Source organism: Canis lupus, chromosome 26 (genome assembly GCF_003254725.2).
Source record: "Canis lupus dingo isolate Sandy chromosome 26, ASM325472v2, whole genome shotgun sequence".
Classification (NCBI taxonomy): Eukaryota; Metazoa; Chordata; class Mammalia; order Carnivora; family Canidae; genus Canis; species Canis lupus.
The window spans coordinates 25,423,265-25,495,353 of NC_064268.1; the positions used below are offsets into that span (position 1 = coordinate 25,423,265).

Consider the following 72,089-nt stretch of genomic DNA (forward strand, 5'->3'; position numbering starts at 1 on the left):
TTTCTTTTTCTGTATTGTATTTATCTGGTATGATTATTCTGAATATAGCTGCTTTCTACAAGAATTTAATTTTCCAGAACTTTCAATGTCTTGAAAAAAAAATACGAACTCAACAAATGGATTCATCTGATCTATGAAGACTTGTTTGATTTTTTTCTGTGAAATTTATTGAGCTTACCCCTTTTTGTGAAATAGTTCCACAATAATATCTCCTTAAAATTTGGTCACTTTGGGACACCTTGGTGCCTAGCGGTTTAGCATCTGCCTTCAGCTCAGGTCGTGATCCCAGGGTCCGGGATCGGGTCCCACATTAGGCTCCTTGCATGGAGCCTGCTTCTCCCTGTGCCTAGGTCTCTGCCTCTTTTCTGTCTCTCATGAATAAATAAATAAAATCTTTAAAAAAAGAATTTGATATCTTTATTCATTTCTTTCTAATGGAATATTTTTATCTTCCTAAGAAAGTGTTTTTTATCTAATGTTAATAGAGATGAACAGTAAGATTTTTTCATTTGTCATTTGTCCACATGCCATTTATTATTATGCATATATGTGCATCATCCACTTTCTCTCAGAAGTTCATAACCGACTGATCTATTTGGTCATTTACAAACAAGTCTTATGTGTCAATAAGATCTAATGTTCTTTTATGATCACTTTTTCTATTGTTTCCTTTACTATGATGTGAAATTGGTGGTTATTAGTCTTTTCTAATATTTTTGATCTGGCTAGAACTTTAAATTGTTTCTTTAGGTTTTTTAAAGATTTTATTTATTTATTCATAAGAGATGCAGAGAGAAAGGCAGAGACACAGGCAGAGGGAGAAGTAGGCTCCTCACAGGGAGCCTGATGTGGGACTCAATCCCAGGACCCTGACATCACGACCTGAGCCAAAGGCAGATGCTCAACCACTGAGCCACCCAGGTACCCCCCTTTAGTTTTTTCCCAGAGTTCTTGTTCTCTCTCTCTTTTATTCAATGGCTTTAATTTTAAGAAAATTTTAAGACTGATGGCAAATTTAAGTTGAGCTCACAGACATTTTGCAAAGTTGGTGTCAATCAATGTTCTTTTGTTAGCCTTGGAAGCCGGGGAACTTTTCCTAATAACTCCTGATATTCTACTGAGTTTCAGGCAAGCAGACGGTTCTGGGACTCCAAGTGTTTCATAGCGTCCAAACATGCTAGATGAACTCAGGTTGCTTATTCTTTTGGGGCCTTTATGCTGGAGATGAAACTGGCCAATATTGCCAGATATTGTAAGGCTCCTCCGCTTAGGGGGAGAACTTCTCACATCATGTCCAGGTCACTGTGGAAGGGAAGCAAAGCCCTCCACTTTTGCTGCCTGGCCTCTTACTATGTCCTTATTGTGAGAAAAGCAAACATCAGAGAACAACTCCAGCATTGATGTCCCACATGCAGTTGTCACTAAGGAAATTCTATCCTATTGCTCATAGGACATTCTGAGACTTTTCATTTCATTGTAGCCCTCATCTCCTTGTTCAGTACCTAATCTCTATAGAATGACAATATGGGATAATTTGGACCCTTACCTGTCACAGGATATTTATTCATCAACATGATTTTGCTGTGGTCAGTTATAGTTAGGAAGCATTAATCAGGAATCCTGTAATAAATATCCTACATATTTGAAATAGAACACTTTGGCAAGTATTTAACAAAAGGATAATTCATGAATTTGTGAGCAGATCATTTGGAACACCAAGTGGAGAGTGAAAATGATGACCTAGTATCAGTGGGGACCACTGATGTGTCTGAAGACATGACAGTAATAGGTTTGGGGATGAAGCAGGACAGGAGGGAAGAGAGTAAGGAATGACTGGTTCTGACACCCAGTCTTCCTTCTATAGATATAGGAGAAGGTATCAGACATAGATTACCTGCTTATACTTCTAGTTGTTCATGTAAATACAGATTGTGATACTTTGGCCACAGGGAAGCATTGTTGCCTAACAAGAGAGCGGACACTGATGCCCATCTGCCTCTCAGGACCCTGAGCCTCCTCCAATGGGACTGGGAGCAATGACCCCCACCCATGTGTGATTCTCCTGCACTGTGACCCCTCCAGTCACATGGAGAAGCTGCATGGATGCATGTCCTCCCTCAGTCAAAGAGGAACACGGGTCATATCTTCCTTCACCTTGTGACCATAACCATCACCCACCTAGAGGTAGGTGGGGGACACGGGGAGTGGCAGCAATGTATTTGCAGGAATGATTCTATTCTCAAGAATGATGGAGAAAAGGGATGCCTGGGTGGCTCTGTGGTTGAGTGTCTGGCTTTAGTTCAGGGCATGATACTGATCCTGGGATTAAGTCTCAAATCAGACTCCCCACAGGGAGCCTGCTTTTCCCTCTGCCTATACCTCTGCCTCTCTCTGTGTGTCTGACATGAATAAACAAATAAAACCTTTAAGAAAATGAAGAGAAAGAGTGACTAAGGCTCAGTATCCCCAGTCTCCATGGTGGCCCTTAGGAGGCTATGTTGTCATGTTTCCTAAATGGTTCCATGTTAACTTGCAATATACAATCCTTTATTATTTTTTACTGGAGTTCAATGTGCCAACATATAGCATAACACCCAGTGCTCATCCCATCAGGTGTCCCCAACAGTGCCCATCACCCAGTCACCCCAAACCCCCACCCACCTCGCTTTCCACTACCCCATGCTTGTTTCCCAGAGTTAGGAGTCTCTCATGTTTTGTCACCCTCACTGATATTTTCACTCATTTTCTCTCCTTTCCCCTTCATTCTTTCATTAATTTTTATATTCCCCAAATGAATGAGACCATATAATGTTTTTGTCCTACTCCGATTGACTTATTTCACTCAGCATAATACCCTCCAGTTCCATCCATGTCAAAACAAAGGGTGGGTATGTGTCATTTCAAATGGCAGAGGAATATTCCATTGTATACATAGACCACAGCTTCTTTAACCATTCATCTTTCGATGGACACCGAGGCTCCTTCCACAGTTTGGCTATTGTGGACATTGCTGCTAGAAACATCAGGGTGCAGGTGTCCCAGTGTTTCACTGCATCTGTATCTGGGGAGTAGATCCCCAACAGTGCAACTGCTGGGTAGTGGGGCAGATCTATTTTTAACTCCTTACGGAACCTCCACACAGTTTTCCAGAGTGGCTGCACCAGTTCACGTTCCCACCTACAGTGCAAGAGGGTTCCCCTTTCTCCACATCCTCTCCAACATTTGTGGTTTCCTGCCTTGTTAATTTTCCCCATTCTCACTGGTGTGAGGTGGTATCTCATGGTGGTTTTGATTTGTATTTCCATGATGGCAAGTGATGTGGAGCATTTTCTCATGTGCGTGTTGGCCATGTCTATGTCTTCCTCTGTGATATTTCTGTTCATGTCTTTTGCCTGTTTCCTGATTGGATTGTTTATTTCTTTGCTGTTGAGTTTAAAAGTTCTTTATAGGTTTTGGATACTAGACAGTTATCTGATATGTCCTTGCAAATCTCTTCTCCCATTCATTAGTTTGTCTTTTAGTTTTGTTGACTGTTTCTTTTGTTGTGCAGAAGCTTTTTATCCTGATTAAGTCTCAAAAGCTGATTTTTGCTTTAGTTTCACTTGCCTTCATGGATGTATCTTGCAAGAAGTTGCTGTGGCCAAGTTCAAAACGGTTGTTGCCTGTGTCATCCTCTAGAATTTTGATGGAATCTTGTGTCACATTAAGATCTTTCATCCATTTTGAGTTTATCTTAGTGTGTGGTGTAAGAGTGTGGTCTAATTTCATTCTTCTGCTTGTGGATTTCCAATTTTCCCAGTACCATTTATTGAAGAGACTGTCCTTTTTCCAGTATCCTTTTCAAGTCTTTGCTGCTTTCTCGAATATTAGTTGACCATAGAGTTCAGGGCCCATTTCTGGGTTCCCTATTAGGTTCCATTGATCCATATGTCTTTTTTTTTGTGCCGGTACCACTCTGCCTTGATGACCACAGCTTCGTAGTACAACTTGAAATCTGACACTGTGATGCTTTAGCTCCGGTTTTCTTTTTCAATATTCACCAGGCTATTTGGGGTCTTTTCTGATTCCACACAAATCTTAAGATTATTTGTTCCAGCTCTCTGAAGAAAGTCCATGGTACCTTGCTAGCAATTGCTTTGAACGTGTAAATTGCCATTGACATTTTCACAATATTAATTCTTCCAATCCATGAGCATGGAATATTTTTCCATCTCTTTGTGTCTTCCTCCATTTCTTCCAGAAGTGTTCTGTAGTTTTTGGGTGTAGATCCGTTACCTCTTTGGTTAGGTTTATTCCTAGGTTTCTTATGTTTTTGGGTGCAATTATAAATGGGATTGACTCCTTAATTCCTCATTCTTCAGGCTCATTGTTAGTGTTTAGAAATGCCACTGACTTCTGGACATTGATTTTGTATTCTGCCATGCTACCAAATTGCTGTATGCGTTCTAGCAATCTTGGGGTGGAGTGTTTGGGGTTTCTAAATCCAGTATCATGAAGAGGGAGAGTTTGACTTCTTCTTTGCTAATTTGAATACCTTTTATTTCTTTTTGTTGCCTAATTGCTGAAGCTGGAACTTTTAGTACTATGTTGAATAGCAGTGATGAGAGTGGACATCCCTGTCTTGTTCCTGATCTTAGGGGAAAGGCTCCCAGTGCTTCCCCATTGAGAATAATATTTGCTGTGGGCTTTTCATAGATGGCTTTTAATGTGCTGAGGAATGTTCCCTCTATCCCTACACTCTGAAGAGTTTTGATCAGAAATGGATGCTGTATTTTGTCAAATGCTTTCTCTGCATTTATTGAGAGGAGTATATGGTTTTTCTTTTTTCTCTTGTTGATATGATGTAATCATTGATTGATTTATGAGTGTTGAAACAACTTTGAAACCCAGGATAAATCCCACTTGGTCATGATGAATAATCTTAATTATTGTTAAGGTATTTGTTGAGAATTTTTGCATTTCTGTTCATCAAGGATATTGGTCTATAGTTTCCTTTTTGGTGGGGTATTTGTCTGGTGTTGGAACTGAGGCGATGCTGGCTTCATAAAACAAGTTTGGAAGTATGCCATCCCTTTCTATTCTGTGGAACAGCTTTAGTAGAAAAGGCATTATTTCTTCTTTAAATGATAGAATTCCTATGGGAAGCCATATGACCCTGGACTTTTGTGTCTTGGGACATTTTTGATGACTGCTTCAATTTCCTCCCTGGTTCTTGGCCTGTTCAGGTTTTTTGTTTGTTATTTCCTTTACAGTTATGTTAATTTGTGGTTCTCCAGAAATGCATCCACTTCTTCTAGACTTCCTAATTTTTTGGCTTATAGCTGCTCATAATATGTTTTTAAAATTGTTTGTATTTCCTTGGTTTTGGTTGTGATCCCTCCTCTTTCATTCATGATTTTATTTGAGTCATTTCTCTCTTCTTTTTAATAAGGCTGACTATTGGTTTATCTCTCTTATTAATTCTTTCAAAGAACCAACTCCTGGTTTTGTTGATCTGTTCTACAGGTTTTCTGGTATCTATTTCATTGAGTTCTGCTTGAATCTTCTGCTTGGTGTAGGCTTTTTTGCTGTTCTTCTCCTTTCCTTTATGTGTGACATTACCTTGTATAGTTTGGTTTTTGCAAATTATTGAGAGATGCTTATATTCCGATGTGTTTCCCTCTTAGGATTGCTTTTGCTGTATCCCAAAGATTTTGAATGGTTGTTTCTTCATGAGTTTCTCTTTTGAAACTCATGGTACCTTAAGCCTTTTTGAGGAAGAGTTCCTAATAATATTGTGTATTTGTTCCAAAGAAATTGGTCTATTTAAGCATTTTTGGACGATTTTATTATTCTTAATTAAGTGTATCTGTTATTTATTATTAATCCAATTTTTTCATTATTTATTTTTGTCCACATACCATTACTTATTTCCATATTTGAGTATCATATATTTTTGTTTAAAAGTTCTCAAGAGTCCCACTCAGTGCCTGTCACCCAGTCACCCCAACCCCCTGCCCACCTCCCTTTCCAGCACCGCTTGTTCATTTCCCAGAGTTAGTTGTCTCTCATGTTCTGTCACCCTCACTGATATTTCCCACTCATTTCTCTCCTTTTCCCTTTATTCCTTTTCACTATATTTTATATTCCCCAAATGAATGAGACCATATAATGTTTGTTCTTCTCTGATTGACTTACTTCACTGAGCATAATACCCTCCAGTTCCATCCATGTTGAAGCAAATAGTGGATATGAGCACTAGGTGTTATTCTATCTGTTGACAAATCAAACCCATATATATAAAACAAAAAAATTAAAAAACACAAAAATAAATAAAAAATAAAAGTTCTCAAGAGGTTTATCTTATTTGTCATTGAAAAGCCTGACTGTGTAGCACCATCGAGATTTAAATACAGGTCACCATAGTGTGAACACCAGGGGGCTCTGGGCAATTGAGATTGACAAGAAAGAATGACTGATGCCAACCTTCTTCACATGTCAGAAAGGCCTGAACCTGCTCCAGTGGGATATGGAGTGGTGAATCTACCCATTAGAGTGTCTTCTGTGCTGTGACTCTATAACCCCCTGGTGAAATCAAATGATGGCTTTTTCCCAACCCATATGGAAATATACATAATCTCTTCCTTCTTTCTGTGACTAGAGCCATCACCAGTCCAGAATGATGTAGGGAACAGTCATCGGGAAGGAGACCACATATGTCATGAGTGACTCCATTCACAAGAGCAAAAGGGAAGAAGGAGCAAGACTGTCCCCAGATCTCATGGTGGTGCCTAGGAGGCTGTGCTGTCATATTTCCTTCATGATTTAGTGCCCAATTGCGACCTAAAATGCACATAAGAAAACCACTTGCTACCCAGGTGTAGCTCAGAGAAAAGATCCTGCATTCACTTATAGGACGTGGTGCCCACCATGCCACCTCCACACCACGTGGGATTCCAGAACTCCCACCTATTTCTACTCTGCACACATGAGAACCAAGAACTACACAGTCAGCATGAATAAGGTCCCTGTTCTGGTGACCAAATGTCAGAGAGGGCAACTATGGACAGAATCCTTGTGATGGGAAGAAGAACTGGGGGTGTCCTGAGAGGAGTGAGGAGGAGGTCCCTCAAATCAGAAAACTAAGGTGAGTGGCAGATGAGAAGTTGTTAACTTCACAGGGACTTCTCTGACCTGACAGTAGCCTGAGTTGTGTAAAAATCAGTCTTCTCCCAGGTGCACTATATCCATCCAGCATCCACATGCTCCCAGCCATTCACTCCAGGACATCCTGCAGGTTCCTCAGACAGCTGTGGAGGGGCAGGTGCTCTGTGCCTGGAAACCTACAATGATCCAGGCAGAGGAGGTCCATTCCCTTTACCTTACATGGTCCTCCCTCACCCTGCACTTTTTGCTTAAACTTCGCTCCTCTTCTGAGCATCTTCAAAATTTGTGCTCCTATGCCTGCACCACGTTTCTCTATGACAGAATTTAATAATTCTTTCTCCAATTTCTCCTTCTTATACTTGCCTTTGTCTAAGACCAGAAGTAGAGACGACCAAACATGTGGAGTAGATGTATGGGAATAGGCCACTACCTCATATAGCAAAGATGCATCTTCGCAAGGGAACCTTAGTTTTGTTGAAGGTCCATGTATCTTCCCAAGAATCCTCATTCAGATCCTTCCTCACTTGGAGAGTTCAGAGGTGGGGCAGACCCACACATCTCAGGGGAGGACTGCTGAACTTTGACAACATCCTTCCCTAAAGAATCACTTAGATGGTCCCCATCCTCCTCAACATGAATTACCCTTATTTTCACAATCTGACCTTTTTGTTATTCATATGTCATATCCCATCTATACCTATGTATTTTAGATATTTATATACAGTTCAGATACTACCAATTATATGAAAATTATGTACCTTATGAATATCTGGCTCTCACTCTAGAGACTCAATACTGAATAATTTCTGCAACTTCTTGATTTGTAATGGAAAAAGTTTCAGCAGAGGAACATATGAATCAAAAAATAAGGTATAACTATGCAGGAAATAATTTATAACGAGAAACTTATAGGTTACTCACTGCACGATTCCAGCATAAATAGAAAAAAAGATGCCTAATTGGAGTGAAATATGCTTTTTATCTCTACCTTCAAATAATCCAACAGTCTGAGGTGTGTAGAAAAGCTTGAGGGGTATTCCCCAGATGTCATTGTTCTCAGAAAATGGGAATCATGGTCCAGTGAGGACATGGTGGAGATGTTAGTAGCTGAAGGAGAGAGTGGGAGCTGGTGAACCAGCAGAGAAAGGCTGCTTGTAGGGAGGTCGGTGTCCCCTCACAGGGGCCACATCCTGAGGAAGCAAAGAGCTGGAAGCATATTTCTCCTCTCCATCCAGTCACATTCACTGGATCAGGTACACAGAGGGCATCTCCTTCTTCACCCTTTCATCTGCATTAATCAGAAGATTTTTGGTCCTTGTAAAATACATGTTTCACAATTGATTCCATAGTTTCTGGAAAACACAAATCAGGTGTATCTCAACCTGGAAAAGAGGTTTTCTATTTTCCCCATAAGAGGTGGAGGCAGCACACATTCTATTTAGTCATCTATTTTCTCCTGTGCATACAGTCAATCATATGAGATTGCTTGTTTTAAGGTCATGGATGCAGAACTCCTTCTCATATTCTTTCCTGCTTCATTACTTGTTCATACTCTTCTGAAATAGGGAACAAACTATATCATCAACCCTCAATGGGATCTATCTAGTACCTCCTACAAGAGTTCAAGTGGTAATAACCTATAACAATCAGGTAGTTTTGTCTATATCAAAAATGAAGAAGCCCAAAAAAGATACTAATAAACAATTCCATTTAGGATAGCATTAAAAAGAATAAAACATTTAGGAGGGAATATAACCAGTAGGGGAAAAAAACTTGTAAACTGAAACTACAAAGATTATCAAAAATTAAAAGATTTAAATAAGTGAAAGGAATAGATGCTGTATTTTGTCAAGATCTATAAAGAATTTATTAAACTCAGGAGCAAAGAAAGAAACAATCCAATCATGAAATGGGCAAAAGACATGAACAGAAATCTCACCGAGGAAGACATAGACATGGCCAACAAGCACATGAGAAAATGCTCCGCATCACTGGACATCAGGGAAACAAAAATCAAAACCACAATGAGATATCACCTCACACCAGTGAGAATGGGGAAAATTAACAAGAGAGGAAACAACAAATGTTGGAGAGGATGCGGAGAAAAGGGAACCCTCTTGCACTGTTGGTGGAAATGTGAACTGGTGCAGCCACTCTGAAAAACTGTGTGGAGGTTCCTCAAAGAGTTAAAAATAGATCTGCCCAAGACCCAGCAGTTTCACTGCTGGGGATTTACCCCAACGATACAGATGCAGTGAAATCCCAGGACACCTGCACCCCGATGTTTCGAGAAGCAATGTCCACAATAGCGAAACTGTGGAAGGAGCCTCAGTGCCCATTGAAAGATGAATGGATAAAGAAGATGTGGTCTATGTATGCAAAGGAATATTACACAGCTATTAGAAATGACAAATACCTACCATTTGCTTTGACAGGGATGGAACTGGAGGGTATTATGCTGAGTGAAATAAGTCAATTGGGGAAGGACAAACATTATGTGGTCTCACTCTTTTGGAGAATATAAAAAATAGTGAAAGAGAATAAAGGGGAAAGGAGAAAAATTGAGTGTGATATATCAGAAATGGAGACAGAACATGAGAGACTCCTAACTCTGGGAAATGAACTAGGGTGGTAGAAAGGGAGGTAGGCGGGGGGTGGGGTGACTGGGTGATGACCACTGAGGGGGACACTTGATGGGATGAGCACTGGGTGTTATTCTATATGTTGGCAAATTGAACACCAATAAAAATAAATTTATAATAGATAAATAAATAAATAAATAAATAAATAAATAAATAAAAGGACACAGTGACAATGGACTGGATATCTTAGTATAGTGCACCTACAAACACCACGATCCAAATACATCTTCACACTTGGTACCATCCTGTCATTGGGCGCTGCCCCTGGTTTAATCCCTCAATGTCTCCTGGTCATCTCCTCTTGTTCCCTGTTAGGTAAGTTGTTGGACAACAGCTGTTCATTGGACTCAGATCTTAGACACACAATTCCAGTGAATTCCATGGATATTTGAACAAAACATCTAGGCTAGGATCCAATGTACATAGAGTGCAGGACCATGAGAGTTTGAGTGCAGGGAAGGTCAAAGAACCCCTCAGAAGTGAGGAGAGGTCCATTTAGAGTAATGTTCTCTTGATAGGAATCATCATGCTGAGTAATTTACAGAATGAGCCTAAAAAATGCTAAGCATATGAGATAGACAAACAAATTAGAATTTCTGGCTAACATTCAAGGGAAATTTTGAACTCAGAAAAGTCAGTAGGAGTGGGAGACACATTTTGCCTGGTGACATTATATGGTCATGAAATATAGGTTGAAAAGCCTTAGCACTGAGAGCTATGCGCTGACAGGAAAATATATAGGAAACAAGAACAACAGCAACAACAACAACAAAAAAACACCACCACAACAACATTCAGATGAAAGACAGAACATGAGAGACTTCTAACTCTGGGAAACAAACAAGGGGTAGTGGAAAGGGAGGTGGACGGGGGGTTGGGGTGACTGGGTAACTGGCACTGAGGGAGGCACTTAACGGGATGAGCAATTGTCATTATTGTATATGCTGGCAAATCAAACTCCCTTAAAAAATATATACAAAAAAAGACTAATCTTAGGGGAAAGGCTCCCAGTGAGCCTTTCCACTAAGATCAGGAACAAGACAGGGATGTACACTCTCACCACCGCTATTCAACCCAGTACTGGAAGTCCTAGCCTCGGCAATCAAACAACAAAAAGACATTAAAGGCATTCAAATTGACAAAGAAGTCAAACTCTCCCTCTTCACCAACATGATACTCTACATAGAAAACCCAAAAGCCTCCACCCCAAGATTGCTAGAACTCATACAGCAATTTGGCAGCATGGCAGGATACAAAATCAATGCCCAGAAGTCAGTGGCATCTCTATACACTAACAATGAAACAGAAGGAAGAGAAATTAAGGAGTCAATCCCATTTACAATTGCACACAAAAGCATAAGATACCTAGGAATAAACCTAACCAAAGAGGTAAAGGATCTATACCCTAAAAACTATAGAACACTTCTGAAAGAAATTGAGGAAGACACAAAGAGATGGAAAAATATTCCATGTTCATGGATTGGCAGAATTAATATTGTGAAAATGTCAATGTTACCCAGGGCAATTTACACGTTTAATGCAATCCCTATCAAAATACCATGGACCTTCTTCAGAGAGTTACAATAAATTATTTTAAGATTTGTGTGGAATCAGAAAAGACCCCGAAGAGCCAGGGGAATTTAAAAAAAGAAAACCATAGCTGGGGGCATCATAATGCCAGATTTCATGTTGTACTACAAAGCTGTGGGCATCAAGACTGTGGTACTGGCACAAAAACAGACACATAGACCAATGGAACAGAATAGAGAACTCAGAAGTGGACCCTCAATTTTATGGTCAACTAATATTCGATAAAGGAGGAAAGACTATCCACTGGAAGAAAGCCTCTTCAATAAATGGTGCTGAGAAAATTGGACATCCACACACAGAAGAATGAAACTAGACCACTCTCTTTCACCATACACAAAGATAAACTCAAAATGGATGAAAGATCTAAATGTGAGACAAGATTCCATCCAAATCCTAAAGGAGAACACAGGCAACACCCTTTTTCAACTCGGCCACAGTAACTTCTTGCAAGATACATGCATGAAGGCAAAAGAAAAAGCAAAAATGAACTATTGGAACTTCATCAGGATAAGAAGCTGTTGCACAGCAAAGGATACAGTCAACAAAACTAAAAGACAACCTACAGAATGGGAGAAGATATTTGCAAATGACGTATCAGGTAAAGGACTAGTTTCCAAGATCTATTAAGAACTTATTAAACTCAACACCAAAGAAACAAATAATCCAATCATGAAATGGGCAATAGACATGAAGAGAAATCTCACAGAGGAAGACATAGACATGGCCAACACACACATGAGAAAATGCTCTGCATCACTTGCCATCAGGGAAATACAAATCAAAACCATGATGAGATACCACCTCACACCAGTGAGAATGGGGAAAATTAACAAGGCAGGAAACCACAAATGTTGGAGAGGATGCGGAGAAAAGGGAACTCTCTTACACTGTCGGTGGGAATGTGAACTGGTGCAGCCACTCTGGAAAACTGTGTGGAGGTTGCTCAAAGAGTTAAAAATAGACCTGCCCTATGACCCAGCAATTGCACTGCTAGGGATTTATCCCAAAGATGCAGATGCAATGAAACGCCAGGACACCTGTACCCCGCTGTTTATAGGAGCAATGTCCACAATAATGAAACTGTGGAAGGAGCCTGGGTGCCCATCAAAAGATGAATGGATAAAGATGATGTGGTTTATGTATACAATGTAATATTCCTCAGCCATTAGAAATGACAAATACCCACCATTTGCTTCAACACAGATGGAACTGGATTTTATTATGTTGAGTGAAATAACTCAATCGGAGAAGGACAAACATTATATGTTCTCATTCATTTGGGGAATATAAATAATAGTGAAAGGGAATAGAAGGGAAGGGAGAAGAAATGGGTAGGAAATATCAGAAAGGGAGACAGAACATAAAGACTCCTAACTCTGGGAATCAAAGTAGGGGTGGTGAAAGGGGAGGAGGGCGGGGCTGTGGTGAATGGGTGATGGGCACTGAGAGGGGTCTTGACAGGATGAGCACTGGGTGTTATTCTGTATGTTGGCAAATTGAACACCAATAAAAAATTAATTTATTATTTAAAAAAATAAAATAAAATAAATTAAAAAATATTTAAAATTTTTTAAAGAGACGAATTCATATAGAATTATTACAAGGTGTGAACCATCTTGGTACCCTGAGAACCTTATGACCCTTACTTGTTTCAAGATGATGATAGACTGGTAATGACCTCAGGCACCTGGAAGAAACAACTAAATGTCAGATAATTCTGAAATATCTGGTAATATGAGCACATGCAATACATCATGTATTTAATGTCTGGAGGCCATTAGTGATTTGAGAATAAGTGTCAGGGCCAAAGGCGACAGGGGGCACCTCTTCATTCTCCTGTCCTGGGCAATGACCTTAAAATGATCCAGTTGCACAGTCTGGACACCATGCCAGGAGTGTTGGGTGGTGTCAGAGGGGATGGTGGGCTAAGCATGTTAGCGCAACAGGGGGCGCTGTCGCATGGGTCCTGTGAGGACAGACATTTAAGAAAATACACAAATTCTTTCAAACTGAGCAGGCAGTGTCCTCAGTGAAGTGTGTTGTGTTTCACAGGAGTCCTTGGAGTCTCATGAGTTCTCAGTTCTGACTCACTTTCTCCAGTCACATTTCACCCTCAATCCCCATGGAGTCATTTTCAGAACTGATATTCAGGCAGGAGACAATCCCATACCTGGGCAAATTTGCACTTTAAAAAAAAATCACCAGTATTGCTACCTGCTACCTGGGTCTAAGGTGAGAGACCCTTGAGGAGTGGAGGATAGGAATGCTCTCAGTGAGTCCTCAGGGAGCAGAGTACTGGAGCTTCGCTGACCTGTCCTGATTCTTCTCTTTACCTCCTCCCTCATCAAAAGGAGCTCCTTTCAGTGATGAGGGAAAGGATGCAGATGCAGAGGGAGGTCTTTTGTATTCCCTTGCTCCCATCATTTGCATAGGATGGTCATCACCCCAGTCTTCCTGTTGCCTTACAGATTCAAGCTTTTCTTCAGGAGGCTAAACTAGAATATGCTATTCTTTCATCCTTGGTAACTCATTTTTACTTAGAGAAATAAGATATTCATATTTGCATCTAATTTGTAATCTATCTATATATATAAATATAATATATTTGTAATTATATTTCATCAAATACGTAAACATTAAATATATATGTTAAATATATAATATATTATTTTTATTTTTTTATTTTTTTTTAATTTTTATTTATTTATTATAGTCACACAGAGAGAGAGAGAGAGGGGCAGAGACATAGGCCGAGGGAGAAGCAGGCTCCATGCACTGGGAGCCCGACATGGGATTCGATCCCGGGTCTCCAGGATCGTGCCCTGGGCCAAAGGCAGGCACCAAACCGCTGCGCCACCCAGGGATCCCTATAATATATTATTTTTAAAGATAATTCAAACAAGAGAGAGAGAATGTGTCAGGAAGGGCAGAGGGAAAGGAGAGAGAAATTTTAACAGATTCCAAGCTGAACAGATAGCTGAGAACAGGACTAGGTTCAGGTCCCCGAGATCATGACCAGAGCCACAACCAAGAGTGGGAAAACTAAACAACTGAACTGCCCAGGCACCCCATAGGAAATACATTTTAACTAGCCTCTTCATTATCCTAATGCCTATGATGATTCCCACAACAAAATTTAAATCAATACTTGTGAGCAATAAATGACAGATACAGGGGGACTCATATAGAAACAGCAGAGCGAAGAACACAGTAACACACAAGGTAATAAGGGAAACCTATGCAGAACTGTAATGAGTTGTGGAATTATGGGATACTCTGGGGACCTGTCACCTTTAACACTGGATTTAGATGGCCCTAGTTTAGTAATCACCCTGAGCACTGGCAGAGAACAACTCAGTGCCAGGTTATGCTGAAATCCCTGTAGAGGTGACAAGTAGATGTGGGGAATTGAGACCAAACTTCCTTAGTTCTGTCCTCAATCCACTGGACCTGAATAAAACGGCTTGTTGTTTGGAAGCTAGTTTGCAACATGTATGGATTCAGGCTGTGTGTTCTCTAGGCCTCCAGATGGGATCGTCATAAGGACTTTTACTACCAACCCTGGTGTCACTCCAGAGCAGTTATTTCCTCTTTGCCAAGTCATTAGAAACACTGGTATATTTGGCTAACTTCATAGGCAAAGATTATAGCAGCAGAACACAGACACTTGGGGTTTTAGGAACACGGGAGCCAATGGAGAGCAGCTGGTGCCATGACTGGTATGGTAACACATTTAGTATCATCTGGCTGACTGGAAAATGTGATGTTAAATGTCTCTAAGAGAAGATGTGTTCCATTTCCCCTTAATAATGACAAAAATAAAACCTAAGAGAAAATCAATAGACCAGAAACAGAATATATTTCAGATAAATTGCCAAACTTCGTCAGAGTTCAGCTGTAATTTAAAAAAAAATAGAAAAATACAAATATATATATATGAAGGAATAAAAGAAAGGATACAAATAGAGGTACATAAATAAAGAAAAGGAAGAAAGAAAAAAGGAAAGAAAGAAGGAAAAAAGCTATACAATGAACTTCTCAAACAAAGTACAAGAAAAAAAAACCTGAATAAAAAGTAAGTTAAAGACGTTACCACTGAGGTGGGTACTTGACTCGATGAGCACTGGGTGTTATTCTGTATGTTGACAAATTGAACACCAATAAAATATAAATGTATTAGAAAAAAGACGTTACCAGATATTTCACAGAACGAGATAGGCAGATGGAATTTAAACGTATGATATTCTGTTACATATTACATATCATTAGGGAAAAACAAATGGAAACGTGAATGAGCTACCATTGCACACCTATCAGAATGGCCAAAATCCAGTAGACTGGCATCAGATAGATTATGAACAGAAAAGGAATCAGCAAATTTGGACTATCCCCATCCATATGCTCAATGATATGTCATGTTAGTATGACACATCTTCCCTATGATGTATTAAGAACATCAATTCATCTCTTGTTATTTTCCCCCAAATCCATAATGTTAGCATAATTATAAGAAAACATGAGATAAACCCATATCCTGGGACATTTAAAAAAATAGCATACCAACTGTTTCCAAATTCCCAAAATCAAGAGCAGAGAAAGACTGAAAACTCCTACATTGGAGAATTTTAATATGTCCTGATAAATAAATGCAATGTTGTTACTTGGATTGATTTCAGGCAAAACTGTTAAAATAAGTAAGTAAATCAATCAATCAATAAGTAAATAAATAAATTTTGAAATCTAGATAAATTCTGCAATTTCGCAAGATGGTCAGATCACTGGCAAGTACTTGTTTTTATAAACATATCATAGGAACACAAATGTTACTTTAGAAAAAGCTAGGTGAAATATAGAGATATCTATCTTATATTTGCATTTATTTCTCTAAATATGAAATTATTGCAGAAAAAAGTCCTACACACAAACAATAAGGGAAGGAAGGAATCAAAATTTCTTCTTTCCACTCTTCTGCATTTAAGAACAGTAAGCCAGACATTTGTGCTATGCTCGTTTCCTGCCGTCCTGTAAAACGTCTCACATTGAGTTCTTGGTTATGGAATGTATTTATTTTTTATTACCCTGTATAGAATAATGTAAAAATAATAATCACGTTCTTTGTATTTTAATTACACAGCTTGAGAGTCGAGATAAATCATCTCCATCACAGCAGCTTAGCAGGATCCCCGCCATCCTAGCACTGGAAGAAAGCATTCAGAGCAGGCACCATGAGGATCCCCAGTTCTGGACAGTAGGAAGTGCTCCCATTCATCCAGGTCCTCTCTCTTACATCTGAAATGTCCTAACGCATGACAACAAACAAGCATAGGAAGACATCAGGAGGTAGAAGAAGGAAGAAGGAAGAGTTCAAACAAATTGAGGGAAACACAACAGTGCATACCCTGGTTCTTTTTCTTGTATGATGTCCCCCACAGGTAAGACAAGATGCTGTAGGTTCCTCCAACCAAGAATAATCCAGAGCCTGAGATCCAGAAAATCAAACCAAAAAACACGAAAACTCCAAAAGCAGCAACTCCTCTGGTCAGAAGATATGGAGATAATTTGTTCTGAATGGAGGAAATATTTGGATAAACCTGCCCAACACTTGCACACACTAATGAATCCCCAAACTGTGCCCTCATGCAGGGTTCACATTATTGCTCATCAGAGACATGGTGTCCCTATCCTCCTGGCAGAAGCAAGCAGTGCCCCAAAGCCCACCCGCCATGGTGTCAGCTACTCAGGAGATAGCTCAGCCTCCATTGCATGGGAACATTAACAATTCTGGACAAGGCAGGCCTAGTTGGTAGTTTGCACTCCAGTATTTCCCACCCATGATTTTGGCAGGTCCTGGGGAGCCCATCTGAACCTCATTGAGCAGTGGAGAGAATGAATGCAGTGCACAAGGCAAAGCTGGTTTGTTGTCATATACCCATTCCTGGTAACTGTCTGAACACTGGGGAACTGAGCCTGTGCTCTCCCTGAGCATAAAATCACTGAACTTTGATGCAGGAAGCAAAGGAGCTGGACCTGCATTTGACCCTCCGCTCCCTGGTGTCAGTGGGGACAAGGAATGCAGTGGGGAGCAGAGGATCCACTCCCTGAAGGAAAGCAGCTCCATTCAGTCCTGTGCATCCCACCATGGTGTTGGCAGGCCCCACCAAAGAGCTTGTCCCACACCCCCACCTGATGGGAGCTGGGAAGTGGCAATCACTGCCCCACCTTCTCCAGCAGAGAGTAAGCAGCAGAATGCTAAGCATTTTCACTTGAGTCACCTGGAAGCTGACACAAACACCCTTCACCTGCTGCTGCACCTCAGCAGGAGGATCATTTGTTTGAAGAAAAATAACTGAGGACTAAGCATCTCATTATATAATAACCATAATATCCAGGGTCCAATAAAAAATACGATATGTCAAGAACCAGTAAAATAAAATCCTGAATGAGAAAGGCGAATCGACTGACACCAACACTGAGGTTACTCACATGCTGTAATTATTGGACAGGTAGTTTTAGGCAACTATCATAAAATCCATGTGGTGTAAAATTACACTCTTCAAACAAATGGAAAAAATAGAAATGCAGAAATGAAAGAGAAATCATCAAAACAAACCAAATGGTAATTTTGCAACTGAAAAAGGTCCAGAAGTCATTGACGGAAAGGAAGCTCTCCAGAGGGACTCAAGAGTAGGTGACACTTCTTATTTGTTTGTTTTCTGGCTTATTTGTTGAAACCAAAAATGGGCTCCATTCCTTCTGCGCAGTTCCCACCATCTTGACTGATTCTGAGGCTGTCAGCAGGGGGCTCTGTGCACCTGCTCAGAGCTGGCCAGGCCTGAAACCCACTGAAATGGTTCCACATGCCTGGGCCCTGCCCTGGTGCTCACTGCCAGAGGGAGAGATGACAGCAGCTGTCTCCTCCCAGGGGACAAACCCATAGCTCTCACCAACCCCAGAACTCCTCCCTGGATGGAAGCTCCTAGCTAGGCTGAGGATCCAGAATCATATGGCATTGTGGGCTCCTATTTGCATAACATATCACCAAGCATGCCCTTCATCCCTGGAGCTGAGGAGGAGATAAAGGAAACACCCCAAATACAAATCAAAGTTAAACTGAGGGGATCCCTGGGTGGCTCAGTGGTTTAGCGCCTGCCTTTGGCGTAGGGCGCGATCCTGGAGTCCCGGGATCAAGTCCCGCATCAGGCTCCCGGCATGGAGCCTGCTTCTCCCTCCTCCTGTGTCTCTGCCTCTCTCTCTCTCTCTCTATCATAAATAATTAAATAAATAAATAAATAAATGAATAAATAAATAAAGAAATCTTAAAAAAAAAGTTAAACTGAGATATGACCTCCCACCAATCATAACAGCTAACAGACACAACATAGGAAACAGCAAGTGTGGGCAATGATGCGGAGCAAAAGGAACCCTCTTGCACTTATGATGGGTGTAAAACTTGTGAGCTCCTTTGGAAAACAGTCTAGAGGATACTCAATACATTAAAAATAGAAATACTCTATGATTCAGCAATTACCCTCCTAGGTATTTACTCAAAGAATACAAAAATAGTAATTTACAGGGATACATGCACCCAAAGTTGCATAGTAGCACTTCCAACAATACCCAAATTATAGTGTAAGCCCAGCTGATAAATGGTTAAAGAAGTTTTATATAGGTATAGATACAAATATATATATCATACATACATGAAGGAATATTATATATTATATATGATGGAACATTATATGTAATATCTGATGATGGAATATTACTCAGCCCTAAAAAAGAATGAAATATTATCATTTACAAAGAAGTGGATGGAGCTAATGAGTATACTGCTAAGTGAAATAAGTCAATCAGAGAAAGACAAATATCATATAATTTCACTCATGTAGAATTTAAGAAATGAAACAAAGTATCATGTGGGAAAAATACAGTAAAACAAGAAACAAACCCTTAACGCCAGAGAACTAACTAATGCTTACCAAATGGAAGGCGGTTGGAGGGATGGGTTTAAAAGGTGGTGGGGAGGGCAGCCCAGGTGGCTCAGCTTTTTAGCACCACCTTCAGACCAGGGCCTGATCCTGGAGACCCAGGATTGAGTCCCACATCAGGTTCCCTGCATGGAGCCTGCTTCTCCCTCTGTCTCTGTCTCTGTCTCTCTCTGTCTCTCATGAATAAATAAACAAATAAAATCTTAAAATAAATAAAAGGTGGTGCGGGGGTTAAGGAGTGCACTTGTGACGAGCACTGGCTGATTTATTTAAGTCTTGAATGACTAAATTGTACTCCTATTACACACGGTGTTAGATAATTGAAATATAGAGAAAAACTTAAATAGAAAAGAGACATCCCAGCGACCAGAGCAAGTTTCAAGGCCAGGGAATCTGTGGAAATTCCACATCATGATCTTAACTCCTCTCCTCACCTCCCCCTCCTGGACACTTCTTCTGTTAGAGATTTCAGAGGCATCCTTAGGAGGGATTCCTCTGTCTTTCTTCTCCATTCCTAATAAGAGTCTATTTTCATTTCAGGGACGAATTCTCAGATTGTGGTGACTCAGTAGCCTTCTTGGCCATGTCCCCAGGAGGGAGAGTCACTCTCAACAATGCCTCTAGCAGAGGACACTATCCATACTGGATCCAGGAAGAGATTGGCCAAGTCTAGGCCATTTATTTATAATAAAAACAATAAATACTGATTTCTCAGGCTCCCTTCATGGGAACAAGTCTGACTTGACCATCTGCTAGTGCCCAGCCTGAGGACGAGGATGAGTACCCCTGGGGGCTACACTATAGTGGTGCTGGGTCCAGTGAGAGACCCAGATGATGAAGGGAGACATACACTTTGTTTCATCCACTGTGGATACAAATATCATGTGATTAATGACATCGCATGGCCAAACACCTGAGCCCAGAGCAGTATAAATGCAGACTGGCCATGGGGAGATGGGCATTGGGAAGGGTCTGGACTGATTTCCATCCCTGTGTGAGTCCTAACATTGAGTAAGTGTATGAGTGACTCAGGAGGAATTAGTTCACAAAAACCCAAATTTAGGTATTTTGTATTATAAAATGTCTGTTGAATCAGAACTATAGATGGAGGCTAAATACATTTCTTCAAGGACAAAAAAGAACATTAAAAAAATCCTCCTTTACAGCTAAGAAATGAAAAATGGAAAAATCCTCATTTTGTATTCTCTTAATATTTACTTTATTAGATGGCATTTCAGTGTAATGCAACTGTGTTGCATATTTTAAAAAAGTAATGATAATGTGTTGAAAAAAAAAAAGGGACACCACCTTGGCTCAGCGGTTGAACTCCTGCCTTCCACCCTGGGCTTGATCCTGGAGTCCTGGGATCAATTCCGATGTCGGGCTCCCTGCATGGAGCCTGTTTCTCCCTCTGCCTGTGTCCCTGCCTCTCTCTGTGTTTCTCTCTTGAATGAATAAATAAAAATTTTGAAATAAATAAATAAATAAATAGTGATAATTATAAGCCTTTTTGGAAAAAATTATTCTTTCCTAATATCCTCATTTAAACTGTATCCTACCGGGATCCCTGGGTGGCGCACCGGTTTGGCGCCTGCCTTTGGCCCAGGGCGCTATCCTGGAGACCCAGGATTGAATCCCACATCGGGCTCCCGGTGCATGGAGCCTGCTTCTCCTCATGGGCTCAGAAAAGCTCAGCTTTAAAGGCAGGAGAGGAAGTGAGATGGGGAAAGAGTCAACACCACCATGGGAAGTGAAGCTCCCTGACCCCATTCTCCTGTTCAGTGGTTCATGAAATGAACCCCATTTCTCTCTCCCAGGGTGTGTCCTTCTCTCCAATGTGACCTTCCAAGACTGTGCTTCCTTGCTCCCTCTCTGTCTAAAATGTTGAGGAGTGGGGCTTCCTTTCCATTATACTTAAACAAATACATAGCCTCAATCGATGGTTTTCCTTTTTTTGATCAACAGTTTTCAATATGGTCTATTAAACATAGAGCCTTGGTAGGGATCCCTGGGTGGCGCAGTGGTTTGGTGCCTGCCTTTGGCCCAGGTCGCGATCCTGGAGACCCGGGATCGAGTCCCACATCGGGCTCCCGGTGCATGGAGCCTGCTTCTCTCTCTGCCTCTCTCTCTCTCTCTCTCTCTGTGACTATCATAAAAAAAATAAAAAAAAAATAAACATAGAGCCTTGGTAGATCTCATTTTATTCACTAATTTGATGATGAGGATCAAATTAATATTTTCATCATGTGGAGCTTGATAAAACTATAATTCTCCATTTTATAATTCTAAATCAGAAACCATTCTCATTGTTCATAGATGTATATTTAACAAGCATTCCAAGATACTCATATGCAAGTTAGTGTTAAGAAGCATCTGTTATTGTATTAATATGAAATTAGTTCTGAAAATATCCCCTTAAATGTAAAGAGAGTAACATCTTCTAACTTAATCATTCCCACATCCCACTAACAATCCAAGAACACTGAGAAACAGGTTCAAAATTGCAATCCATTTGTGGTCACAACAGCCTGCTTTGGAGCAGTGCATGCTGTGACATGAAGAAGTGAGGGACAACACGTGACCAGTAGATGTCAATGTGTTACTCAGCCTGGAGACTGTACGATTTGAGCATCATGGTTCCTGATGACCATGGGCTCTCAGGGAAATATCAAGAGACATAGGATAGCGTAATTATTATATGTCAGATGGCTCCTTCTAAATAATGTTGTGCAACACTTGACATTATACTTGGATGGTTTCTGTTTATTTTGCTTTAAAATACATTATATTTATTAAATATTACTAAAATAATCTCATTGTAATAAAATTAGTATTTTAGTTCTTTTTACATCAACAATGATATAGGGGGCACCTGGGTGGGTACATTTGGTTAAGCATCTGTCTTCAGCTCAGATCATGATCTTGGTGTCCTGGGATTGAGCCCCACATCCAGCTCCCTGCTCAGCTGTGAGCCTGCTTCTCCCTTGACCTATGCCTGGCTCTCCTCCTGATTGTGTGCACTCTCTAAAGTCAGAGATCACTCTGTCAAATACATAAATAAAATATTTAAAATAAAAAACAAAAGGAACAATGATATTAAAGGTAAATGAAAATTACAATCAAATAAAGTGGAGCCACGGACATAATTTATGCACTGTAGATTATGTTTAAGGAATGAGGAATCACTTTGTTTAACTCATACTCACCAGTACTTATACCAAGTTATTTGTTCATATCTGCTGCTGACATCCTTGCCACAAAGATAACTCCAGGTTCAAAGGCTTTTCTAGAGAATCCCTTCAAACATTTAAGGAGGAAATAATGAGAATACTACAGAGAAGCAGGGAGGAATGAACAACTTTGAGTATACATTATAAAGCTTATTTTCCTCATTTAATATCCAGACTCAAATTTCAAGATAAAGGATATTAAAAATCCATAAGTTTCATGAAGACAGGAACAGAAATATAATGAAATATTTGCAAATGCAAAGTGACAGATTATTAAGAGTGGTCATTTTAGACATTTAATTTGTGTAACATTTAAAATCAATCAACTTGTCAGGTATCCTGCTCAGCAGAGAGCCTGCTTCACCCCTCCCGATCTGTCTCTCTCTTACTATCCCAATTCTCTCTCTTAAATAAATAAATAAATAAATAAATAAATCTTTTATAAAGATATAAAAGAAAATAAGGGCAACCCGGGTGGCTCAGCCGTTTACCACCGCCTTCAGCCCAGGGTGTGATCCTGGAGACCCAGGATCGAGTCCCACGTCGGGCTCCCTGCATGGAGCCTGCTTCTCCCTCTGCCTGTGTCTCTGCCTCTCTCTCTTTCTGTGTATCTCTCATGAATAAATAAATGAAATCTTAAAAACAGGAAAACAGTAAATGTAATACATTTTATAAGAGAATAAATTAAAAGATATGGCCATCTAAATAAATGCATCATGACTCATCTGAAACATTCATCCTAAAGTTGTCTGAGGGAAGAGGGTGATCATGGTCATATATCTTTTGCCTCAGGTCCTTATGAGTCTAGAGATCTTGTGACTATTTGCACATATACCAAAGTTGTTTGGGGCCCATTGAGAACATGATTTCTGCACGCCTATCCCAGGCATGTGGAAACAACGATAAAACTTCACATTCATATTCCAATTGAAGGAAAGCAAAGGGCATGAAACTACAAGTGAAAATAATTGGGTACACTTGATGGGATGAGCACTGGGTGTTATTGCTATATGTTGGCAAATTGAACTCCAATAAAAAGAAATTAAAAAAAGAAAGAAAACAATTGGGTACAATATGAACAGAGTGTGAAGCAACAAATAACCTGAAAGGAATTGGAAAACACAAATGCACAGAAACCATGAATTTACGAGATATGTCTCACTTCCAAACCTAAAGAGCTATGTCTAATATTCACCAGTAAATGTTCCACCAGACAAAGCTGTTTGCTTTTCACAAATCACTCGGTCATATCTGATCCCGAACAGATTGTAACAGCATCATTTGAACTTTAAAATCATTGCTGACCTGCTGTCTTGGCAATAAGCCACGGAGCTTACTTCCTGGACAGTATGCAACTCCAGAAATCCCTCATGATCCGCTACAAGCCCCTCAAACCAGCTCCACTGTCCTCTGATTGGTGATGCTTGACAGGATACATACTTTACTTTCACCTTGTGGTAACTTCTCTGGTGACACCTGAATGGGTCATTTGTGTACATGTTTGTCTTTTCCATACAGAAGCATCACTTCAGAGAATGAGGAAGCAGAGTAATTGTGTGCAGTGTGTACGAATCATGGTATCTAGAGATCAGACATGGGACTGTCAATAGACATGGACCTGGTAAGCTGGTGAAAGCCCCTGGGATTCCAGGTCTTTGGTCCAAGGTGGGCTGGGTGCCTGTGACCAGTAAGGGGAGGTATGGGCCCGTGATCCCTACATAGCTGCTCAGAGAGGACCCTTCACTCTGTGTATTGGGCCCTGTGCTCCTTGTTGGTGCTCAGCAGCTGTGTCCTCTCAGGCCTGGAGGAGTCCCCTAAGCAGACACTTGTATGTGGTCTCAGCAGGTGCATCCTCCAGGGCTCTCCCCAGAGGTGATGCAACTCCCAACCTCCACCGTGTGGTGTGAGCTGAGCTCCAGCACCAGGACACAGAGAAGGGCTGGGAAATCACTAAATGGACTTAATTTGCATGGATACCCCTCTTGTAGAAAAGAGTGGAGGACAAAAAAAGGTCTGGGGCAGCCCACCTGGTGTGGGGATGGTCATCATCACCTGTTCTCCTGTCTCCTGATATACTTCTCTCAGTGCACAGGTACAGACAAACAGGCCTCACATGCCAGGTCGCAGTTCCTAGGCTCCATCAGCCCCTCTGGCTCAGATGCTGGGAAGCTTTACCTTGGTCTCTGATCCATTACCCATCAGTGTCTGTGTTTGCAGGTCCTTGTCCCAGCCTGTATAGACCCAGTCACCCTCCCTTTCTGCATCTTTGGAACAACAGTCAGACTCACCTGTACCCTGAGCAGTGGCTCCAGTGTTGGCAGCTACTACATATACTGGTTCCAGGAGAAGCCATGGAGCAATCCCCGGTATCTCCTGTACTACTCAGGCTCAGATGAGCACCAGGGCTCTGGGATCCATAGCTGCTTCTCCTGATCCAATGATGCCTCAGCCAAGGCAGAGCTCCCTCATCTCTGGGCTGCAGCCTGAGGACTAGACTGACCTTCACTGTCTAATCAGAAACAATAATGCTTCTCACAGTGACACTGGCAATTTGGGACATGGGACAAAATCCTTCATCTGTTCAGATGCTTCTGAACTTTGAGTATACATTATAAAGCTTATTTTCCTCATTTATTATACCCAGATGCTTCTTCCATGAAAATTTATAACGTGTAAAATAAGTGGTATATCTAACATGTACTTAAAAGTACCACCTGGTTCATAATGAACCTATTCTCAATTATCTCTTCAAGTTCTATATGTCCTCAGAAATAAGAAAACAATAATAAAACAAAACACTTCAATGTGGTAACAGTCATGCTAGCTGGGTTTCCAAATGTCATAAAACTAGAGTCTGTGCTGCGAAGCTTTTTTCTCCTGAAATGAGGACAATGAGCCTTTCCTTGACTTTATCCCCCTCAGAGGTCCAGGACCATCTAAATAGGGGGTTCAGTCCTTCCCAGCATGGATTCAGCACCTCCAGGGCTCAGAACAGAGCCTACACTTTCCTCACAGGCTCCAGTGCTCAGAAGTGACCAAGGCTCACTGTGTCTTAGGCCTGAACACTGGTATGTGGGATGTTGTGTGAGGACACAGGTCGTAGGCAATTCCATTCTCAGAGCTGGATGGGATCCCTCGCTCAGCACCTGAGGCTTGGGTTGTGCACTTGAGGAGAAGGGGTCCGTAAAAGCAGGAATTTGGGGCCTATGGCCATGAACCCTTTTATGGGCTATGAGATTTGGGGGATGTTGCACCATTACTGGGAAAATGCTCAGCCTGCCTCAGTGAAGTTGGTTGATGTGGGTGCATGAATGAGCCTTTGCTATAGCTGCCACCAGGTTGATGGAGACTCCTGTGAGTGGGTGTCCTGAGCCCACAGGTACTGACTCTGTCTCCCTCTTCCCTTAGTCCCCATTGGAGCTTTTCCATAATCCAGGGCTGTAGGGGATGTGAATATCAAGAGTAAGAACTCTCCCATGTGTACATGTGTCACTGCCCTAAGGAATCTCTTGATGACCCCAGATCCAAGGTCATCTTCTCTTTCACAAGAGCAGTAGAAACACAGGGGTTACCATGGCAATGTTACCACAGCTCTCAGGCAGAGATCCTACATTGTGACCCAGAACAGCATTGAGAGACCAGCCAGGGATTCAAACCTAATTTTCCAGGCCCAGGTGTGTTGACAAAAACGTCTTTGACCACCTTGGGCTGCAGCCTGGGGAGAGATTGATCATCATTGCTATAGAGCTGCATACAATCAATATCACCCAGATAATTTCTGTTTCCCAGGGACATGTGATAACATCTACTCTTTACATCTTTTATTTTCTTCTATTTATTTATTCATGTGAGACACACAGTGAGAGAGGAGAGACACAGGCAGAGGGGGGAAGCAGGCTGCATGCAGAGAGACAAACATGTGCCTGGATTCCGGGTCTCCAGGGTCTCGCCCTGGGCTAAAGGTGGCGCTAAACCACTTGGGCTGCCCTACTATTCACCTCTTATTCCATCACTCTCCTGTCCCTGCCTTTAAGCAACACAGGCTCAGAATCTAGCTTTGAATGCTTTGTTACTCACTAGAAACAGAATTGTTTAAATTTAAATTCCAAACTTGTTTAAATTTAAAAGGTCAATGAAAATACCTCCTTTTGAAGATATTCATCTCCCAATGAAAAAATAGTTACATGGATTTCAGAAGCGATATGGCTCACATTATTGCCATGTTGGAATGAGAAGAAGGGCAGTTGTGCAACATGTGTGACCCAAGAGAACCAGTTGGCACACTGCCCAGCCCTGCCTGTCCACTGGTACCATCCTAGGGATTTAGTGAGAATTCCCTGAGTTCTTGTATTTGGTGATAATGATTTTCTCTCTTTTTTTTTCAGACTGGAACTTTGGGAGCTCCTGAATTCCAGGGTGCTGGGTCATGTTGTCCCAGTGAGAGATGTGAACAGACCCCTTATCAAAAATGTACACAGAGAACAATTGTACCTGTGTAAAGATTTCCCACATGATAAGTTACCGGGGGATTACACACCAAAACAGTGAGTTAGCACCAGACTCGCATCAGCATGGCTAAAATTAAATACCATGTCAGCATCAGATGGTGCCCAGGATATGGGGCAACAGGAACTCTCCTTCACTGCTGGGGGGAAGGCCAACTGTCCCAGCTGCTTGGGAACATACATGGGTAGTTTCTAAGAGAGCTAAATGAAATATTATTTATTTATTTATTTATTTATTTATTTATTTATTTATTTATTTATTTTCATTGTTCTTTAATTTGCCAACATATAGCATAACACTCAGTGCTCATCCAGTCAAGTGCCCCCCTCAGTGCGCGTCAACCAGTCACCCCCACCACCTGCCCACATCCCTTTCCATGGCCCCTTGTTCTGTTCCAGGAGCCAGGATTCTCTCCTGTTCTGTCTCCCTTTCTGATATTTCCCACTGATTTTTTCTCATTTCCCCCTTTATCTTTTTCACTATTTTTTATATTCCCCAAATGAATGAGACCATACACTGTTTGTCCTTCGGTGATTAACTTATTTCACTCAGCATAATACCCTCCAGTTCCATCCATGTCGAAGCAAATGGTGGGTATTTGTCATTTCTAATGGCTGAGGAATATTCCAATGCATACATAGACCACATCTCCTTTATCCATTCATCTTTCGATGGACACCGAGGCTCCTTCCACAGTTTGGTTATTGTGGACATTGCTGCTATAAACATGAGGGAGCAGGTGTCCCAGAATTTCACTGCATCTGTATCTTTGGGGTAAATCCCCAGCAGTGCAATTGCTGGGTCATAGGGCAGGTCTATTTTTAAATCTTTGAGGAACCTCCACACAGTTTTCCAGAGTGGCTGCACCAGTTCCCATTCCTACCAACAGTGTAAGAGGGTTCCCTTTTTCTGCATCCTCTCCAACATTAGTGGTTTCCTGCCTTGTTAATTTTCCCCATTCTCACTGGTGTGAGGTGGTATCTCATCATGGTTTTGATTTGTATTTCCCTGATGGTCAGTGATGCGGAGCATTTTCTCATGTGCTTGTTGGTCATGTCTATGTCTTCCTCTGTCAGATTTCTCTTCATGTCTTTTTCCCATTTCATGATTGGATTGTTTGTCTCTTTAGTGTTGAGTTTACTAAGTTCTTTTTAGATCTTGGAAACTAGCCCTTTATCTGATACGTCATTTGCAAATATCTTCTCCCATTCTGTAGGTTGTTTTTTAGTTTTGTTGATTGTTTCTTTTGCTTTGCAGAAGCTTCTTATCTTGATGAAGTCCCAATAGTTCATTTTGCTTTTGTTTATCTTGCCTTCATGGATGTTTCTTTCAAGAAGGTACTGTGACCAAGTTCGTGGTGAATAACTTTTTTTTTCTGGAGGGGGAATTTATTTTATTTTATTTTATTTTATTTTATTTTATTTTATTTTATTATTTTATTTTATTTTTTAATTTATTTTTATTGGTGTTCAATTTACTAACATACAGAATAACCCCCAGTGCCCGTCACCCATTCACTCCCACCCCCCACCCTCCTCCCCTTCTACCACCCCTAGTTCATTTCCCAGAGTTAGCAGTCTTTATGTTCTGTCTCCCTTTCTGATATTTCCCAGACATTTCTTCTCCCTTCCCTTATATTTCCTTTCACGATTATTTATATTCCCCAAATGAATGAGAACATATAATGTTTGTCCTTCTCCGATTGACTTACTTCACTCAGCATAATACCCTCCAGTTCCATCCATGATGAAGCAAATGGTGGGTATTTGTCATTTCTAATAGCTGAGTAATATTCCATTGTATACATCCATGAAGGCAAAAGAAACAAAGGCAAAAATGAACTATTGGGACTTCATCAAGATAAGAAGCTTTTGCACAGCAAAGGATACAGTCAACAAAACTAAAAGACAACCTACAGAATGGGAGAAGATATTTGCAAATGACATATCAGATAACGGGCTAGTTTCCAAGATCTATAAAGAACTTATTAAACTCAACACCAAAGAAACAAACAATACAATCATGAAATGAGAAAAGACGTGAAGACAAATCTCACAGAGGAAGACATAGACATGGTGAATAATTTTCTTAATGTATTGTTGTATCCTATTGGCTAATATCTTGTTGAGAATTTTTGCATCCATGTTCATCAGGGATATTGGTCTATAATTCTCCTTGTTGGTGGGGTCTTTGTCTGGTTTTGGAATTCAGGTGATGCTGGCCTCATAGAACGACTTTGGAAGTATTGCATCTATTTCTGTCTTTCCGAACAGCTTTAGTAGAATAGGTATGTTTTCTTCTTTAAACGTTTGATAGAATTCCCCTGGGAAACCATCTGGCCCTGGACTTTTGTGTCTTGGGAGGTTTTTTTTTTTTAAATATATTGTTTTGATTTTTTTTTAATTTTTATTTATTTGTGATAGTCACAGAGAGAGAGAGAGAATGAGGCAGAGACACAGGCAGAGGGAGAAGCAGGCTCCATGCACCGGGAGCCCGACATGGGATTCGATCCCGGGTCTCCAGGATCGCGCCCTGGGCCAAAGGCAGGCGCCAAACCGCTGCGCCACCCAGGGATCCCATCTTGGGAGGTTTTTAATGACTGCTTCAATTTCCTCCCTGGTTCTTGGCCTGTTCACATTTTCTATTTCTTCCTGTTCCATTATTGGTAGTCTGTGGTTTTCTAGAAATGCATCCATTTCTTCTAGATTGCCTAATTTATTGGTATATAGCTGCTCACAATAACTTTTTAAATTGTTTGTATTTCCTTGGTATTGGTGTGATCTCTCCTTTCTCATTCATGATTTTATTAATTTGAGTGTTTTCTCTCTTCTTTGTAATAAGCCTGACTAATGGTTTATCTATCTTATTAATTCTTTCAAAGAACCAACTCCTGGTTATGTTAATCCATTCCACAGTTTTGGTCTGTATTTCATTGAGTTCTGCTATAATCTTTATTAATTCTCCCCTTCTTCTGGATGTAGGATCTATCTGCTGTTTTTTCTCCAGCTTCCTTAGGTTCAAGGTTAGCTTTTGTATTTGAGTTCTTTCCAGTTTTTGAATGGATGATTGTATTCCGTTGTATTTCCCCCTCAGGACTGCTTTTGCTGTATCCCAAGTATATTGACATGGTTGTATCTTCATTCTCATCAGTTTCCATGAATGTTTTTAATTCTTCCCTAATTTCCTGGTTGACCCTTTCTTCTTGTAGCAGGATGGCCCTTAACCTCTACATGTTTGAAATCCTTTCAAACTTCTTGTGATTTGTTCTAGTTTCAAAGCATTATGGTCTGAAAATATGCAGGGGATGTTCTCAATGTTTGGTATTGGTTAAGATCTGATTTATGACCTATTATGTGGTCTATTCTGGAGAACGTTCCATGTGCACTTGAGAAGAATGTGTATTCACTTGCATTTGGATGTAAAGTTCTGTAAATATCTGTGAAGTCCATCTGGTCCAATGTATCATTTAAAGCTCTTGTTTCTTTGGAGATGTTGTGCTTAGTAGTAGATCTGTCGATAATAGAAAGCGTTGTGTTCAAGTCACCAAGTATAAGTGATTTATTATCTAAGTATGTCTTAACTTTGGTTATGAATTGATTGATATCCTTGGCTGCTCCCACATTCGGGGCATAAATATTCATGATTGTTAGGTCCTCTTGTTGGATAGATTCTTTAAGTATGATATCGTGTCCCTCTTCATCTGTAACTACAGTCTTTGGGATAAACTTTAATTTATCTGCTATAAAGATGGTACCCCTGTTTTCTTTTGAGGATCATTTGATTGGTAAATGGTTCTCCAACCTTTTATTTTCAGGCTGCAGGTGTCTTTATGTCTACAATGAGTGTCTTGTAGACAGCAATTAGATGGGTCTTGCTTTTTTATCCAGTCTGAAACCCTGCGCCTTTTGATGGGGTCATTAAGCCCATTCACGTTCAGAGTTACTATTGAAAGGTATGAATTTAGTGTCATCATGATACCTATTCAGTCCCTGTTTTTGTGGATTGTTTCCTTGAACTTCCTCTTTCTTTTTCAGTGTCCCCTTTAATATTTCTTACAGAGTTGGTTTGCTGGTCACATATTCTTTCAATTTCTGCCTATTTTGGAGGCTCTTTATCTCTCCTTCTAATCTGAATGAGAGCCTTGCTTGATAGAGTATTCTTGGCTGCATGTTCTTCTCATTTAGGACCCTGAATATATCCTGCTAGCCCTTTCTGGCCTGATAGGTCTCTGGAGATATCTCCACTTAACCTAATACTTCTCCCCATAAAGGTTAGGGGTTTCTTGTCTCTTGCTGCTTTAAGGATTTTCCCTTTACCTTTGCAATTTGCAAGTTTCCCTATTGAATTTTGAGGTGTTGAATTTTGATTTTATTTTTATGATATTAGGGTGGAATCTTTCTATCTCCTGGATCTGAATGCCTGTTTCCCTCCCAATGTTAGGGAAGTTCTCAGATACGTTTTGTTCAAAGACACCTTCTGCTCCTCTATCCTTTTCGTCGTCCCCTGGATCCCCAATTAAACGTAGATTTTTCTTTCTGAGGCTGTCGTTTATTTCACTTAACCTTTCCTCATGATCATTTAATTGTTTTGTCTTTTTTTTCTCAGCTTCCTTCCTTGCCATCAACTTGTCTTCTATGTCACTCACTCCTTCTTCGACGTCATTAACCCTTGTCATTAGGACCTCCAGTTTGGATTGCATCTCATTTAATTGATTTTTAATTTCAGCCTGATTAGATCAAAATTATGCAGTCATGTAGTCTCTTGAATCCTTTATGCTTTTTTTTCCAGAGCCACCAATAGTTTTATAATTGTGCTACTGAATTAGCTTTCTGACATTGAATTGTAATCCAAATTACAGAATTTTGATTACAATTTGTTGTCAATAAGTCAATTGGAAAAGAACAAATATTATATGGTCTTATTCATTTGGGCAATACAAAACTTAGTGAAAGGGAATAAAGGGAAAGGCGAGACAATGAGTGAAAATATTAGCGAGGGTGACAAAACATGAGAGATACCTAACTCTGGGAAATGAACAAGGGGTAGTGGAAGGGGATTTGGGAGGGAGTATGGGTGACTGGCTGATGGGCATTGAGGGGGGCACTTGGCGGGATGAGCACTGGGTGTTATGCTATATGTTGGCAAATTGAACCGCAACAAACAAATTTAAAAGGAACAAATTGTGATTCATCATATAGGCAAGAGAAAAACCAAGAACCATATGATCCTCTCATTAGATGCAGAGAAAGCATTTGACAAAATACAGCATCAATTCCTGATCAAAACTCTTCAGAGTGCAGGGATAAAGGGAACATTCCTCAACATCTTAAAAGCCATCAATGAAAAGCCCACAGCAAATATAATTCTCAAGGGGAAAGCACTGAGAGCCTTTCCCCTAAGATCAGGAACAAGACAGGGATGTCCACTCTCACCACTGCTATTCAACATAGTACTTGAAGACCTAGCCTCAGCAATCAGACAACAAAAAGACATTAAAGGCATTGAAATTGGCAAAGAAGAAATCAAACTCTCCCTCTTCGCCGATGACATGATACTCTACATAGAAAACCCAAAAGCCTCTACCCCAAGATTGATAGAAGTCATACAGCAATTTGGTAGCGTGGCAGGATACAAAATCAATGCCCAGAAATCAATGGCATTTCTAGACACTAACAATGAGACTGAAGAAAGAGAAATTAAGGAGTCAATCCCATTTACAATTGCACCCAAAAGCCTAAGATACCTAGGAATAAACCTTACCAAAGACGTAAAGGATCTATACCCTATAAACTATAGAACACTTCTGAAAGAAATTGAGGAAGACACAAAGAGATGGAAAAATATTCCATGCTCATGGATTGGCAGAATTAATATTGTGAAAGTGTCTCTGTTACCCAGAGAGATTTACACGTTTAATGCAATCCCTATCAAAATACCATGGACTTTCTTCAGAGAGTTAGAAGCAAATTATTTTAAGATTTGTGTGGAATCAGAAAAGACCCCGAATAGCCAGGGGAATTTTACAAAAGAAAACTATATCTGGGGGAATCACAATGACAGATTTCAGGTTGTACTACAAAGCTGTAGTCATCAAGACAGTGTGGTACTGGCACAAAAACAGACACATAGATCAGTGGAACAGAATAGAGAACCCAGAAGTGGACCCTGAACTTTATGGTCAACTAATATTCGATAAAGGATGAAAGACTATCCACTGGAAGAAAGACAGTCTCTTCAATAGATGGAGCCTCAGTGTCCATCAAAAGATGAAGGGATAAAGAAGGTGTGGTTTATGTATACAATGGAATATTACTCAGCCATTAGAAATGACAAATATCCACCATTTGCTTCAACGTGGATGGAACTGGAGGGTATTATGCTGAGTGAAGTAAGTCAATCGGAGAAGGACAAACATTATATGTTCTCATTCATTTGGGGAATATAAATAATAGTGAAAGGGAATATAAGGGAAGGGAGAAGAAATGTGTGGGAAATATCAGAGAGTGAGACAGAACATAAAGACTCCGAACTCTGGGAAACGAACTACGGGTGGTGGAAGGGGAGAAGGGCGGGGGGTGGGAGTGAATAGGTGACAGGCACTGGGGGTTATTCTGTATGTTACTAAATTGAACACCAATAAAAAATAAATTAAAAAAAAGAAATGTGTGGGAAATATCAGAAAGGGAGACAGAACATAAAGACTCCGAACTCTGGGAAATGAACTAGGGGTGCTGGTAGGGGGAGGAGGGCTGAGGGTGGGGGTGAATGTGTGACAGGCACTGAGGGGGCACTTGACAGGATGAGCACTGGGTATTATTCTGTATGGTGGCATATTGATCACCAATACAAAATAAATTTATTATTAAGAAAAACCCTATTATCATTGGGTAAAGTAAATGGCACATTTTTGTTTAACCTTCAGCATAACAACTGAAAGGCCAGTGACTCCCACATGAGATTCTAGAAAAATCTGAAGGACACATAGTGCCATGCTGGATGCCACTTGCCAGGGGACAGTTTACTGGCTTTTGTTAGTTACCCTGTTTGAATGTCCTGTAAGGGTTCTTCAGGACATCAGAATAAAATGAACATATTCTAGGATTGAAAATGCTCCATGATTCAAAGATCACAGTTTGGTAAAAATTTGCAAGATATGTAATAGAGCACATCCTTAGATTCAGATAGACTTTGTGATATAAGAAAGTGATTTAATCATATAGACTCAACATTTACTAGTGAATAATATATCTTTTTTCTCTATAGTCATAGGTTTCTCTGAGTAAAGTGGGTGTTTGTGCATAACTGTGTCATATATTTCTTGTTGGGATTTTGTGCCAGGTTTTATCATTTGCTCCTTTTGTTATATCCCCACCTTAATTTCTCATTGGGTATTTTCTATATCCTGGCAAGACCAGTATTTATTTTAAATTCCTACTCAGATATTTTGACTACCTTGGTTATGCCTGAACAGAAATTTGCATTTCCTCAAAGTCACATGCAAATATACCTGTATGAACTCAGGAGTATCCCCAGATTTCATGTTGGAACTTTCTTTCTTTTAAGATTTCATTTATTTATAAAAGTCAGAGGGAGAGAGAGAGAGAGAGAGAGAGAGAGAGGCAGAGACACAGGCAGAGAGAGAAGCAGGCTCCATGCAGGGATCCTGATGTGGGACTGGGTCCTGGGACTGCAAGATCACACCCTGAGCCGAAGCCAGACACTCATCTGATGAGCCACCCAGGCATCCCTTGTTGGAACTTTCGTAAGGAATCCAGGATCTTCAGTAAGAATCCAATATCTTCAGAATATAATGCAGTAGTAAACATGTTTCTCCTAGGCATGCTTTCCTTATCTCCCTTTGATTTTCTCAGATCCAGTTCAGGATTCTTTGCAACATTTAGTTCTGAAGTCTCCTTAAGCATCTCTCACTGTGACACTTTTTCAGACTCTTCTTGATTTGGTGACTTTGTCCACACTTTATGAGGGGAGATTATTCCTAACATCCCACAGTGCTAACTGCATGCACCTGTTACTTGAAAGCTCTATACTGGGATGTGTCCCTTCTTCCACCATTTATTCATTTCTTCAAACAGTTAACAATAAGGATCATGGACAGCTATTTTAGACTTTGAAATTCTGTCTGTGACCAAGGTGGTTGTTAACATACGGGCTATGGTTGTGTCCTCAGTCACACAAGAGTCAGATTTTATGGCATGAGATGGGGGTATGAGCCTGACTGTCTTGGCGCCATTTTCAATTGAGACATCTTATTGTGAGATCTTAGAAATTACAGTCAAGACTACCCCTGGTTCCTGGCTCCTGAATCCATCATCAATTCTTAAGTGACAAGAGCACTGGGAGCATCTTTGTTTGAATGAAGGCTACTCTGTGTGGGCTCCTGGGTGGCTCCCTAGAGAGATGGGGCTGGTCCCTAGAGAGATCAAGCCCTGGTATGAGGCTGGGAAAATACACCTGTGTAGCCTCATCCTTGAGAAAGAGGGAATGAGATCCAAGAGGGTAGGCACATCCATTCCAGGAGCGTGATACATCCCAACTTCACAGGCAGAGAAGCTACTACACATAAGTCACTCCCAGATTTAGCCCTAGGTGTCTCTCCACCTGGCTGTTCACCTATCTCATTTATCAGATCCTTTAATGGACTGGCAAACAGAAGAAAGAGTTTCCCAGAGTTCTGTGAGCTGCTCTACGAAGTTAATCAAATCTGAGGAGGGAATCATGAGAACTCCTGATTCCTACCCAAGTTGGACAGAAGGTAAGCTATTCCTTCCTGTTGGGATCAAAGTAGGTAGCCAGTGTCCAGGGACTGAGCTCTGATCCTGTGCATGTGACACAATCTCTGGACAGAGAAATTAAGTGCTGCATTGACATACATTGTAGAACACCCAGTAGGTACCACATCCCACAGAATTGCTGGTTTTGGAGAAAAGAAGAAAAAAAGAGAAAACAAAACAAACCTAAAAAACTGTAGGATTTAAGACAATAGTATGAAGCAAATGGTGGGTATTTGTCATTTCTAATGGCTGAGTAATATTCCATTGTATACATAAAGAGAGAAGAAATGTGTGGGAAATATCAGAAAGGGAGACAGAACATAAAGACTCCTAACTATGGGAAACGAACTAGGGGTGGTGGAAGGGGAGGAGGGCTGCGGATGGGGGTGAATGGGTGACAGGCACTGAGGGGGGCACTTGACAGGATGAGCACTGGGTGTTATTCTGTATGTTGGTAAATTGAACACCAATAAAAAATACATTTATTATTTAAAAAAAGACAATAGTATGATATGTGAAACATGTAGTGTGTGTAGTAAAGGAAAGACAAGAGGAGGAAGTCCGAGATTTTTGTTTTTAAAGTCTTCGTTGGGATTCCTGGGTGGCTCGGTGGATGAGCATCTGCCTTTGTCTCAGGGCATGATCCTTGGGCCCTTGGATCCAGTCCCACATCGTGCTCCCTGCAGGGACACTGCTTCTCCCTCTTCCTGTACCCTTCCTCTCTTTTCGTGTTACTCAGGGTGCAGGTGAATCTGGCTTTAGTGCCTGGAGACACAGAGACGGGGGTGGCTGGGTAGCAGAGGCTGGGACAGGGTACCTACAAACACGGACATGCATGAGTGACAGAGCATTTTGCCAGAAGCTTCTCAGTTGTGGGGGCTGTTAACATCTTGGAAGCTCCCCCAGAAGTCAGATTTTGTCTCTACCTGACCAAAGAGACAGGAACAGGAGGACAGGTATCTACCCCATGTTGCTGAAGACCCTGCCACCACAGTGGGACTGGCCTGTCCCAGGAGTGTCATATCTCACTGCTGACCCAGAGAAATGAAAGTGCTTTTTATGCAACTTTGCACCTTCTGCCCGACTCTCAGACTCTACTTGATTAGTGATTCAGGATCAGAGGTAGGACCTGAGGACAAAAAGGCTGAGAACAGGCTCTGTTCAGAGTGGGAAACAGGGATGGGTGGAGGAAGCAGCTGTGGGAACCCCACAGGACACTGCCCAGGAGTCTCTGCCAGGCCCTGAGGGCACCAGGGTGCTGGGGTCTCAGCCTCTGCGCAGCCCTGAAGTCCAGGGCCTCCCCCAGCTGGGAGGGTCTCCCTGCTGAACCCAGGAGATGCACAGTGCCACCTGCTGGTTACCTGTCCCACTCAGGGTCCTCAGTGTCCTGAGGTTAACATCCAGAGTTGTGTCACCAGCACTCACCTGTGACATGAAAGACTGTATGAAGCAGCATGTGGGGTCTGATGCAAGGAACATGGATACACTGTCTGTGGCTGAGAGATTCCCACATGGAGGGAACAGTCATCCAGCTATAATCACTCCTGTGACTGTGGGAATGTCTACAAAATAAAAGTCATGCAAAAGACTAAGCCTATCCCACCTGTGGGACATTTCCGGAGCTCCTCAGAGGAGTGCCTTTCAAGTTCATCTCAAGAGAGGAGTAACCGTGTCCTGCACAAAGAGTCATAGAAGAGAAAATCAAAGCAGAGCATAAGGATCCTCAAACCAGGATGGAAGGCAGTGATTTCACAGAAACACCAGCACCTGGTGACATTTGGGTCACCTCCCTGGTGAGATCCCCTCATTTGGGGATCTCCTCCCTGGATGGGTGGGCAGAGAGGACAGGGCAAGACTGAAGATATCAAGTTGTCAGGGCAGAGCAACTGAGGCAGGGACACAGCAGGTGGGGATGCAAGCAGCTGTGCTCCCAGGGGCCTTTCAGGCCTGTGCAGCAGGAGGAAGGCAGTGAGAGAAGGAGGAAGAGGATTGTGTGAACCAGGGTCTCTACTATGACAGGCCCCTGAGAGGGTGCTGCTGTCAGTGCAGGGGAGCCTCAGGTAGGGAGAGGATTCTCTGTTCATGAAGGAGTAGAAGATTTGGGGAAGGAGCACAAACACTGAATTCCTAGCTCAGAAATGGGGCCCCCAGACCTTGAGCAGCAGGAGCAAGGCCCATGGCCTGATGCTGGTGTGCAGGCCTGGTGAGCAGGCCCCAGGGTGGGTGTGACCGGGAAGGGGGGACAGGAGCCTGGAACAGACCCAGAGCCTCCTCCCTGGGTGCAGCAGGGGGATAGGAGTCCTGGAGGCAGTGTCCCTGGAACCCCACAGGAATGTGCAGGCAAGGCTGAGGGGAGTGAGCATTTGTTAGGGGGATGTTTGCAGACCTTCACACCCCAGGGGGAGGAGAATTCAGGGAGGAGCATGAGTTGAATGTCCAAGATCAGGCTGCAGTACCTGGGACAGTGGGCACAATGAAGTGGGGGTGGAGATGAACCCTAACTCTGCACCCACCTGCACATCCCCAGGACCTCAAGCACAGGGAGGCAGAGCTGGGGGCTCTCTCTCATCCCTTCTGCAACTGGGAGGAGGAGAATATATCCTGGTCAACAATTCCGCCCCAAATTCCTCTCCCTGATTTTGGTCATGGAGGGGCCCTGGAGGATCCTCCTGAGCTGTGGGGGCCTGGAGCTGACAGCAGGTGGGCCCTGGACCTAGACACACGCAGGAACTGCCTTCTAGGGCCAGCACCCCATGGACTCCAGGGGAAGAGCCCCAGTCCCCTGCTGCCCCAGCCTGGGTACCCCCTGACTGATGAGGGGACAGGAACCCAGAGCAGAGCCCCCTGCCTCCAGTGCTCTGGGTCCTGACCCCTTCTGCATGGAAGACAGGCCATAACCAAGTCACACCCAGCCTTCCTGAGGCTGCACCTCATGAACCCAAATGGCTCAGAGTCACCTGCTGTGGCTCCTCCCTGGGGACTGTCTCCAACTGTCCCCACTGCTCCACTGCTTCTCCAGGATCAGAGTGAGGCTCAGGGTCAGCACGATCCCCAGGGCAGGGAGCACATGGACAAGGACATCAGGGATGCTGCCCCCATGGACTCCACTATGGGTCCCTGAAGCCTGGTCTCTCTCTCTGTGTCTCACCCCAGCTCCTTCTCTGTCAGCGGAGCCTCTGTCCACACTCCTGGTGGGGAGGCCACAGGCTCGCTCTGTCTCTACGATCTCCTCTGTCTGTGGCCCCAGGTGTGTGCTATAATTACAGGTTTATAGATGACCAAGCTCTATTTTTCAAAGTTTCCTGTGTTGCAGCTGAAGGACCTCTTGCAGTCATCACCAGATCCACAAGGGCAGATCCGACCTTGACATTGGTTATGGAGAGGCTGAGACCCTCACTACACAAGACCTTCTGTTCCTGAAGGGACAACGCTGGATCCCACCCTCTGTGACCACGGAGGTCGTGGTTCAATTCCAGGCACGGCTCTGACACATCACAATGCCTGACCCCCCCCGCCCTGGGGACACACTCTGACATCTGGACTAAGGGGCTCATGTGAAGTTTCTTTGCTCCCTTTTCTAACTGCCTGTTCAAACTCCCTCAGAACCCCTCCCTCCTGTCCTCCCCCTTTCAAGGACAGGGGGTCACACCTCCTTGAGCAGTGGATGGGATGATGTCACCCTGTCAGCTCCATCATGGATCCCAGACTCCTAGATGACCTTCTCTGTCTGTACAAAGGTGCTGTCGCTCTGGGGTAGAGTTTACTGAGCTGTGACAACACAGCAGTGGTGTGGCCGCCCTCAATGGGCCCTGTAGGAGAGTGACATCACCAGGAATGCAGTCACCTCACACACTCACCCTCCTCCTTCCTCCCCCTGCTGTCAATACCTGGCCTCCTTAGGACCTCTAGATTCCCACCTCTTCCAAAATACATTGAGATTCCAATGATGTGGAGTGTAGCCTGTGGTATGTTCTTCCAAAGAAATGTGCAGTTAATACTTATGCATATTTTAGGACTTGAGAACTTATTTTCTTTAAATATTGACTAATATCACCCTCTATTAATATACATCATGTTTGAGGACATCTTCATTACATCAAGTCTGATCATTTTATAAACAGCTGGTATAAAAATCAGTGTGTAAATTTTTTTATTGCTTTCAGGGTTGCTGATTATGCATAAAGTTTCCATAAACAAGCACATGGTGGTTTTTCTCTGGAAAGCTTTTTTTTATACCTTTTATAATTTTGATTGTGGCATTGATTTATGTGATCCATGCAATCAACAAATAATAAGGAAAACTAGTCATTTGGTTGAAGCTAAGGCAATAATGATCCCAGCTGCAAAAAGATGTGACATGTGCATCAGCAGAACAGGGATGGGGCTGAAGGACCATGATAGCTTCATGACCTAAGGGTGTTTCATTTACTGAGAAATCAGAAGATGAAAAGTGAATGTACACTAGCCTAAAAGAACCTGTCCCTGATCCTGAGGACAAAACTGTCTCTTTCATTTGACACCTTCTGTGTACAATGGGCTACTCTGAGTGACTCTGAGGTCAGAGACGTGAAGGAGTCTCCATTCCCAGGAGGGTCCCCCAGATGCACCTGGGCCTAGGGTATCAACTGAAGAATGAGCAGAAACCCAGGGGGAGCCTAAGCAGGCAGCTGCTGGGGTGCTCACTCACTTTGCAGATGGGTAAGTGGGTCTTTGTCTCACTTCCCCACAGACCTGGAGCACTGTGAGAGCACTGAGACTGCTGTCCCAGGATGAGCAGTAATAATCAGCCTCATCCTCAGCCTGGAACCCAGAGATTGTCAGAGTGTCTGTGCTGCCTGACCTGGAGCCAGAGAATTGATTGGGGACCCCTGAGGGTTGGTTACTACTACCATATATGAGGGTTCTTGGGCGTGTTCCCAGGAGCTGTTGGTACCAGATCACATAACCTCTACCGACGTTGGAGCTGCTTCCAGTGCAGGAGATGGTGACCCTCTGGCCCAGGGACCTGAACACTGAGGGAGGCTGAGTCAGCACAGACTGGGCCCAGAACCCTGCAAGAGGCAGAGACACAGAGAGGGTGATGCTGGATACAAGAGGAAGATGCAGGACCCCACATGCCCTCCAAGAGCCCCTCCTCTGTCCCACATCCAGTCACCTGTGCAGTGAGCCAGGAGGGTGAGGAGGAGAGGGGACCAGCCCATGGTGGAGGTCATCACTGATCCTGTCTTCAGTGGCCCCTCAGCTGAGCAGAGCCTCCCCTCGTCTCTCCCTTCCCCTCTTCATCCTCTGAGAGAGGGAGGGGCCCTCCCATGCAAATGAGACCCCAGATCTCTGACCCCTCCCTGGCCCTGGGTCAGGTCCCTCTGCTGAGGATGTCAGGGGGGTAAGTAGGGGAGGGGCTATGTGGGGCTGGGGTGTGGTTAGGGAGGTCCCAACTGTGAGACCTGAGAAGAGGCCACAGTCAGTGCTAGGTGGTGTTCCCAGCTCTGATCAAGCCTGACACCTCATAAATATGCCTCAATCACCTTCTGGCATCCTGACACCACCTCACCCTGCATGACCTGGGGATCAGTTGGCCATAGGACTCAGGTCCTGTCCCCAGATCTCTACCCACTCTCCTCCTATGATCAGGACATGTGTCCACGCACATGGTCTCCCACCTTGCAGCATAGATTTTAGGCTACACTCTCATTTCTCTGTGTGAGGGACGCCTGGGTGGCTCACTGGTTAAGCGTCCGTCTTTGTCTCAGGTCATGATCCTGGAGTCCTGGGATCAAGTCCCACAACCGGCTTCCTGCAAGGGAGCCTGCTGCTCCATCTCCCTATTTCTCTGCACTTGTAGTTGGATGAATGTTCTTTTTTAGAAATCCTTCCCAAATACACTGATTAAGTCTCACTGACGATGTCACTGTGAAGATGTAGGTGGAATCACTAGGACATTGTTTTCAGATCTGTGTGGACTGCATGGAGAATAACGATGGAAGTTGCAGTTAAAACCCCAGTGCAGTTGCACCTGGTGGCTCAGTGATTGAGCATCTGCCAATGGCTCAGGTCATGATTCTAGGGTCTTGGGATCGAGACCTACATCAGGTTCCCTGAGGGGACCGTGCTTCACCCTCTGACTGTGTCTCTGCCTCTCTCTCTCTATGTGTCTAATGAATAAGTAAATAAAATGTTTTTTAAAAAAGGAATGACTTTGGCTTTCATTTAAATAGACATTTAAAAACATTTTATAAAATCATTTGTCTCTTTTTTTAACCTTATGATTATATCATGCGTCTGATCGTGCAGGTAGGAAAGCCTGAAGTAGTGCCCATGAGCCCCCATGAGGACCCAGTTGTATGAACTTTACAGCCATCTGAATGGGGAATTCGCAAATATAGACCAGCTTCTATGATGAGCAATTCAGGGTCCAACTACAATCTGGGGTGGGCACAGCTGGGGCCTGGGTCCAGCATGTCAGGACAGAGCAATTACTCATTCAGCCATGCATGAGTAGGAGAATAATGTTCTTTTTGTTTGTTTGTTTGTTTGTTTATTTATTGGAGTTCGATTTGCCAACATATACACCCAGTGCTCATCCCAACAAGTGCCCCCCTCAGTGCCTATCACCCAATCACCCCTATCCCCCACCCACCTCCCTTTCCACTACCCCTTGTTCATATCCCAGAGTTAGGAGTCTCTCATGTTTTGTCATCCTCACTGATATTTTCACTCATTTTCTCTCCTTTCCCTTTATTGCCTTTCACTAATTTTTATATTCCCTAAATGAATGAGACCATATAATATTTGTCCTTCTCTGATTGAATTATTTCACTCAACATAATGAAGATCTATTGGCAAAAGCCACCTGGACCCAGAGTTTCTATCATAGGTCACCTGTGAGTGGTGGAGAGTGGAGATGAAGGAACCATGTCCCTGAGGTCACAGACTCTGTGGTCCTGACTTGGAAAGATTATTTAGCAGAGGTCCAGCCTAGCTTACGTGTCCCTGTTGAGACTCAGGGAGTGACAGCCCAGCCCTGAGAGCATAGGGAGTGTGAGTCCCACATCCCCAGGGGCCTTGATCTCCGGTGGAGCAGCCCTGAGCCTGGGGTCCCAGAATCAACGTACTGATCAGCCTCAGGTGCCGATTGGATCCCAGAAATGGTGAGGGGCAGAGCTACCTGTGGGGACGGAGACTCTCCCTAGGAATCCTGAGGATCAGCTTTGTCCCAAGGAACAGGTATTCAGAGCACATCCTGGCTACCCAGGTCACAGCACCTCAGTAACTTGAGTTCCCTGTTACTAGGGATTGTGTCTTCTGGAGATTGTGGACACCAAGGACAGCAGGTGAGCACAGATTAGTCTAACATTTGAATGGATGGAGAAGCCCAAAAACACGGGAGATTGCCCTTTATCTCAGGTCCTGGTACCCAGATTTCAAGGCCTGTGTCTCAAAGCCCTTCTCCCTGACAGAGGATTGATCCAGGCAGTGAGGACTCAAATGAGAACAGCTCTGAATCAGACGTGCAGGTGCTGCCGAGTGACAGAAACAGGAAGGAGAATGTAGGGTGTCACATGCAGCCCCAATTTCTGGTCATTCTTCCCCACAGATGGACCCTAGGGACTGGGAACTTCAGCAAGATCATTTCTGATTTTCTCTGAAATCCTGAGGTGGAGACAGAGTTCAGACCTGAAGAACCGGAGGGAGAGACAAGCCTGAGGGACAGGAGCGCAGAGGGGAGAAGAGGAGGGAGGGGGTGGGGATGTTGTCAGGGAGAGTCTGCAGGAGCTTGTCCAAATTCACGTGTGTCTGGTTCAGAGAGAGGAGACCGTCCAGGACCAGGTTATTGACAGTGCATCAGCCATGGGTACATCAGGAGTGACAAAGGTCACACTTCATGGAATGAGATGATAGAACTGACTGTGGATGAATATTTGCTGGGCAGCAAGTTCAGTTGCAGAAACAGTATTTATCCCTGTCCATCTTCTCCAGACCCCAAGGGGGTGTGCAGCTGGACTCTGACCTCTCATTTCTTCCTGTCTTCCTCGGATGTCCTATGACGTGTCACTTTGCAGGCATATCCTTAGTTTTTCTCTTTCATCTTCTGAAACATGACCTTTGGGGCAGCTGGGTGCCTCAGTGATTGAGCATCTGTCTTTGGCTCAGATTGTGATCCCAGGTCCAGGGATGGAGTCCTGCATCAGGTTCCCTGCAGGGAACCTGTTTCTCCCTCTGACTATGTCTTTGCCTCTCTCTCCATGTCGCTCATAAATAAATAAATAAAAAGAATATTAAAAAGAACCCAGACCTTCCTACATATATGTGCCCCTGCATGTATCTCTGGGTAAGATTCTCTGAAAAGTAGCTCCGGACCATGTCTGTGGGTCCAGAGGTCTTTGTCTCACATCCTCCGTATCTGAGACGCTGTGAGTATTGGGAGCTGTTCCCACTGCCATGGTCTGTAGCACAGTGACAGTCAGCCTCATTCTCAGGCTGCAGCCCAGAGATGAGCAGGAGCCCTGCATTGGCCAAGGTGTCCTTGGAGCCAGAGAAGAGGCTGGGGACCCCAGGGCCCTGGTGAGTCTCAGTAGACCATCAGCAGGTACTCAGGAGGCCTCTTGCATGCTGGAACCAGCATATGGCCACCGCTGCAGCTGCTGCTCAGGGTGCAGGTGAGTCTGGCTGTTGTTCCCAGGGATGCAGAGAGGGAGGGCGGCTGGGTCAGCACAGGCTGGGACGGGAAACCTGCAGACACATTCACGGGTGATCGATCAGGGGCCAGACTGAATTTCCTCAAACCTCTAAGCTAGACCAGCTGACGTAGGCTGACAGTGGCTCTGTGTCCCTGAGGTCAGTCCTGACCTGTGCACTGACAGAGTAGAAAGAACATTAAAGATCTGGTCCCCTCTGTGGCCTGGGCTGCCCCAGATCTCCTCGTCTCCCCCCTCTGCCACAGGAGAGCCTGTCCTTGCACATGGGCTCCACCCACTGACTGCCCAGCCCCTCCTGGGCCCTGATCCTGGAGCTCTGCTCGCACCACACACTGAGGAGGATGGAGGTGGCTTCAGCACTGGGGAGAGCCCTGGATGGAAGCACCTGCTGGGACCACACACAGGTCCTCAGAGGAGACTGCCAGGCCAGAGGGGACACAGATGATGAGTCCCCATCAGGAAGCTCATAACCCAGTTCTCAGGCCCAGGCACCCTGAGTGAAGGGTCCTCACTGAGCAGCCCTGTAGGGACCACAGGGCGGTCCCTCAGCGCCCCCTCCTTGTTACAGGACACACACCTCAGCAAGGCCCAAAGCCCTGAGAGCCCAGCTGGTTTCCAGGCTCACCAGTTCCCTCCCCATTGACATGTCCAGTTCAGATTCTCAGAAGCGGTTCCATCTCTGGGGAATTAGAAGCATGAGTTCCACATGTTCTCACAGAAATGTATTTGTGTTTTAAACTCCCGTTTTTGTTTATTTTTGTGTATTTTTTACTGGAGTTTTGGATTGACTTACTTCACTCAGCATAATACCCTCCAGTTCCATCCACGTTGAAGCCAATGGTGAGTAATTGTCATATCTAATGGCTGAGGATATTCCATTGTATACATAAACCACATCTTCTTTATCCATTCAACTTTCAATGGACACCAAGGCTCCTTCCACAGTTTGACTATCGTGGACATTGCTGCTAGAATCATCGGGGTGCAGGTGTCCCAGCGTTTCATTGCATCTGTATCTTTGGGGTAAATCTCCAACAGTGCAATTGCTGGGTCATAGGGCAGATCTATTTTTAACTCTTTGAGGAACCTCCACACGGCTTTCCAGAGTGGCTGCACCATTTCACATTCCCCCAACAGTGCAAGAGTGTTCCCTTTTCTCCGCATCCTCTCCAACATTTGTGGTTTCCTGCCTTGTTAATTTTCCCAATTCTCACTGGTGTGAGGTGGTATCTCATGGTGGTTTTGATTTGTATTTCCCTGATGGCAAGTGATGCAGAGCATTTTCTCATGTGCATGTTGGCCATGTCTATGTCTTCCTCTGTGAGAGGAAAGTTTTCAGCTATGATTTGTTCAAATACATATTTTGGACCTCTGTCCCTTTCGGCACCCTCAGGAACCCCAATTAAACGTAGGTTTTTCTTCCTCAGGTTGTCATTTATTTCCCTTAATCTATCCTCATGATCTTAAAATTGTTTGTCTTTTTTTCCTCAGTTTCCCTCTTTGCCATCAACTTGTCTTCTATGTCACTCCCTCGTTCTTCCACCTCGTTAACCCTTGTGGTTAGGACTTCTCGTTTGGATTGTATCTCATTCAATTGATTTTTAATTTCTGCCTGATTAGATCTAAATTCTGCAGTGATGAAGTCTCTTGAGTCCTTTATGCTTTTTTTCTAGAGCCACCAGTAGCTTTATAATAGTGCTTATGAATTGGCTTTCTGACATTGAATAGTAATCCAGATTTTGTAACTCTGTGGGAGAGAAGACTGTTTCTGATTCTTTCTTTTGAGGTGAGGATTTCCTTCTAGTCATTTTGCTCCGTGCAGAGTGGCCAAAACCAAGTTGTATTGGGAAAAGGAGAAATGGAGAGGAGAGAAAGAAGGAAAGAAAGGAGAAAAAAATAAAAGATAAAGGAAGAAAAAAGAAAAAAAAGAATAAAAAGAAAAAGGAAAAAAAGGGTGGGGGAAGCAAACAAAGAAATCAAAAAGCAAAAAGAAAACAAAACAAAACATTGGGGCGTATCTTCTGATTCTTTATACTTTAAGTCCCTTGACTTCCCCTGGAACTTGTCCGTCTAGTTGGTCTTCTGGGGAAGGGGCCTATTGTGCTGATTTTCAGGTGTTAGCCCTTGGGGAGCTCCTCTCCCCCTGCCTGGTGAAGCGCTCAGTGGGTGTTGTTTACCCCGTGAGGCCCAAGGAGGAACAACCCCAGTGGCAGCGGCCAGGTCTGAAAACCTGTATACAGCCCCTGCAGTAACTCCGGAGCAGTCAATCTGCAGGGTCTGGAGGCTCCGGGGTGGGCTGCTGATCTGCCCAGCTCTGGGCAGGAGCATCCTTGCTGTCCTGGGCCCTCCTGGCCTCTGCCTGTCCCGGGGGCGGCCAGATCCTGGGCTGTGTCCCGGCGCCCAGTGCTCCCAGGCCTGCACTTTTGGATTCGCGCCCCTGGTGGTGCAGCCCCCTCCGCGGAGCCACTGCCTGAGCCCCTCAGAGCTGCTCCCGCCCCGCAGCACCCTCCACGGAGCCGCCGCCCCAGCCCCTCCGAGCTGCTCTGGTCCTGCCGTGGGCGCTGCAGCCCTTAGGGAGCTTGGCGCACTCTCCCGGGGCGCAGGTGTCTGTTAATGTCCCAGGGAGCCTGAGGGCATCCCCGCCCTCCTGCAGCCCTGCTCTAACTCCTTTAGAGCGCCTTTTTGCCCGCGAAGGTTGTTGTAGCTCCTGCTTCTCTGGGAGGGAGCTTTCCTGTCCTGAGGACACTCGCCCCAGCCTTAGCCCGGCTCCTCGCGGGGCCCCTCCCCCTTGGAGGCCTTTTGTTTCTTTAATTCTTTTTTCCCCGTCTTCCTACCTTGACAGGAGCGTGAACTCTTCTCACTGTAGCATTCCAGCTGTTCTGTCTTTAAATCTCAGGCTGAATTCGTAGATTTTCAGGATGATTTGAAGGGTATCTAGGTAATTTAGTGGGGACAGGTGATTTGGGGACCCTACTCTTCCGCCATCTTGCCCCTCCCTCCGATAATAGGGTTTTTTATTAAGAAAAACAGAATTGACATCCAGGACAGGAAGGTATGGGAAAACCACAGGCAAGTCCAGAGAAGAAAAGATAAGAGAGTTCTTTTATAGAGCAAAGGGTGATTGACTGTGGGAGGGCTGTTATTGATAAAAGGTCCATGGGAGTAAATTGAAATATGGCTTGTCATCGGTTGAGTTGTTACAATTTCTTATTGGCTGGGATGTTGCCAGGGGAGGAAATCTTTCTCTTACTGAGGTAGTAAGGCAGTGACTATAGTAGTGTAGACTTGCAAGGTCTATCTTCAGGGTGGGTCTGCAATTGAGGGTTGTGGGCACAAGTGCCCCCTACTGGTTTCAGAACTCCCATTCAAAGAGATTTTCCTTCTATTAATTTTCACAGACACTGCCATATCAGGACCCCCTCTGAGAGTGAGACTCAACAGTATCATGGGCAGGCCTAAAGGATCCTGGTACCTAGAAATGAGACCTAGTGAGGTCGAGGCACTAACTAGCTCACTCTCAAGGTTTGGGTCCTGGTGAGGTGTGTGCCCTGGCCAGCAGTGGGGGGCTGTGGGGCTGCTTGTGGTCCCTAAGCAGCTCATTAGTGAGAAGCATTCAAAGGATCCTGGGCCTTGGGGCCTGGCACAGTGCTCCCTGATGGGACTCAGCAGCTGTGTCCCCTCTGGACTGACACAGTCCCCTGAGCAGGTACCTGTGTGTAGTCTCAGCGGGTTCTTCCTCCCAACAGCTCTCCACAGGGCTGAAGCCACCTACATCTTCCTCAGTGAGTGTTGTGAGCTGATCTAGCACCAGGGGCTGAACAGTCACGGGATGGAGCCCATTTTCATGGACAGCCCCTCCTGTGGCAGAGGGTGAAGGAAAAATGGAGCCTGGGGCAGCCTAGACCACTGCAGGGACCTTGGGGACGTATCATCATGGCCTGGATTCCTGTCGTCTTTGTGCTCCACTCTCATTGCACAGGTAGGGACGGGCTTGCCTCAGAGACCAGCCTGCATCGCCCCTGTGGTTCAGAGCCTAGATATAATTTACTCTGAATCTAGCTAATATTTATGTGTGTCTGTGTCTACAGGTTCCCTGTCACAGGCTGTGAGGACACACTCCTCCTTCCTCTCTGCACCTTTGGGATCATCAACCAGACTCACCTGCATCCTTCCCAGGGCCTCAATGTTGGCAGGTACTGAACATACTGGACAAGGAGAATCAAGGAGGCATCAGGAGTTCCCTCAGATCCAGATAAGTGCCAGGGCACGGGGTTCTCAGCCACTTCTATGGATCTAATGATGCCTCAGGCAATGCAGGTCTCCTGCTCATGTCTGGGCTGCAGCCTGAGGACGAGGCTGACTATGACTATGCTGCACATTGTGGGGTGGGAGCAGCTCCCGATACTCACAGGGTCTCAGATAAGGAGGACATGAGACAAATCCTCAGGACCCAAGGATCTTGTCTCTGAGCCTCCTTTCAGAGCTTTCTCTCCAAGAAAATTACCTGGAGAGACAAAGCAGGGTGGTCTCTTCTGCACTATGATCCATCATTCCACAGGAAAGAGAAACAGTCCTGTGATGCATATGAAGTAAGAAAACTGGGACAACCCAGGAGACACAGGCAGATGAGGTATCAGCATCTAGTGGCACATCGCCACTCAGTGTGGAGAAGAAGAACAGGGACAACTACTGTTTGCAACTGACCATGTGGATCCAAACAGTGTTGCACAATCAGCTCTATCATCTCATCCCATAAACTGTGACCCTGCGTCACTACTGATGTATCCACAGTTGAGACATTGACCTTAACCCTGGTCACAGACACAGTCTCCTCTCTCTAAACCAGCTCTGTGTTCAGATCCTCCATATTGGACCAGATCCTGCAGATTCTCCCTGCCAAAATCCCCAAGCCCTCCCTCGTCTTCTCCTCTCTGCTCCCCTGTCCCTCAGGCTTTGGTCTCTCCCTCTGGCTCTTCAGGTCTGAGCTATGTCTCCAAGCCATTATTGTAGAGAAAATCAAAATGATCTTGCTGTAGTTTCCAGTCTTCAGGGTCCATCTCTAGGGAGGACAATGACCAGAAAATGGAGTTGCATGCAACCCCTCAATTCTCCTTCCTGCTCTAAGATCTAGGCTCCATTTTTTGGTACCCAGCACTCCTAATCAGTCTTAATTTTTTTAGAGGTTTCTTTATTTTATATATAGAGAGATCCTGCAGTGGCAGGGAGGGAGGTGGGGGAAAGCAGAGAAAGAAGGAGACTGGAGAAGGACAAATATTATATGGTCTCATTCATTTGGGGAATATAAAAAATAGTGAAAGGGAATAAAGGGGAAAGGAGAAAAAATGAGTGGGAAATATCAGAAAGGGAGACAGAACATGAGAGACTCCTAACTGGGAAATGAACAAGGGATGGTGGAAAGGGAGGTGGGCGGGGGGTGGGGGTGACTGGGTGACAGGCACTGAGGGGGGCACTTGATGGGGTGATCAGTGGATGTTATGCTATATGTTGGCAAATTGAACTCCAATTAAAAAAAAGGTAAAATTAAAAAAAAATGAATGGGTAGCTGAAATCTGCCTCCAAGGCATACATACTTCTAAAAAAAAAAGGAGCCTGGGCTCAGTGCAGAGCTCTGTGCGGGGCTGGAGCTCATCATCTGGAGATAAGGACCCCAACCAAAATAAGAGCTGATGCTCAACCACCTGCACCACATAGGTGCATGTTCCCTCTCTTTAAAATGAAAGAAGAGTTATTACATTTCCCTGAAAAGGATATGTTTATCTACTTTTAGGCATTTGCACATGGGATGTAATGATTTTTACCTACTTCAGAATTATCCGATGCCCTCACACATGGGGAACCATGGAGGAATCCATAGACAAAGGTTTGACTGGATATTTTAAAATATGCCATTATTTTTCTTGTTCTCCAAATTCTCATTCTGAAGGATTCTCTGGACACTAGATCCACCATGGAAACATTTTTTACCATAGACAAAGTCCCAGGCTGTAGCGTTTTTTCACACAGAGACACAAAACTATCAGCAATGTATTTTCTCATTCCCTGAAAGACCCCTTGGAGCTCAGGGGATATTGGTCTGGCTGGGATGTGGGGTCCAAAGGAGAAGGCTGTGTGCTCACCCTTGCCTTGTGTTCCAGTCACCTGGAAACCCTAGAACTGTAGGTTTCATGTCTGCAGACATAAAAAATGGACATTTTTTTGTCACTGAACAAGTCCTACACTCCTGAATCAGTGGATTCTTAACATGTTTGATCTCATAGGAGTCCTCTTTGCTAAAATAAGTATTTCTAATAAAAATCTTTGAGACATTTATCTCTAAACGTAGGAACAGGATCCTGAAGAATTACAAGAAAATCTCCATGGAGAACCATCCCATGCTTCAAAGTCATTAGAAGGAAGAGTCACATAGCCTGCTTCTCTCTCTCTCTCTCTCTCTCTCTCTCTCTCTCTCACACACACACACACACAACATACACACACACACACACTCACGCAGAGTTCTTTCCTCTGCCTGAGTGAATAGTATCCTCGACTCTGCAGTTTGCACGCTTAGCTCTCCCTCCAGAGCCAACCTGTGCTCACGCAGTCATCCTCAGATATATAATCTCCAGGAGACAGAAGTTTCTTCAACAGGGAACACTGGTGACACCTACTATGACTGGAGTCCTGTCACCGGGGCTGCCTGGATGTGCACAGAGTCGCTCCTCTGGGAAGAGGTTGATGCCCAGGATTCCCAGGGGGAATCTCTGTCCTCATGGGTAACTCAGCTGCTGAGCATCTCTGGGCTCCAGTCAGTGCCTGAGACTGATCAGTACATTGATTCTGGGACCCCAGCCTCAGCGGTGCTCCACCAGAACTTCAGGCCCCTGGGGACATGGAACACTCCCTCCCTGTGTTATTTGCCTGGAATTTCACTCCCCCAGTCACTCAACTTCCACCTCCAACCGAGCTGAACTCTGATGGAAAGTCTTGTGCCCCAACGCAGGGCCACAGAACCTGTGAGCTCAGGGCAATTGTTCGCCTCAGCACCAACGCTCTTCCAATCACATGTGGGATGTTTGAAAGAAACTTCTGTGTCTATGTGGCCTTGTGTAGGAGAAATTCATGCCTGTAGTCATAGGGACTTAGTAATAACTGTTCTATCCTGAACATGCTGGACACAAGTTGCAGGGACTCGAGCTGTGCCCACCCCAGAGAGTCTGTCTCCAAATCCCTTTGTCCTAGAAGCTGTCTGTGGTTGGTAAATTTGTCAGTAGGATGGTTCTCAGTTCATACTTATTATAAAGTTACTGGTGACTCTAGGAAAAAGCATAAAGGACTCAAGAGACTTCATCACTGCAGAATTTAGATCTAATAAGACAGAAATTAAAAATCAATTGAATGAGATACGATCCAAACGAGAAGTCCTAACCACGAGGGTTAACGAGGTGGAAGAACGAGGGAGTGACATAGAAGACAAGTTGATGGCATAGAGGGAAACTGAGGAAAAAAGAGACAGACAATTAAAAGACCATGAGGATAGATTAAGGGAAATAAGTGACAGCCTGAGGAAGAAAAACCTACATTTAATTGGGGTTCCTAAGGGCGCCGAAAGGGACAGAGGTCCAGAATATTTATTTGAACAAATCATAGCTGAAAGCTTTCCTAATCTGGGAAAGAAAAAAGGCATTCAGATCCAGGAAATAGGGAGATCCCCCCCTAAAATCAATAAAAACCGTTCATCACTTCAACATTTAATAGTTAAGCTTGCAAATTCCAAAGAAAAAGAGAAGATCCTTAAAGCAGCAAGAGACAAGAAATCCCTCACTTTTATGGGAAGGAGTATTAGGGTAACAGCAAACCTCTCCACAGAGACCTGGCAGGCCAGAAAGGGCTGGCAGGATATATTCAGGATCCTAAATGAGAAAAACATGCAACCAATAATATTTTATCCAGCAAGGCTCTCATTCAGAATGGAAGGAGAGAAAGAGAGCTTCCAAGACAGGCAGAAACTGAAAGAATACACCTTAAAATTTCTTGCAGAGCTGGTATGGAGGTCACATATTCTTTCATTTCTGCAAGAAATTTTAAGGGGGACTCTTAAAATTCCCCTTAAAGAAGAAGTCCAGTGGAACAATCCACAAAAACAAGGACTGAATAGATATCATGATGATACTAAACCCATATCTTTCCATAGTAACTCTGAAGGTGAACTGGCTTAATGACCCTATCAAAAGTCACAGGGTTTCAGACTGGATAAAAAAGCAGGACCCATCTATTTGCTGTCTACAAGAGACTCATTTCAGACAGAAGGACACCTACAGCCTGAAAATAGAAGGTTGTAGAACCGTTTACCATTCAAATGGCCCTCAAAAGAAAGCAGGGGTAGCCATCCTCATATCAGATAAACCAAAATTTACCCCGAAGGCTGTAGTGAGAGATGAAGAAGGACACTATATCATACTTAAAAGATCTATCCAACAAAAGGACTTAACAATCATCAATATATATGCTCCGAATGTGGGAGCTGCCAAATATATCAATTAATAACCTAAGTTAAGACATACTTAGATAATAATACACTTATACTTGGTGACTTCAATCTAGCGCTTTCTACACTCAATAGGTCTTCTACACAACATCTGCAAAGAAAGGAGAGCTTTAAATGATATACTGGACCAGATGGATTTCACAGATATCTACAGAACTTTACATCCAAACTCAACTGAATACACATTCTTCTCAAGTGCACATGGAAATTTCTTCAGAATACACCACATACTGGATAACAAATCGGATCTGAACTGATACCAAAAGATTAGGATCATCCCCTGCATATTCTCAGACCATAATTCCTTGAAATTAGAACTAAATCACAACACGAAGTTTGCAAGGACCTCAAACACGTGGAGGTTAAGGAACATCCTGCTAAAAGATGAAAGGGTCAACCAAGAAATGAAGGAAGAATTAAAAAGATCCATGGAAACTAATGAGAATGAAGATACAACCGTTTAAAATCTTTGGGATGCAGGAAAAGGAGTCCTGAGGGGGAAATACATCACAATATAAGCATCCATTCAAAAACTGGAAAGAACTAAAATAGAAAAGATAACCTTACACCTAAAGGAACTAGAGAAAAAACAGCAAATAAATCCTACACCCAGCAGAAAAAGACAGTTAATAAAGATTCGGGCAGAACTCAACAAAATTGAGACCAGAAGAACTGTGGAATAGATCAACAAAACAAGGAGTTGGTTCTTTGAAAGAATTAATAAGATAGATAAACCATTAGCCAGCCTTATTAAAAAGAAGAGAGAGAAGACTCAAATTAATAAAATCATGAATGAGAAAGGAGAGATCACTACCAACACCAAGGAAATACAAACGATATTAAGAACATATTATGAACAGCTATACGCCAATAAATCAGGCAATCTAGAAGAAATGGACGCATTCCTGGAAAGCCACAAACTACCAAACCTGGAACAGGAAGAAATAGAAAACCTGAACAGGCCAATAACCAGGGAGGAAATGGAAGCAGTCATCAAAAACCTCCCAGGACACAAGAGTCCAGGGCCAGATGGCTTCCCAGGGGAATTCTATCAAACGTTTAAAGAAGAAACAATATCTATTCTACTAAAGCTGTTTGGAAAGATAGAAAGAGATGGAGTACTTCCAAATTCGTTCTACGAGGCCAGCATCACCTTAATTCCAAAACCAGACAAAGACCCCACCAAAAAGGAGAATTACAGACCAATATCCCTGATGAACATGGGTGCAAAAATTCTCAACAAGATACTAGCCAATAGGATCCAACAGCACATTAAGAAAATTATTCACCACGACCAAGTAGGATTTATCCCCGGGACACAAGGCTGGTTCAACACTCGTAAAACAATCAATGTGATTCATCATATCAGCAAGAGAAAAACCAAGAACCATATGATCCTCTCATTAGATGCAGAGAAAACATTTGACAAAATACAGCATCCATTCCTGATCAAAGCTCTGATTCAGAGTGTACGGATAGAGGGAACATTCATCAATATCATAAAAGCCATCGACGAAAAGCCCACTGCAAATATAATTATCAACAGGAAAGAACTGGGAGCCTTTCCCCTAAGATCAGGAACAAGACAGGGATGTCCACTCTCACCCCTGCTATTCAACATAGTACTAGAAGTCCTAGCCTCAGCAATCAGACACCAAAAAGACATTAAAGGCATTCAAATTGGCAAAGAAGTCAAACTCTCCCTCTTCACCGGTGACATGATACTCTACATTGAAACCCCAAAAGACTCCACCTCAAGATTGCTAGAACTCATACAGCAATTTGGCAGCATGGCAGGATACAAAATCAATGCCCAGAAATCAGTGGCATTTCTATACACTAACAATGGATGAGACTGAAGAAAGAGAAATTAAGGAGTCAATCCCATTTACAATTGCAACCAAAAGCATAAGATACGTAGAAATAAACCTAACCAAAGAGGTAAAGGATCTATACCCTAAAACTATAGAACACTTCTTAAAATAATTGAAGAAAACAGAAAGAGATGGAAAAATATTCCATGCTCAAGGATTGGCAGAATTAATATTGTGAAAATGTCAATGTTACCCAGGGCAATTTACACATTTAATGCCATCCCTATCAAAATACCATGGACTTTCTTCAGAGAGTTAGAACAAATTATTTTAAGATTTGTGTGGAATCAGAAAAGACCCCGAATAGCCAGGGGAATTTTAAAAAAGAAAACCATATCTGGGGGCATCACAATGCCACATTTCAGGTTGTACTACAAAGCTGTGATCATCAAGACAGTGTGGTACTGGCACAAAAACAGACACATAGATCAATGGAACAGAATAGAAAATCCAGAAGCGGACCCTCAATTTATAGTCAACTAATATTCAATAAAGGAGGAAAGCTTCTCCACAGGAAGAAAGACAGTCCCTTCAATAAATGGTGCTGGGAAAATTGGACATCCACATGCAGAAGAATGAAACTAGACCACTCTCTTTCACCAGACACAAAGATAAACTCAAAATGGATGAAAGATCTAAATGTGAGACAAGATTCCATCAAAATCCTAGAGAAGAACACAGGCAACACCCTTTTTGAACTCGGCCATAGTAACTTCTTGCAAGATACATCCACGAAGGCAAAAGAAACAAAAGCAAAATTGAACTACTGGGACTTCATCAAGATAAGAAGCTTTTGCACAGCAAAGGATACAGTCAACAAAACTAAAAGACAACCTACAGAATGGGAGATGATGCTTGCACATGACGTTTCAGATAATGGGCTATTTCCCAAGATCTATAAAAAAATTATTAAACTCAACACCAAAGAAACAAACAATCCAATCATGAAATGGGCAAAAGACATGAAGAGAAATCTCACAGAGGAAGACATAGACATGGCCAACATGCACATGAGAAAATGCTCTGCATCACTTGCCCTCAGGGAAATACAAATCAAAACCACAATGAGATACCACCTCACACCAGTGAAAATGGGGAAAATTAACAAGGTAGGAAACCACAAATGTTGGAGAGGATGCGAGAAAAGGGAAGCCTCTTACACTGTTGGTGGGAATGTGAACTGGTGCAGCCACTCTGGAAAACTGTGTGGAGGCTCATCAAAGAGTTAAAAATAGACCTGCCCTATGACCAGCAATTGCACTGTTGGGGATTTGCCCCAAAGATACAGATGCAATGAAACGCCGGGACACCTGCACCCTGATGTTTATAACAGCAATGTCCACGATAGCTAAACTGTGGAAGGAGCCTTGGTGTCCATTGAAAGTTGAATGGATAAAGAAGATGTGGTTTATGTATACAATGGAATATTACTCAGCCTTAGAAATGACAAATACCCACCATTTGCTTCAACGTGGATGGAACTGGAGGGTATTATGCTGAGTGAAATAAGTCAATCAGAGAAGAACAGACATTCTCATTCATTTGAGGAATATAAATAATAGTGAAAGGGAATATAAGGGAAGGTAGAAGAAATGTGTGGGAAATATCAGAAAGGGAGACAGAACATAAAGATTCCTATGTCTGGGAAACAAACTAGGGGTTGTGGAAGGGGAGGATGGTGGGGGGTGGGGGTGAGTAAGTGACGGGCACTGAGAGGAGCACTTGATGGGATGAGCACTGGGTGTTATTCTGTATGTTGTTAAATCGAACACCAATAATAAATAAATTTATTAAAACCAAACCAAACCAAACCAAACCAAAACAAAACAAAACAAAATAACAGCCAGATTCACCTGCTCCCTGAGCAGTGGCTTCAGTGTTGGTGGCTATAACACACTGGTACCAGCAGAAGCCAGGGAGCCCTCCCTGTTACCTCCTGTACTACTACTCAGAATCAGATAAACACCATGGCTCCGGGATCACCAGCTGCTTCCCTGGCCCTATGGACACCTCGGCCAATGCAGGGCTCCTGCTCATCCTTGGGCTGCAGCCTGAGGACGAGGCTGACTACTACTGCGGTATACTCCACAGCAGTGGGAGCAGCTACTCTTACCCACAGTGTCTCAGAAAATGAGGAAGTGAGACAAAAACTTCTCCAACAACAGGTTTTGTCTCTGAGTCTCTTTTATTGAGAAGCATCTGTGGAGGCTCCTGTAGGGAGAATCATATGTGGGGAGACCTGTCGTTGAGGAGGGAGGAGTTACACATGGATTCTGCTGTAGCTTGAGATAGCACAGGTTCCCCAGGAGCACACCCAGATGAAGGAATAGAGACCAGGTGCTCGTGCCCCAGAGTCTGGGGTAAATTATAAAGAGTACATATTTTGGGACTCCAGTGGTTGAGCATATCCCTTTGGCTCAGGGCATTATCCCAGAGTTCTGGGATCGAGTCCCACATCTGGCTCCCTGTGAGGAGCCTGCTTATCATTCTCCCTATGTCTCTGCCTTCTCTCTGTGTCTCTCATGAATCAATGCCTGAAATATTTTAAAAAATGATTACATTTTAAAGCCAAAACCTCAACCTTTCCTTCCTGTTGTGTCTCTGTGACTACAAACAGGAAGAAGGAACATCAGGTCCATTTTAAGATCCTTCTACCTGAACTAAGAATCAAATTGGCATAAGACAGATTAATCAGATAAAATCAATTTTAATAGCCCATATATGGGAATTTGCATGGACATGGAAATTCCAAAGACACCCTGACAAAATGAGGGATCTCTGGTTTTGGGAACTAAGGAAAAGTTAGGGGTCGAGTATTCAATGCAAAGAAATACCATTCAGACAAGAAGAGTCATCTTTTGCTGACAAATGTGTATGTGGCCGCTGGGAAGCAGTGACACATGGAGGACTTTGACCAAACAGGCCTGCTGGGTCCCTCCCTGTCTGCCCCACAAAGTTCATGTCCTGTTGTCCTTGTCTGTGCTGCGAGCTCTCTTCCTGCATCAGATGCTTGGCCTACATTCCTTTACTTGACTCAGGGTGTGGTGAGGAGCTGTTCCGGAGTCTGCTGGGTTTCAACTGCTTTTTCACTCAGGATCATCTTCATGACAAAGTGGCCCATTTAGGAGCATCCTTCCCTTGTCCCCTCCAGCTCTCTCCTCTGGTTTTTCCCTGAAGTCTCACACAGTCACATGTGAGCTGGGAGTGTGTTTCCTCTGGTTGAACCAGAACACTTGTCTGACCATAGGTCAGTTCACTTAATCTCATTTCAGGAGGCAGACATGCAGGTGGGCCCGCCAAGTTAGGCCCACAAAGTAAAACACAGGATAATGGTTGGAGCTAATTATAAACTCAGGTCTGAGGCCTGGGTACTGCCAGGGAGAAGACTCCTAGGTGTGGGGCTGGAAGCATCTGCAGATGGAGTGAGGGCAGGCAGTGACCTCTGCTGGGTTTTCCTGGTTTCTAGTTTTGATGTCTCTGGTGATTTTTTTCTAAGTGGCCCACAAAGCAGCAGGCAGAAAGATTATCTACATGTGATCTAATGCGCGGATTTCTTTCAAGTTTATATCAAGCAACTCATATTAAATTGTAGAGCATCTGGAAAAACAGCAACTTTAGCTCTGAAACGATTTCTATTGTGAGAAAGTGGGAGAAAAAAAATTTTTTAACCATTACCTTGGACAGATATAGCCAGACATTGGAGGATACTAGAAATATCAGGATCTAGTCCTATTTATAATGAACAGTATTAAAATCTAATATCTATCATATATGTTCCTGAAAGTTATTTGTCTCTATAATCATCCCTAGTTTTACTGAAGATAGCCAAATTAATATGAATGTACTTTCAAAATAAGTCTAGTTTCAAAAAAATGTACTAATTATTTCAAAATTGAACCAAGAATAGTGGTTGACCATATAGGTTCTTTAACACTTGCTTTTCTAGAACTTCCATGAGGAATCTCTAGATTGCACTTTTAGCTGCCCTTCAAGACCATGAGGCAAGCCAATTACTTAGCAACAGGCTTCCCACATGAAACCTATAGAACTGGTGAATTCTTCTCAAGCTACTCAAAATATCTTGTGGTTTCTGCACCTGCCAGAAAGTGACCTTCTTTACTCACCTGGTGAGGCTGCTGGGATACTAGTTAGAAGGGACCAGACTCGTATTTCTTAAGGGTTTTAATGGCTCCATCAAATTATGTTACTTCCTAAAGCTGTCTGGTCATATGTCTCTCAAATGTGATATTCCAGCAAACTGCTCTGTCACAAGGAGACCAGGTTCATATTGAATGAATAGAAGTAAATACATTGTCATAAAAATATAGACATATGTACTGAGAGTTTCTGAGTTTTAGAGGGATCAGTTAAGGAAAAAAGATGAATGCTTTCATTTGCTCACAAAGCTATATTTTAATAAAAATTTTCTAACTCCGCTTCAGATGAAAAAAAAGTTCCTAAATCTGGAAAAACAAATTATGTATATTTTGAGAGTCTGGAATATTTTGGGCACCTAGGTGGCTCAGTGGTTGAGCATCTGCTTTTGGCTCAGGGCATGATCCAGGCATCCTGGGATCAAGTGCCGCATCGGGTTCCCTATGGGGGAACCTGTTTCTCTTTCTGCTTATGTCCTGCCTTTCACTCTGTGTCTCTCAGAAATAAATGAATAAAATCTTCAAAAAAGAAAAAGGAACTTGCAATTTTTTACTTTTTGTCTTGTATAATTTTTATTGGAGTTCTGTTTGCCAACATATAGCCTAACACCCAGTGCTCATCCTGCCAAGTGCCCCCCTCAGTGCCTGTCACCTAGTCACCCCAACCCCCCTTTCCATGACACCTTGTTAATTTCCCAGAGTTAGGAGTCTCTCATGTGCTGTCACCCTCACTGATATTTCCCACTCATTCTCTCCTCTTTCCCCTTTATTCGTTTTCACTATTTTTTATATTCCCCAACTGAATGAGACCATATAATGTTTGTCCTTCTTTAATTGACTTATTTCATTCAGCATAATAACCACAGTCACATCCATGTCAAAGCAAATGATGGGTATTTGTCGTTTCTAATGGCTGAGTAATATTCCTTTGTATACATAAACCACATCTTCTTTATCCATTCATCTTTTGATGGACACCAAGGCTCCTTCCACAGTTTGGCTATTGTGGACATTGCTGCTAGAAACATCAGGGTGCAGGTGTCCCGGTGTTTCACTTCATCTGTATCTTTGGAGTAAATCCCCAGCAGTGCAATTGCTGGGTCATAGGGGAGCCCTATTTTTAACTCTTTGGGGAACCTCCACACAGTTTTCCAGAGTGGCTGCACCAGTTCACATTCCCACCAACAGTGCAAGAGTGTTCCCCTTTTACCGCATCCTCTTCAACTTTTGTTGTTTCCTGCCTTGTTAATTTTCTCCATTCTCACTGGAGTGAGGTGGTATCTCATTGTGGTTTTGATTTGTATTTCCCTGAGGGCAAGTGATGCAGAGCATTTTCTCATGTGCATGTTGGCCATGTCTATGTCTTCCTCTGTGAGATTTCTCTTCATGTCTTTTGCCCATTTCATGATTGGATTGTTTGTTTCTTTGGTGTTGAGTTTAAGAAGTTCTTTATAGATCTTGGAAACTAGCCCTTTATCTGATACGTCATTTGCAAATATCATCTCCCATTCTGTAGGTTGTCTTCTAGTTTTGTTGACTGTATCCTTTGCTGTGCAAAAGCTTCTTATCTTGATGAAGTCCCAATAGTTCATTTTTGCTTTTGTTTCTTTTGCCTTCGTGGATGTGTCTTGCAAGAAGTTACTGTGGCCGAGTTCAAAAAGGGTGTTGCCTGTGTTCTCCTCTAGGATTTTGATGGAATCTTGTCCCACATTTAGATCTTTCATCCATTTTGAATTTATCTTTGTGTCTGGTGAAAGAGAGTGGTCTAGTTTCATTCTTCTGCATGTGGATGTCCAATTTTCCCAGCACCATTTCTTGAAGAGACTGTCTTTCTTCCAATGGATAGTCTTTCCTCCTTTATTGAATATTAGTTGGCCATAAAGTTCAGGGTCCACTTCTGGGTTCTCTATTCTGTTCCATTGATCTATGTGTCTGTTTTTGTGCCAGTACCACACTGTCTTGATGATCACAGCTTTGTAGTACAACCTGAAATGTGGCATTGTGATGCCCCCAGATATGGTTTTCTTTTTTAAAATTCCCCTGGCTATTCGGGGTCTTTTCTGATTCCACACAAATCTTAAAATAATTTGTTCTAACTCTCTGAAGAAAGTCCAAGGTATTTTGATAGGGATTGCATTAAACGTTTAAATTGCCCTGGGTAACATTGACATTTTCACAATATTAATTCTGCCAATCCATGAGCATGGAATTTTTCCATGTCTTTGTGTCTTCCTCAATTTCTTTCAGAAGTGTTCTATAGTTTTTAGCGTATAGATCCTTTACGTCTTTGGTGAGGTTTATTCCTAGGTATCTTATGCTTTTGGGTGCAATTGTAAATGGGATTGACTCCTTAATTTCTCTTTCTTCAGCCTCATTTTTTTAACATTTATTTATTTATTCATGAGACAGAGAGAGAGAGAGAGAGAGAGAGAGAGAGAGGCAGGCAGAGGGAGAAGCAGGCTCCATGCAGGAACCCAACGCGGGACTCGATCCTGGGTCTCCAGGATCACACCCCGGGCTGTAGGCGGCGCTAAAATGCTGTGCCACCGCGGCTGCCCTTTCTTCAGCCTCATTGTTTGTGTATAGAAATGCCATTGATTTCTGGGCATTGATTTTGTATCCTGCCACGCTACCAAATTGCTGTATGAGTTCTATCAATCTTGGGGGGGAGGCTTTTGGGTTTTCTATGTAGAGTATCATGTCATCAGCAAAGAGGAAGAGTTTGACTTCTTCTTTTAATGTCTTTTTGTTGCCTGATGGCTGAGGCTAGGATTTCCAATACTATGTTGAATAGCAGTGGTTAGAGTGGACATCCTTGTCTTGTTCCTGATCTTAGGGGAAAGGCTCCCAGTGCTTCCCCATTGAGAATGATATTTGCAGTGGGCTTTTCGTAGACGGCTTTTAAGATGTCGAGGAAAGTTCCCTCTATCCCTACACTCTGAAGAGTTTTGATCAGGAATGGATGCTGTATTTTGTCAAACGCTTTCTCTGCCTCTAATGAGAGGATCATATGGTGCTTGGTTTTTCTCTTACTGATATGATGAATCACATTGATTGTTTTACGAGTGTTGAACCAACCTTGTGTCCCGGGGATAAATCCTACTTGGTCGTGGTGAATAATTTTCTTAATGTTTTGTTGGATCCTGTTGGCTAGTATCTGTTGAGAATTTTTGCATCCATGTTCATCAGGGATATTGGTCTGTAATTCTCCTTTTTGGTGGGGTCTTTGTCTGGTTTTGGAATTAGGGTGATGCTGGCCTCATAGAACGAATTTGGAAGTACTCCATCTCTTTCTATCTTTTCAAACAGCTTTAGTAGAATAGGGATGATTTCTTCTTTAAACGTTTGATAGAATTCCTCTGGGAAGCCATCTGGCCATGGACTCTTCTGTCTTGGGAGGTTGTTGATGACTGCTTCAATTTCCTCCCTGGTTATTGGCCTGTTCAGGCTTTCTATTTCTTCCTGTTCCAGTTTTGGTAGTTTGTGGCTTTCCAGGAATGCGTCCATTTCTTCTAGATTGCCTAGTTTATTGGCGTATAGCGGTTCATATTATGTTTTTAAAATCGTGTGTATTTCCTTGGAGTTGGTAGTGATCTCTCCTTTCTCATTCATGATTTTATTAATTTGAGTCTCCTCTCTCTTCTTTTTAATAAGGTTGGCTAATGGTTTATCTATCTTATTAATTCTTTCAAAGAACCAACTCCTGGTTCTGTTGATCTGTTCCACAGTTCTTCTGGTCTCGATTTGGTTGAGTTCTGCTCGAATTTTAATTAATTCACTTCTTCTGCTGGGCGTGGGGTCAATCTACTGTTTTTTCTCTAGCTCCTTTAGGTGTAAGGTTAGCTTTTGTATTTGAGTTCTTTCCAGTTTTTGAATAGATGCTTGTATTGCGATGTATTTCCCCCTTAGGACTGCTTTTGCTGCATCCCAAAGATTTTGAATGGTTGTATCTTCATTCTCATTAGTTTCCATGAATCTTTTTAATTCTTCCTTAAGTTCCTGATTGACCCTTTCATCTTTTAGCAGGATTGTCCTTAACCTCCACGTGTTTGACGTCCTTCCAAACTTCGTGTTGTGATTTAGTTCTAATTTCAAGGCATTATGGTCTGAGAATATGCAGGGAACGATCCCAATCTTTTGGTATTGGTTCAGTCCCAATTTGTGACCCAGTATGTGGTCTATTCTGGAGAAATTTCCATGTGCACTTGAGAAGAATGTGTATTCAGTTGAGTTTGGATGTAACGTTCTGTAGATATCTGTGAAATCCATCTACTCCAGTGTATCATTTAAAGCTCTCGTTTCTTTGGAAATGTTGTGCTTAGAAGACCTATCGAGGGTAGAAAGAGCTGGATTGAAGTCACCAAGTATAAGTGTATTATTATCTAAGTATTTCTTCACTTTGGTTATTAATTGGTTTAAATATTTGGCAGCTCCCACATTCGGGGCATATATATTCAGGATTGTTAAGTCCTCTTGTTGGATGGATCCTTTAAGTATGAGATAGTGTCCCTCTTCATCTCTCACTACAGTCTTCGGGGTAAATTTTAGTTTATCTGATATAAGGATGGCTACCCCTGCTTTCTTTTGAGGACCATTCGAATGGTAACTGGTTCTCCAACCTTTTATTTTCTGGTTGTAGGTGTCCTTCTGTCTAAAATGAGTCTCAGGATCCCTGGGTGGCGCAGTGGTTTGGCGCCTGCCTTTGGCCCAGGGCGCGATCCTGGAGACCCGGGATCGAATCCCACGTCGGGGCCCGGTGCATGGAGCCTGCTTCTCCCTCTGCCTGTGTCTCTGCCTATCTCTCTCTCTCTCTCTGTGTGTGACTATCATAAATAAATAAAAATAAAAATAAAATAAAATGAGTCTCTTGTAGACAGCAAATAGATGGGTCCTGCTTTTTTATCCAGTCTGAAACCCTGTGCCTTTTGATGGGGTCATTAAGCCCGTTCACGTTCAGAGTTACTATTGACAGATATGAGTTTAGTGTCATCATGATATCTATTCAGTCCTTGTTTTTGTGGATTGTTGCACTGAACTTCTTCTTAAAGGGGAATTTTAAGAGTCCCCCTTAAAAGTTCTTGCAGAGCTGGTTTGGAGGTCACATATTCTTTCAGTTCCTGCCTGTCTTGGAAGCTCTTTATCTCTCCTTCTATTTTGATTGAGAGCCTTGCCAGATAAATTATTCTTGGTTGCATGTTCTTCTCATTTAGGACCCTGAATATATCCTGCCAGCCTTTTCTGGCCTCCAGGTCTCTGTGGAGAGGTCTGCTGTTACCCTAATATTCCTCCCCATAAAAGTCAGGGCTTTCTTGTCTCTTGCTGCTTTAAGGATCTTCTCTTTGTCCTTGGAATTTGTAAGCTTCACTATGAAATGTCGAGGTGTTTAATGGTTTTTATTGATTTTAGGGGGGGATCTCTCTATTTCCTGGATCTGAATGCCTGTTTCCCTTCCCAGATTAGGAAAGTTTTCAGCTAGGATTTGTTCAAATACATATTTTGGCCCTCTGTCCCTTTCGGCGCCCTCAGGAACCCCAATTAAACGTATGTTTTTCTTCCTCAGGCCGTCGTTTATTTCCCTTAATCTGTCTTCATGGTCTTTTAATTTTCTGTCTCTTTTTTCCTCAGTTTCTCTCTTTGCCGTCAACTTGTGTTCTATGTCACTCACCCGTTCTTCCACCTCTTTAACCCTCATCGTTAGGACTTCTAGTTTGGATTGCATCTCATTCAATTGATTTTTAATTTCTGCCTGATTGGATCTAAATTCTGCATGAAGTCTCTTGAGTCCTTTATGCTTTTTTCTAGAGTCACCAGTAGCTGTATAATAGTGCTTCTGAACTGGCTTTCTGACATTGAATTGTAATCCAGATTTTGTAATTCTGTGGGAGAGAGGAGTGTTTCTGATTCTTTCTTTTGAGGTGAGTTTTTCCTTCTAGTCATTTGCTCAGCGCAGAGTGGCCAAAAACATGTTGTATTGGGAAAAGGAGAAAAAGAGAGAGAGAGACGGAAAGAAAAGAGAAAAAGAAAAAAGAAAAAAGGAAGAAAAAAATGAAAAAAGAGAAGAAAAAGAGAAAGAAAAAGAAAGGCGAGAAAAATGGTGGGGGAAGCAATCAGAAATCAAAAAGAAAGAAAAAAAAGAAGAAGAAAAAAAACACGGGGGAGTATCTTCTGACTCTATACTTTAAGTCCCTTGACTTCCCCTGGAACTTGTCAGTCTAGCTGGTCTTCTGGGGGAGGGGGCTGCTGTGCTCATTTTCAGGTGTTAGCACTTGGGGGAGCTGCTCTGCCCCCTGCCTGGTGCAGGGCTCAGTGGGGGTTGTTTACCCGTGAGGCCGCAGGAGGAACAACCCCAGTGGTTGCTGCAGCTCTGGAAACCTGGATTCAGCTCCCGCAGGAACTATTCTGTCTGCAGGGCCTGGAGGCTCCGGGGTGGGGCCGCTGATCTGCTCAGCCCGGGGCAGGCGTGTCCTTGCTGTCCTGGGCCCTCCTGGCCTCTGCCTGTCCTGGGGTGAGGCCGGATCCTGGGCTGTGTACTGGCGCCATGTGCTCCGGAGTCTGTGCTGTTGGATTCGCGCTCCCTCCCCGCAGCCCCCCGGCGGAGCCGCCACCCGAGCCCGTCCGAGCTGCTCCGGATCCCGCCGCGCGCTGCAACCCTTTAGGGATCTCAGCGCACTCTCCCCGGGGCGCAGGTGTCTGTTACTGTCCCAGGGAGCCCGAGGGCATCCCCGCCCTCCTGGGGTCCTGTTCCAACTCCCTGCGGGCGCCTTTCTGCCCGGGAAGGTTTGTGCAGCTTCTGCTTCTCCGGGACGGGGCTCTCCTGTCCTGGGGACACTCGCCCTGGCCTCAGCCCGGCTCCTCACGGGCCCCCTCCCCCTTGGATGCCTTTTGTTTCTTTATTTCTTTTTCCCCGTCTTCCTACCTTGATAGAAGTCCGAACTCTTCTCACTGTAGCCTTCCAGCTGGTCTCTTTAAATCTCAGGCCGAATTCGTAGATTTTCAGGATAATTTGAAGGTTATCTAGGTAATTTGGTGGGGACAGGTGATTTGGGGACCCTACTCTTCCGCCATCTTGCCCCTCCTTCTCATGCGTTTCTTGACCATGTGTATGTCTTCTTCAGTGAAATGGAAAAAGCATTTTCTCTTCATTAAATGGTACTGGGAAAATTGGACAGCCACATGCAGAAGAATGAAGCTGGATCATTCTCTTACACCACAGAAAAAGATAAACTCAAAATGAATGAAATATCTAAATATGAGATAAGAATCCATCAAAATCCTAAAGGAAAACACAGGCAACACTCTTTTTGAACTTGGCCACAGCAACTTCTTGCAAGATACATCCATGAAGGCAAGGGAAACATAAGCGAAAATTAACTATTGGGACTTAATCAAGATAAAAAAACTTCTTCACTGTAAATAAACAGTCAACAAAACTCCAAGACAACCTACAGAATGGGAGAAGATATTTGCAAATGACGTACCAGATAAAGGGCTAGTATCCAAGATCTATAAAGAACTTATTAAACTCAACATCAACGAAATAAATAATCCAATCATGAAATTAGCAAAATACATGAACAGAAATTTCAGTTCAGGTACTTTTAACTCTCTCTTCAATGTATTTTTTTTTTACCTTTTACAAGTTTCTCTCTCCCTTCTGTACTCTTGAAAAGAAAAAGAAAAGCGAGAATTCACTTCTGTATTTTTATACTCTTAGGACAGATGCACATGAGTAGTTTTATGTATCTTCTGCTCTTCTTTTCATATTAGGATTCCACATCCCAGGTCCAAAAACAAGACCACTGCAGCCTCTTCTAAGACATAAGCAAGTTCAGCATGTACCTTAGTATGTAGAGGGGTTCTGACCACATCTATGAGTGTTTCCCTGTCCATTTTTTTTTGCGTTTTTGATTCGGTTCAAAACTGAAGTCCCTTTTCCTTTATAGTTTTACATGCTTTGGTTATTATTCTGGGAGGAAGACCTTCAGATATGTACATTCTGCTGTTTCAGCAGCTTCCTAATGATTGGAAATTAAGAGTCAGTTACTTAAACAAATGAGCCATCCAGATGCCCTGTCTGTGCATAATTATTTATGAAAAGTTGGAAAATCTTTTACAGGTAGGACAAATGACCAGAGGACAATTGGATATCCGTAGAGGGAAATGAATCTCACCTAAACCTCTCACCTTCTAGAAAACCATCATTAAAAGTATCCTAGCCCTAACTATAAAACATAAAGTTACAATCTTTTAAAGAAAATAGAAAAAATTTTTACAGGATTTCTGTAAACATGTTTAGACAAAACACCAAAATCACAACAGTATAATTGAAAAAAACTGATAAGTTGAACTTCTTTAAAGACAATTCATTCTTCTTCCTTCATGAATCAGACAAATGATCTGAAAGAGATTAAAATACAATACAATTTATGGAAAAGTTGTTGGAACCCACCGCTTTAATGAACAAATGAACATAGCTGTGGAACACTCAAAATGTATGTGAATATTATAAATTGCAAATAAAAGAGGGATATAACATTTGCAGGATCTTCTCTGGTGTGCCAGCAACTTACATCATAGTTTAGGTGAATGTTTGCATCTCACAGAAATCGGGATTCCTTTGGAGAGTGAAAAACATTATAGTTATCATGCGCAGCACTAGAGAAGCACACTGTCAGTGAATTAGATCACTGATATGTAAATAATCAGGGACCTGGTAAATTGAAGAAACCAGCTAGGCTTTCAGAGATTGGGGCCTAGTGAGGCGTGTGTCCTTTTGCCCAGTAGGTGGTGCTGTGGGACTGCCCTATGGTCTCCATACAGTTGCTAAGTGAGGATCATTCACTTAAAGAAGTGTGGACATTGGGGCTGGGCTTGTGTTCCCTGATGGGGAGTCAACAGCTGTGTCCGATCACTTTTGACAGAGTCCCCTAAGCAGGGATCCATGCACTGTCACTGCAGGTGCTTCCTCCCAGGGCTCACCACAGGGGGGAAACCAACCCTTATAATAAATGATAATTAATTAATTAATTAATTAATTAAAATAATAGAAACAAACAAACAAAGGAAAATCCAGCAAAGAAACAAACAATCCAATCATGAAATGGGCAAAAGACATGAACAGAAATCTCACAGAGGAAGACATAGACATGGCCAACAAGCACATGAGAAAATTCTCCGCATCTCCTGCCATCAGGGAAATACAAATCGAAACCACCAGGCGATACCACCTCACACCAGTGAGAAATTTCCAAATTAACAAGGCAGGAAACAACAAATATTAGAGAGGATTTGGAAAAAGGGGAACCCTCTTGCACTGTTGGTGGGAATGTGAAGTAGTGCAGCCACTCTGGAAAACTGTGTGGAGGTTCCTCAAAGAGTTAAAAATAGATCTGCCCTATGACTCCAGTAACTGCATGCTGGGGATTTACCCCAAAGATACAGATGCAATGAAACGCTGGGACACCTGCACCCCGATGTTTTTAGCAGCAATGTCCACAATAGCCAAACTGTGGAAGGAGCCTCGGTGTCCATCGAAAGATAAATGGATAAAGAAGATGTGGTCTATGTATACAATGGAATATTGCTCAGCCATTAGAAATGACAAATACCCACCATTTGCTTCGACATGGCTGGAACTGGAGGGTATTATGCTGAGTGAAGTAAGTCAATCGGAGAAGGACAGACGTTATTTGATCTCATTTATTTGGGGAATATAAAAAATAGTGAAAGCGAATAAAGGGGAAAGGAGAAAAATGAGTGGGAAATATCAGATAGGGAGACAGAACATGAGAGACTCATAACTCTGGGAAATGAACAAGAAGTGATGGAAAGGGGAGTGGGCGGGGGGTTGGGGTGACTGGGTGATGAGCACTGAGGGGGGCACTTGATGGGGAGAGCACTGGGTTTTAATCTATATATTGGCAAATTCAACAGCAAAAAAGGAAATTTTAAAAAACATTATTAATTAATTAATTAATTTGAGAGGGAGAAGATGAGGCAGGGAGGGGCAGTAGGAGTAGCAGACTTTAGTAAGTGGAGAGACAAACACAGGGCTCTATCTCTGGATACCAGGGACATGACCTGAGCTGAAGGTAGATATTAACTGACTGAGCTACCCAGACACCCCCCTCCTCCAATTAGAAATCCTTAATCCAGATTAAAAATGAGAAAGGTTTTGGATAGGTCACAGGACAAACTCTGTATCGCTGTTGCTGGAGGATGTCAGAAATAGGTGTAACCGTAGATTGACCCAAGAGCTGGGTTCAGGCCCTCTGAGGCTCTTCACCTCTGTCCTTGTCTGTGGTTGGTGTGTTCTGGTTGCCTTGCTCCTCCAGAGTCTGCCCCAAGGATGTATACTTGAGATAGTGATTTGGTGTACACATGCCTCAACCTAGTAAAGACCTCTTCATAAAGTTATGATTCAGTGGATGTGTGTGAGGATCTATTAATCTTGCTGCTGATCAAGACAAGACTTGTATGCATGTCCCCTTTACTTACTAGTCATCTACTGATCTAGGATGGCCTTCCTCTTTCTCCTGTCTCTCCCAGCTCTCTCAGAACTGGGGCATTTCAGCTCACATGTAGGAGCTCCCAAAAGTGTTGGAAACCAACACCAGGTGGGCAGAGCTGAGCACCTGTACTGAGGCGCCTGGAATGGAGCAGGGAGGTGTGAAGCGCAAGGCCATGCTTGAGAGAGCATGGAGAAGGTTACTGTTAAAGTTCTGTAGGAGGTGAGGGAGTCTGCACAGGCAGTGGCTCCACATAGCCAGGGTGATCTCGTGTTGGATAGCATGAACAGCATCTCTGTGTCTGTCTTCACTGTGTGTCCCACACTTGAGATTTTTCCTTTTGTGTATGTGTTACTACTGAATACACAAAGCTGAAACCCCACCCGGACACCAAAGACAAATTCAACACCAGCTTGTTGAATACATTTGTAAATTCACCTCAATAGGAAATCCCTGAAGAGGAATAGATCTGTGGCAATGAAAAAATGACCTATGCCTGTGGACCTTTCTATATTTGGAGGTCTGATTTGATTGGAGAGGAGTTGTGAACTAAGGAATTGATATTAGGACAGAGGACAAGAGGAATACATAGACTTCCGTCTTGGGGAGGGTGACAGACCCATGGACTGGATTCCATTTGTTCACATGGGGAAGAAGAAAGGACCCGACTAGCCTCCAGCTACTGGTTGAAGAAAATGAACAGCTGAATTGTGGAGAACATTCTGAGCACAGAAGACAAAGTTCTTGAGAAATGAACTGCAGCATGCAGGTCAGCTGTATGAAAATCTGCTAACATTTCACTTAACTGAGTACCTGTTGAATTGTCATTTGCCTACATAAGGATGCATTTTGTAAAACACATTATAGGATTGCAAAATTGTCGTATTTACCTCCCCATCCAAATTCCTTGAAAAGACCTCATAGTGGCAAATCTATTGAAGAATGATGGTACGTGAGTGCAATATTCACAGAGGAGAAGGCTCTTCAGATAGAGAAGGGGAGGATGGAAGCCAGTGAATAAATGCCTGAGAATTGATACCTCCATTGCATTTTACTTTTCGACAGTGTGGCATGCTGTAAACATAGCATCTGCAAAATGCCGTACATGATGCTCCTGTCACAATACCAATTAGAGGAACCTTTCTTTTATGACAACATGAAGCCGTGCAACACAATGTAATTTTTTGTGACAGTAGGTAAAAACTCTTATTTTGATGCATAGCAGATGGAAAACTAACAATGAAAGTGTAACCAAAATCACAGGCCAATGAAGTGATACAAAGTGTGCAGTGCCTTCTTTGGAGAAAAATATCTTAAGTTGTCACTGATGTACATTCCTGAACCTCCTAAAGATTGGGACACCTCCCAAGGGTGAGATACAACAGAATGAAGTACAATATATTAGTTTTACCATATCTAGAAATCAAATCAGCAATCTCTGAATAGACAGGGACCTGGCAAGTTGCAGAAACCTGCTGGACTCAGGTCTTTGGGCCAGGGTGAGTGTGTGCTCTGCAACCAGCAGGGGGTGCAGTGGGACTGCCTTGTGGTCCCTACTCCACTGCTTACTGAGGATCATTGACACTAAGGAGCCTGGTCCTGGGGGCTGGGCCCTGTGCTCCCAGCTGGGGACTCAGGCCTGGCAGAGATTTCTGAGGGATGTCCAGTGTATAATATCCTACAATGCACACGACCGCTTCTACCCACAACCTGGGAAGAGCGATCCCTGGTCCTCAGTGCTGAGGGAACTTCTGGGAGAAGAGAACTCCACAAACCAGAGAGAAATCAAGTAAGAGGAAAGAAATAAAAACCGGCCATGTGTCAATATGGACACATCACTGCTCTTGCTGTGATCCTCATCTGTGTGGTTCTACAAGATACATCACCTCAGTCCTGTCCCATGAACAGCCCAGGGATCTGTGGACAGACTCACTATGTGGAGCATGAATAGAGTAAAAATGTGCCCTGTGGGGATAGGAGGCCACATAAGGTGACACATGCCCTGGCCCTAAGGAGTTTGACAGTGGACAGTGTAGTGAGGAGGCATGAGTTATCTCTAATAGACTCATTGTGTCACCATGTCATACAATGCTTTGTCTAGGCCTGGACCCAGGGAGCATCCTTCACCTGTTTCTGAAGGATAAGAGTTGATAAGAACAAGAAATTTTCCACCTGCTGGTGCCTGTGTCAGGGCTCATAGCTCAGACCTCCCACCCCTGGCCCATTCAGCCACTCCCAGTCACACCCCATTAATATCCTCATGTAGTGGGACCTGGGGTCTTATTGGCATGGATGGCCCCTCCCTCTCTCAGAGGATGAAGAGCGGAAGGGAGAGATTAGAGGTCTGCTCAGCTCTGCGACCACTGAAGGCAGGATCAATGATGACCTCCACCATGGCCTGGTCCCCTCTCCTCC

At 43.1% G+C, this 72,089-nt stretch overlaps 2 long non-coding RNA genes and 2 gene segments (V, D, J or C); 2 read left to right on the forward strand and 2 right to left on the reverse strand.

The window, feature by feature from the left end:
• Positions 1-1,987: 1,987 nt before the first annotated feature.
• Positions 1,988-18,893, forward strand: LOC125753736 (uncharacterized). The gene is made up of 3 exons (XR_007406194.1): positions 1,988-2,184; positions 6,641-7,126; positions 16,513-18,893. It is a non-coding gene; the product is annotated as an uncharacterized LOC125753736 (long non-coding RNA).
• A 17,466-nt stretch (positions 18,894-36,359) lies between these two features.
• On the reverse strand, positions 36,360-39,357 carry LOC112676888 (uncharacterized). The gene is made up of 3 exons (XR_003146750.3): positions 38,852-39,357; positions 37,320-37,456; positions 36,360-36,711 (listed from the first exon to the last, which is right to left on the reverse strand). It is a non-coding gene; the product is annotated as an uncharacterized LOC112676888 (long non-coding RNA).
• A 1,205-nt stretch (positions 39,358-40,562) lies between these two features.
• On the reverse strand, positions 40,563-41,254 carry LOC112676874 (probable non-functional immunoglobulin lambda variable 1-50). The segment is given in 2 exon segments: positions 40,563-40,945; positions 41,050-41,254. Coding segments are annotated over 2 exon segments (426 nt in total).
• A 30,772-nt stretch (positions 41,255-72,026) lies between these two features.
• LOC112676270 (immunoglobulin lambda variable 1-40-like) overlaps positions 72,027-72,089 on the forward strand; it is a 525-nt gene continuing 462 nt past the window's right edge. Inside the window, 1 exon segment of the V gene segment in view lies at positions 72,027-72,089. This exon segment is cut by the window's right edge and continues 24 nt beyond it. Within this exon segment, the coding sequence occupies positions 72,053-72,089 (37 nt within the window).